The following is a 71,669-nucleotide window of genomic DNA, read 5'->3' as shown; positions in this document are numbered from 1 at the left end:
ATTTTGGCAGTACGGAACCCAATGGAACCAAGGGTCCATTGTTCTACAGCAGGGCCTCATGGAGCCAAGGGGCCATTGTGAAACTGTGGGGCATAAGGGAGTCAAGGACACCACTGATACTGAAATCCACTGGATAGAAACTTCTGAACAGTTTTGAGTATTTGAAAGCACGTATTCTTTATTACAGTATGGTGGTCACTTGGGCCATTCTTCCTCCATTGGAGTGCATTAAGCATTGATTGAACAGAGTTTTTATTACACACACTGATTATGTATCCATCAGCTATCTCCAGTTCCTTTGAGTTTATTTGACATAGTTTAACCCCCTTATCTCAAATCCTTTCATGGTTCTTTGGGTTTTGTCTTCAACATCCAGTGTCCTTTTAGGTGGCTGTTCCTTGACCCTCCCTCTTTTGAGTATGTCAGTATTATTGTTCTGCATAACTTCTGCTTTGTCAGCCTTGCAGAGCTGAGCTGGCACCCTGCTTGCATTTTGTGTGTCTTCTGCTTGCCAGAGGTACATCCCCAATCAGTTTATCCAAGGCTGTTCTGTTCTACTGTCCTTGACAAGAGTAAATCTTGTTCTGTTCTCCTGTCCTTGTCTCAGTGCTCGCCCCGCGCAACACCCCCAACCTATGGGCCTGGGGTGGGCAAGTGTTCCTGGGGGACAGGGATGGGACAGCTGGGCTGGACTGACCCAAGGAATGTTCCATTCCATGTCACACCATGATCAGAAATCAAGTTAGAGAAGCGGGAGGGCAAGAGTGGTAGGGAATGTTTTTTTTTTTAAGATATTTTTCTTTGAAAAAAGCAGCTGCAAATACAGAATCCTCTCCCGCCACAGGGTGGTAAAACATTTTCTGCTGATAGGAGATTTGCTTTTCTTCTGTTTATGGTCTTTTCTTTTTGTGGTTGGTTTATTAGTGGGGTTTTTGTGTTGTTGGGGGTGGGTCTTGCTTTGGTTTTTTTTGGTTGGGTTTTTAGGTTTTTTGCTATTGAACTGCCTGACTTCTGATGCATAAGTTTTTCCTGCCCTTTCTTGTGGCTTGCTTGGCACCTGCTGGCCTGGTAACTTGGTGTCCCTCCGTGCAGGGACAAACAACCTCCTGCAGGTGGGGAGAGGCCAGTGCTGGCAATGGTGGTTGCAGGGGCTGGTGTGGGACAATTGCCCTGAGGCACCTTCCCAGGCTGTCCCAGAACAGAGACACAGCCCAGGCCCTGCTCTGCTGCTGCCTCAGGTCCATGCCAGGAGCTTTGGCTGTGCTAGGACACTGCTGTGAGCCCCCCCTGCACACTCCCCCCCTGCCCCAGGCCCTGGGCTTTGCTGTGCCAGGGCATTCCTGGAGCACATTGCTGACAGCAGCTCTGGAGGGGAGCGAAGCCTCCCTGCCCTGCCCTCAGGAGATGCCCTTTGCTGCTGGAGCTGCTGTGCGGGAGCCCAGCTGTGTCCCAGCAGTGCCCATGGCCTGGCCCTGCCTGTGGCCGCAGCAGGGACACGCAGCAGGACAGTGACCAAGCTGCCAGAGCACTCCGGCCTTACAGCCACAGCAGGGCTGGCAAGGACAGGGTGGAGTTGGGCAGAGCAGATGGGGGAAGAGGCAGGGACATTGTCCCTGGCTGTGCTGCTGTGCTGGGAGTCTCTTCCTGCCACCTCTGCTCACAGGCACTCCCCCTGCAGAGACAGAGAAAGGCTGAGGAAGAATCCTGGATAAACAGGTTGGGGCAGGCACTTGTTTTTATTTAAATGCACAGGGAACAGACTGCTTGTAAGTCTTTGTGCTTCAAATAATATAGATATTAATGCAGAAATGCAAACAATATTGCTACAATATTTTGCAGTAAAAACAACAGTAGTCAAAGAAGTTACTGAAAAAATATAGTCAAATAGGGGGAAAAGTCTGAGATTGTAAAGAGTTACATTCTAAAGGCTCTGCAACAGAAAAGAGACAGTTTAATGCTTTTGAAACCATCCAGTCATCATTTTCCTCAGGGCATCCTTGAGCTCCTGGTTCCTCAGGCTGTAGATGAGTGGGTTCAGGGATGGAGGCACCAACGAGTACAGAACTGACACTCCCAGATCCAGGGAGGGGGAGGACATGGAGGGATGGGGCTTCAAGTAGGCAAAGGCTGCAGTGCTGAGGAACAGGGAGACCATGGCCAGGTGGGGGAGGCAGGTGGAAAAGGCTTTGTGCCGTCCCTGCTCAGAGGGGATCCTCAGCACAGCCCTGAAGATCTGCACATAGGAGAAAACAATGAACACAAAACAGGCAAATGATAAAAAGGCACTAACAGCAAGAAGCCCAAGTTCCCTGAGGTAGGAGTATGAGCAGGAGAGTTTGAGAATCTGGGGAACATCACAGAAGAACTGGCCCAGGGCATTGCCATGGCACAGGGGCAGGGAAAATGTATTGGCTGTTTGCAGTAGAGCAGTGAGAAAGGCACTGGCCCAGGCAACTGCTGCCATGTGGGCACAAGCTCTGCTGCCCAGGAGGGTCCCGTAGTGCAGGGGTTTGCAGATGGACACGTAGCGGTCATAGCACATGACGGACAGGAGGGAAAATTCTGCAGAAATGAAAAATACAAACAGAAATAGCTGAACAGCACATCCTGAGTAGGAGATGTTCCTGGTGTCCCAGAGGGAATTGTGCATGGCTTTGGGGACAGTGGTGCAGATGGAGCCCAGGTCGCTGAGGGCCAGGTTGAGCAGGAAGAAGAACATGGGCGTGTGCAGGTGGTGGCCGCAGGCTACGGCGCTGATGATGAGGCCGTTGCCCAGGAGGGCAGCCAGGGAGATGCCCAGCAAGAGGCAGAAGTGCAGGAGCAGCAGCTGCCGCGTGTCTGCCAATGCCAGCAGGAGGAAGTGCCTGATGGAGCTGCTGTTGGACATTTGCTGCCTCAGGAAATGGTTTTCTGCTGAGGAGGAAAAGGCAGGAGAGAGCTGGGCCAGATGCAGAGCAAAATCTATTACATATCTCGTAGCAATTCAACATTCAGAGTCTCTCTTTTTAGGAACACTTCTCTGCATTCCCCTTTCCTGGGCCCTGGGTTTTGCAGGCATTGAGAGCAGGGACTTACAAATGGGCTCCAAAGGATTCCTTAGTCCTGTCCAGTGAGAGGCAATCGAGAAGGCTGGATTATCACGAATTAAATGGACTCGTCAAACACCAGAAAGCTTTTCAGTCCTGCTGTTTGCAATTTGCCCATCTGAAGAACTGAGCTGAGGAAATTCCTTGTTATTTTTCATCCAGCTGCACCTGCTACAGTTAGGAGTGGTTGTGGGTGTCTGAAATCCCTGACATTTCTAAAGCACTGCAGGTGAAACCATGTGGGTGTGAGAGGCACAGGGATGGACTCTCAGTGCAGGGACAAGAGAGCAGCTCTGCCCATCAGGGCTGTTCTCAGCTGCCCCTTGCTGACAGCTTGGAGCTGAAGGAGAGGCACCCAGAGGAGTTCCCCTAAGAGAAACAGGGCAATGCTGAGGGCAGAGGGCTCTGGGCAGAGAGCAGATGGACAGAGCCCTCGCCTTCTCCCAGAGTGCCTCATGAGGATCTCAGCTGTCTGCTGCCAGGCTGGTGCACAGAGGGATCATTGCAGCTGCCCAGGTGCAGCTGCCCAGCAGCATTTCCCTGGCCCTGCCACTGAGCTGTCTCCTCCATGGGGATCCCAGGCAGCCCAGAGACAGCACAGGAGAGCTGTGCCCTTCTGGAGAGCACCCTGCAGCCCTGCAGGACACCCAGGGAATGAGCTGAACAGCCCTGAGGGCACCTGGGCACTCTGCTCCCACAGACACATCTCCACAGCAGGATCCAAAGGGTCCCGGCCTGGACGGGCACCTGCCAGCCCCAAACCCTTGCTCTGCCTCAGTAACCCAATGGTGGCAACAAGGTCAGCACAGGCACCTGGAGATGGCAGAGAAATGTCACAATGCTCCTGCCAGGGGAGAGCAGGGACACAGAGACTGATGGAAATCAGGGACTTGTCCTTCCTTCCTTCGGCTCTGGCTGCTGCAGGGGCTCTGCACAGCCAAGCCCCCATGGGATGAGGGCAGGGGCTCTGTTTAGGATGGGAAAGAAGCCCAGGGAGGAGCTGCTGGGGGAAGGTGCCTGAGCCACAGGGACAGCAGGGAGGTGCCACATCCCCCTGGCCAGCATTTGTGGCAGCAGCTCCCTGTCCCTCCCTGCCCGTGTCTCTGCTGAGTGGGGCTGTTGCTGCCAGCAGCGTCTCCCTGTGCCCAGCTCTGCTCCCTGCCAGGGCTCACAGAGCCCATCTCCACCCCACGGCCCTGGGGCAGCTCTGCCTGTCCCTGCAGGGACCTGTCCCGTGCCTCCGAGGGGGCAGCAGGGAAGCCCCGCTCTGGAGCTTGTTCTGCTCCACACCAGGACATCCAGGAGAGCCACCCTGACAGGTCCTGTCAGTGCTGGCATTGTCAGAGACATTTCCAGGAACTCACCTGCATTGCCTTGCAGCCAGAGACTCACCGTGTCCAGGGGCTGTGCAGATTTCTCCCCTGAAGGGGTCTCTCCTGTCCTCCCACCCCACCCCTTTAACCTCTTTGTCACTTGTGCAGCCTGCCCTTTGCTGTCTGCAGATACTGCCCTGTCTGCCCTATGACCGCCTCCTCTGCAGAGGAGGAACTGGGAGAGGGCTTGCAAAAGATCATGGAAACTGTGGGATGTGCCAGCCTTAGGAGAAGTCTCCAGGAATGGAAGTTTAACTTTCCTAGAGCCAGAGAATTATTCATTCAAATCCTGTGAAGATTCATCCCCTAGTGAGAGCTCAATCACCCTCCCAGCCCAGGCTGCCTCTGCTCTCTCTGTGCCTCTGTGCTGTGCCCGGGTGGCTGTAGGCAGAGCCCCAGCCCTGCTGGGCTGGCAGAGGAGCTGCTCCTGGCCAGAGCTGTCTCTCTGCAGCTCCGCTGCCCTTGCCAGGAGCTGCCTCTGTGCCAGGAGCCCGGCCCAGCCCAGCAGCACAGACAGAGTACAAGGACTTCTCTTGTGGGTTGGGTGCTGAGTCCCTAAACATCAGTCCCTGAGAGGGAGGTGAAGAAATCACTTAAGAATTCAAAGTCAATATCCCTCTCCAAACTTTCTTGAAGTTTTAATGAGTCCCACAAATGGACACAACTGGGAAAGTGTCCCCAGGTTCCAGGGACAGCAGAACACTGGAAACAGTGATGACAGCTGGGGACAAACAAGGCCAAGGTGTCTCTGGTGCTGAGCAAAGCTGGATTTGTTTGAGGAATGCAAAGGGCCAAGGCCTGAGCCCCAGCCCCTGGCCAGGCAGATGCTGTCCCTCCCTCCTTGCTCAGGGCTCTTCCTGGGATGGGCACTGGCATGTGGGGATGTGCAATGGCAAGGGCAGGAGCATGGGGCGGCTCCTGCCAGGCTGCTGAGCAGGGACAAGGAGGCAATGAGGCCCCAGTCCTGCAAGGGTCACTTGTCTCCTGTTCCTGGCTATTGGTTCCACCAGGCCTTGCTGTGTCACAATGGCTCCTTGGTTCCAAGAGGTTTCTCAGGGTCACAATGGTCTCCTTGGATCTGCGCTATCACAATGGACCATTGGTTCAATGTGGCCCCAATGTGCCCAAATGGATTTTGGTTCCGTGGGGTTCTACTGTGTCACAATGGACCCTTAGTTCCATGAGTTTGCACAGTGTCACAGCTGACTCCTTGGGTCTGTGAAGCCCCACTGTCACAAATCTCTGAAACATCAGAATAAGGCTCCTGAACACTAATTTGCTATTTCATAGGCTGTCATTTATTCAGGCCTGAGGTCTGGTGAGGGATAACTGCTAACCTTACATGGGCATGTGATTCTACCACTCTGTTGCTTATATACAGACACTAAATGTGAATTACAATTTACCCATTTCCATAAAACCCACCCCAAATTCCCAGATTCACTCCTTGTTTTCTCTATCCCTGCACCATTGAGCCAGATGTCTTCTTCTTCTCTTCCACCCTCGCTCGGAAAGCAGCCCCTGCATGTCTTGTTCCTGTGCTGAAAGTTCACAGGAAGGGTAAACATGGAATGAAGCCTTTGGGTATCAGCCCCAGGATTTGTGTGGGCAGGCAGAGGCAGGCAGGAGGCAGAGCTGTCAGCAAAGGAAGTGGCCAGCCAGGTGGAGCAGCCAGGGATGCCGACAGCCTGCAGGGAGAGAGGCGCAGGGCAGGGACACCGTGGGACAGCCTGGGCTGCACAGGGCACAGGGATGGGCAGCAGCTGCAAGACAGCCCTGCCAGAGCCAACTTGGGCAGCACTTTGGCCATGGCTGCAGGGCCTGGGCCTGAGGCAGGAGCAGGAGACAAGTGACCCTTGCAGGCCTGGGGCCTCATTGCCGTGTCCCTGCTCAGCAGCCTGGCAGGGGCCGCCCCATGCTCCTGCCCTTGCCATTGCACATCCCCACATGCCAGTGCCCATCCCAGCAAGAGCCCTGAGCAAGGAGGGAGGGACAGCATCTGCCTGGCCAGGGGCTGGGGCTCAGGCCTTGGCCCTTGGCATTCCTCAAACACATCCAGCTTTGCTCAGCACCAGAGACACCTTGGCCTTGTTTGTCCCCAGCTGTCTTCACTGCCTCCAGTGCTCTGCTGTCCCTGGAACCTGGGGACACATTCTCAGTTGTGTCCCTCAGTGGGACTCATTAAAACTACTAGAAGTTCACTTTCAATTTAATTTTGAGTTCTTGAGAAGTTTTTTGAAGACACTCTCAGGGACTGAGTCTGTTGTAAACATCATCAAAGCCATATGAGAATCATAAAACTTTTCCTAGTCCAGTAATGGAGAAAGATTTCAAAGAACTTGTAAGAAATACACATTCCAATTTTAAAGGATGTATTTTACTAAATTTCTCCTTAGAGCAGAGGTGATCGATGCATTCTTTGATTGACATTGACCCAGGGTCTCTCCTCAGCAGCTCTGGCCTTCTCACAGAAGCTGTGCCTGGAGCTCTGATCCAGTGTGGACTACCTTGCTCCACATTGCCCAGCAACATCCTGTCTGTCCTCACTCCCCTGGGCCCTGCTGTGCTTGCAGAGCTGGCTGCACTCAGCCTAAGAGGAGTTTTCCCTTTTGGGGGATTTTTTGAAGCAGTCTGAAACTTCTGAGTTTCCCCACTGCAAACAGACACACTGCTCAGGTGTGTGCCAGCCCCAGGTGCCACCAAAGCCACTGCAGAGCTGCCCTGGGCCAGCTGTGAGGGTGGATCATCAGCCCAAGCTGCACTGGGCCACTGCAAGGGGCTGTGGCCATGGGCACTGCACTGACCCCACTGCTGGCTTTGGCTGCCACGGCCACCGAGAGAAATTAAATTGTCCTTGGAAACACTGGGGAGGACTGGGACATACTGGGGAACACTGGGAACGCTGTGGGAGACACTGGGACATACTGGGAGTGACACTGGGAGATACTGGGAGAAACTGGGGAAACTGGGGCAATTGCAGCGATGACTGGGGACACTGGGGTACCTGTGGATGACACTGGGAGGAATTGTGAACGACTGGGAATGAACTCAGGTGTATTGGGACAGACTGGGCTGTACTGGGAGGGACTGGAGGGTTACTGGATTGTACTGGGTTACTGGGGAACAATTGGGCTTCACTGGGGTTATACTGGTCTGTACTGGGGATGAACTGGGCTTTACTGGGAGGGACTGGAAGAGGGTGAATGGGCTGTTCCCACTTCCACTGCATCCCATTTGCCAAAGCTCCTGCCCATCTCCAGCCGCAGCCAATCAGCGCCAGGGATCCGGGCCTGGGGGAGGTGCTTACACGGGCAGCAAATTTTCTTTTTGCCTACAACTCCCGTCATACCCCGCGGCCCGACTGAGCCCCATTGCAGCCGGGAGAACAACTCCCGTCATGCCCCGCGCTCCACAGAACTCCGGGATCCGTCCCCATCCGTCCCCTAAGTGTCCCCCAAACACTCCAGGATCCCTCAGTGCCGCCTCAGCGCCCATTCGGGACTCCCATAAGCACCCCCGAACCCCTAAGTGCTCGCACACTTACAGATGGTCGGTACAGCAACTTCTGGGAATTCATCTGCTCTCGTCCCCCGTGGCCCCAGAGCCACTCAGAACGCAGTCCCGCGCCTAAAACTCCGGCCGCGACTCGCACCCTAAAGAGCCCGGTTGGAGCTCTCCGAGCTCCTCCCAAGGGCTCCCGTGCCGTTTACGTTTCCCCCCCAAGAGGAACTCAAGTCGGGGCTCTCCCAAAAAGGTGTCCCCCAAGAGCCGTCCCGGACTCCCAAACGTTTTGTTCCAACCACTATCGGGACTACAGCTCCCGTCATGCTCCGCGGCGCACGACCAGCGCCATTTCAGGCGGGACTTTATCTGTCGGCATTCCCGGCGCCCCACCGAGAGCCATTGCAGCTGCACCCGGAACTCCCGTGATGCTCCACGGCCCCGTTAAACCGTATGATACCCGCCCCTACAACTCCCATCACCGCCTGCTCCCCTGACAGCCCCGGTAGAGCCCCCCACAAGGGCCCGCCCGGACCCCGAAGGGCCCCAAATTCGCCTCCACGACCTCCAAGGGCCCCCTGGACCCCCAAGTGCTGCCCCGGACCCTGAACTGTCCCTCAGAGTCCCTGAGTGCCCTTCCAAGTGCCCACCCGGCTCCCCCAAGTGTCCTGCAGACCCTCAAGTTCCCTCTGAATTCCCTCCCCAGACCCAAAACTGCTCCAAATGTGCCCCAGAAATGCCTCCAGGGACCCCGAAGTGCACGCCCCCCCAATCCTGTCTGAGAAAATGATGATAAAAAAGATGAGAAAAAGACTACAAATATAACTAGTTAACATAAAGGGAAAGAAAGAAATATCCTATAGAAATTAATTAATGAATTCATGAAGGGAATTGTGTTACTTAGACCCAATGATGACTAATTTTCTTGGTTGCTAGAAATGTATCCAATTTTAATATAAATATCCAAATAGGTAATAAAAATATTGTATGAGACTATCCTAAATAAAGAAAAATATGATTTTAATTTTGTTATTAATAAATTTTATTTATAAGGAAAAATGCTAAAATTTTTCTTTTTTGTTTGGGATGTCAGTCCCAGGTGGGCATTGTCAGACATGGTGAGGCTGAGGGTGAGGAGCCGATGGTCCAAACAGGCTCAGCCTGCAAGGGGCTCATTCTTATCCATGCCCAGACCTCCTAAGGAGACATTCAGCGTCCAGATCACTTGGGGAATGCTTCTATCCCCTCTTCTCATAACTAAAAAATAAAAAAATACTGATGTGATTACAAAACCAAAAATCATGAGGTGCATTTTGACATCTTCCTCCTAAAGACAACTCCAAACTGACTCCAATCACTGCACAAGCCCTGGAGACTCAAAGACAATGGAAGGGAGACAAAGAGCTCCTGAGGCCTTTCTGTATTTTAATCAGCCCCACGCTGGATTTGGGGCTGGGTCCAGGAGCCTCAGGCACACAGAGAAGGATGAAGAAGCTGCTCAAATAGTCAGCAGCAAAACTCCAAGTGCCTTGGAGCATGGCTGGGCCCCAGTGAAGGCAGGGAGTGCCTAAGGCTGCCCAGGGCCTGGTGAGAGCAGATCCTTGAGGGCAGGATTGCAGGGAGCCCAAGGCTCTGAGCAGGGAACTGCAATGCTGAGCAAGGCCTGGCTTGGCTGCAGGAAGCAGAAAGGCCAAGCCCTGAGCCCAGCCTGGGCCAGCAGGGCCTGTCCCTCACGGCTGCCTGGGGGCTCTTGGTGGGCCAGGAGGATGTGAGGGGCAGCAAGGACAAATGGCATCAACCTGCAGCCCCTGCCAGCCTCCCCAGGGAGGCCGAGGGAGAAGCAAAGTGCAGCCCCTGCCAGGAAAGTTCCTCCTGTGGGGCCTCCAGAGGCGCTGCCCGAGCCCAGGGCACAAAGGCCTGGGTGCCTGTGGCCCTGCCAGCCCTGCCCAGCCCTTGGCCATCTGTCCTGCAGGCTGTGCCCCCTGGGCATGCTGCTCCTCTGCCCTGGATGGCTGCACTTGCCCATCTCGCTGTGCCCCAGCATTTCTCACCCAGCGTTGCTGGGCCCTCCCTGCGCTTCCTGCACCCAGCGATGCCGGCTCCTGGCGCACAGAGCCCGGCCATGGCCCAGCCTGACGCTGCCACACCTCCAGCACCAACATTCTGCCCTGCGAGGGACTTTGCTTTCTCCTCAGCTCCAGCCTGAACCTTCCAAGGCGCACTTGGGGGAGGTTTCCTGCAATTCCCACTGCCAAAGAAAGCTCTGTCTCCTGCTGGTCACAAACAGAGAAGGGCTGGTGGCAGATCAGAGGTGGTCAGAGGTTGTTTAGGGCACAGCGACCATTGTAGCCATGATATTTTCTGAAAAATACCATTGCTAGGATTTCGCTCCTGAGAAGCTGAGGCCTCAGGTACAAAATATAAACAATAATTATCTGCTGCTGTGGAATGCAACAGGTGGATCTGTGATTGGCTTCATGTCATTGTTTCTAATTAATGGCCAATCACAGTCCAGCTGTGTCTCACTCTGGTCAGACACAGGATTTTGTTATCATTCCATTCTTTCTCCTTTGCTTGCAAGCCTTCTGATGAAATCCTTTCTTCTATTCTTTTTGTATAGTTTAATATAATATCTATCATAAAATAATAAATTAGTCTTCTGAAACATGGAGTCAGATCCTTTTCTCTTCCCACTTCTGGCACCTATGTGAACACCACCACTGACCATGAAATTATTAAGTTTTTTAATATTCTCTGAAAGAACAAGGGGCATCAACTAAATACCTACAACTGGCTGGATGGCCAGTTGAGTGGCAGTGAATGTTACACCGGAGAGTGGTGGTGAATGCTGCTACATCCAGCTGGCAGCCAGTCACCTGTGGTGTCCCTCAGGGGTCTCTGCTGGAGCCAGTTCTGTTCAATATTGTTACTGAAAACATGGATGAGAGTGTTGAGATTTTCAGTAGTAAATCTGCAGACAAAACTAATCTGAGAGCGTGTGTCCATCTGCTGGAAGGTAGGAGGCCTCTGCAGAGAGAGTGGGAACAGTTGGATGGATGGGCAGAGTCCAATAAGATGAAGTTTAATAAGTCCAAGTGCCGGGTCCTGCACTTTGGTCACAACACCCCCTGCAGTGCTACAGGCTGGGGACAGAGTGGCTGGACAGCGGCCAGGCAGAAAGGGACCTGGGGCACTGATGGACAGCAGGCTGGACATGAGGCAGCAGTGTGCCCAGGTGGGCAAGAAGGCCAATGGCTGCTGGCCTGGATCAGGAATGGTGTGGCCAGCAGGAGCAGGGCAGTGATTCTTCCCCTGCACTCGGCACTGGTGAGGGCACACCTCGAGTGCTGTGTCCAGTTTTGGGCCCCCAATTTAGGAAGGCCACGGAAGGGCTGGAGCGTGTCCAGAGAAGGGCAACAAGGCTGGGGGGGGGGCCCGGAAATCAAGTCCTGTGAGGAGAGGCTGAGGGAGCTGGAGTTTTTCTCTTGGAGAAGAGGAAGCTCAGGGAGACAAGGCAATGTCAGGGCACAGGTTGGCCTTGATGATCTCCAAGGTATTTTCCAGCCTTGCTGATTCTGTGATTGTCTGGAACCACCCTGGTAGCAGGTGCAACAGGGTCTGCAGGGGAAGGACAGGAAACTCCAAGCTGATGGGAACGAACTTTGTGGCTGACTGCAGAGGCCACGACAAACCTGAGTGGTTTCCCTGGTGTCCCCCAGCCCTTGCTGGCCCCAGGGGCTGATGGCATTTGTGCTCCCTCAGGTTCATGTCCCCACACCAACAGCATGGGGGTGCTCCACCTGCTCTGTGCAATGCAAACAGGGGCTGCTGAGCCAGTGCTGCCGTGTCTGTGCCTGCAAGGATGGGGCACCTGTGTGACCTGGGGCAGAGGCCAGGGCTGCAGAGGGGGGATGTTGTTGACAGCTCCAAGAGGACGCTCTAGGACGCTGCCCTGGGCTGTGCAGCGCACTGGGGATGGATCAGCCCCTGCTTTGCTGCTCCTTCCTGTCTGCCCCAGGGCCCTTGCAGAGCCCCAGCCATGCTGTTTGCCCCCAGCCTGCCCACGGCCAGCCTAGGCCTGCTCACGGGGCTTTTCTGTGCTGAGCATTGGCCTGGGCATATTCTTGAGAGAGCCTGGGCAAGGAGCCTGGAGCCCCCAGGCCCTGGGCTGAGGCGTCAGCGCTGCCCCAGCAGTGCCCATGGCCTGTCCCTGCTGCAGCCCCGGCACTGCCACCCCCAGGGCTGTGCCCGGCCCCGAGAGCACTCAGGCCCTGCAGCAACACCAGGGCCACCAGGGCAGCGGGGCAGGGCCACGGCAGCAGCACTGGCAACACCAAGTGCTGCGGCTGCTGGGCACAGCTGCTGGGCCAGCCCTGATCTGCCCCAGCTCTGCACACAGACATTGCTGCTGCTGCTCCAGGGAAGGCAACAAAAGGGGTGTCTCTGATGAAAACTCTGCTCGGAGAGCCTTTATTCTGTCTGAAGCCACTGAGAGTGCAGCACCTCATTGACACAGTCTGAGGCCACGGTGAAGGTTGAGAGAAACAAAATGACAAATGGCACAAACAGTGACCTTCCTTTGTTGTAAATAATAAAACGGTAAAACAAAAAAAAAGAACATATCAACAAACAAACCCAAGTGGTATCAAAGATGACTTTTATTACATGAGATTTGTAGAAACTGGTCAGAAGCTTAATGTTTCTGTAACCGTCTATTCATCAGTGTCCACACCGCAGCCTTGAGCTCCTGGTTCCTCAGGCTGTAGATGACGGGGTTCAGGGCTGGAGGCACCACCGAGTACAGAACTGACACTGCCAGATCCAGGGATGGGGAGGAGATGGAGGGGGGCTTCAGGTAGGCAAATGTGCCAGTGCTGACAAACAGGGAGACCACAGCCAGGTGGGGGAGGCAGGTGGAAAAGGCTTTGTGCCGTCCCTGCTCAGAGGGGATCCTCAGCACAGCCCTGAAGATCTGCACATAGGAGAAAACAATGAACACAAAACAGCCAAAAGCTAAAGAGGCAGCAACCAATGAAATCCAGATTTTTCTGAAGGTGGAGTGTGAGCAGGAGAGCTTGAGGATCTGGGGAACCTCACAGAAGAACTGGCCCAGGGCATTGCCATGGCACAGGGGCAGGGAAAATGTATTGGCTGTGTGCAGCAGAGCATTGAGAAAGGCACTGGCCCAGGCAACTGCAGCCATGTGGGCACAAGCTCTGCTGCCCAGGAGGGTCCCGTAGTGCAGGGGTTTGCAGATGGACACGTAGCGGTCATAGCACATGACGGTCAAGAGGGAAAACTCTGCAGAAATGAAAAATACAAACAGAAATAGCTGAACAGCACATCCTGAGTAGGAGATGTCCCTGGTGTCCCAGAGGGAATTGTGCATGGCTTTGGGGACAGTGGTGCAGATGGAGCCCAGGTCGCTGAAGGCCAGGTTGATCAGGAAGAAGAACATGGGCGTGTGCAGGTGGTGGCCACAGGCTACGGCGCTTATGATGAGGCCGTTGCCCAGGAGGGCAGCCAGGGAGATGCCCAGCAAGAGGCAGAAGTGCAGGAGCCACAGCTGCCGCGTGTCTTCCACTGCCAGCAGGACGAAGTGCCTGATGGAGCTGCTGTTGGACATTTGCTGTGTCTGCACATTTCAACGTACAGAAGGAGGAAAGACAGGGCAATGAAGGGGAAATTTCTCACAGAAAAATCACAACTCTTTGTCGTAGCCTCTTTCCACTAAGCACCTCCCCCTTGTGTATGTCTAGGAGATCTTCCTTCACCATTGTTGCTGGAGCTCTGATTGCTGCTGGCCAATGCTGTGTGAGGAGCTGGACCTTGGCCTACAGGACACCTGGGAGTCAGCCCTGACCCCCAGTCAGTACAGGGGAACAGTGAGAGCAGGGCCCAGTCCTGGTGTACAGGCTTGGATAAAGAATCTTACTGTAAGGCTGCAGAACTGCCTGGGTGAAGTGATGGGGATAACGGAAGGCAGAACGAGCGATTCTGCTGCACCTGGGGCGAACAGAGTCCAGTGAGACAGGAGGATGTCTAAGGGTAAGTGCAGACTGAGGAGAGCTGCTCTGTCTCTCTCTCCTGTTCCAGCTGCCCTGCACTTGCACCTTTCTGAGATCCACTCCCGTGTTACCCTGGACAGCCAGGAGACACTGCTGAGAGCAGAGGATCCCTGGCACACAAAGTGGCTCCTGCCTTTCCCAGAATCAGGAGAGTGGGCTCATTGCCAGCTCCCCAGGCTGCCCTGCCCAGAGCTGCCCGGACACAGAGAGCTGGGACACCCCATTGCTGTGCTCAGCCTGCACAGGAGGAGCCCAAGGGCTGGGCCTGGCCCTGCAGCTGGAACTGCCATTGCAGAGAGCCCCTCAGCAATGCCAGCAGCACCTGGGCAAGGCAAGGAGAGAGAGTGAGCCGGGCCTGAGGAAAAGCCTTTCCCTGGCCAGCCCTGCCCAGCCCCTGCCAGGCAGCAGCAGGACAGGACAGTGGCCCTCAGGCCCTGGTCAGCAGGGAATGGGCACATGGCCGCAGAGATGCCCTTCATCTCTGGGGCTGCTCTGCCAACCCAGGAGGGACTGAGGGCCCCGAGCCCCCGGGCTGAGGGCTGTACTGGCTGCGAGGGGACACAAGAGCTGTGCTGCTCAGGGCAGTGTCTGCCCTGCAGGGCAGGCCCGGCAAGTGCCACCTAAGCCCTGCAGCAGGGCTTCCCTCAGCACTGCCTCCCTCCCTGCCTGCCCACGGCTCTGCTGCTGGAGCTGTCCCAGCCCCAGCTGCTCCTGTGGCCCCGGGCTCCTTCCCTGCCAGGGCTGCCAGAGCCCAGCCCAGCCCCTGGGCCAGCCCTGCCCTGCAGCTGCTGGGCCCTGCAGGGATGAAAGAACAGCTTCCCCAGCCTGGGCTCCATGGAAAGGTGATGCTGCATGGATCTGGGGGCTGGGCAGGTGCAGGCACTTGCTGAGGTGCCCAGGAATCCTCAGGGTGATGGTTTAAGTGCCTCAGCCCCTGATCTACCCTGCATAGTTTATTTTCTATTGCCACCAAGCTGAGCCAGGGAAAAGTGGGAGCACAGATTCAGGAAAGCAGAGACCCAAGCAGGAAACTCCTGTCCTGAATGAGCTCATGAAAAGTCACCCTGGGCATGAGCTGGAGCTCTGAGCAGCCCTGGCTGCAGCCCCAGCTTCACCCCCTGCAGCCGTCCCTGGCAGCAGAAACCGTCCTGCCCTGTCCCTCTGACAGTGCCCAGGGAAGCCCTACTCTGCGGCACAGCCTCCCCCAAAGCAGAAACTGCAGCAGAGCATCCTTACAGTCACATCAGTCCTGTCCTGGGTCAGCTTAAGGAGATCTCTCCAGGAGCACAGGGGACATTGCCCTGCACCCTCACACTCACCATGCCCAGGGCTGTGAAGATCTTTCCCCAAGTGAAGTCTCAGCTCAGTGTCTTCCCAATGCTGAATTGCCTTCAGCCTGCCTCTGCCTTGCTCCTGTCCTCTCAGTGCCTGTAGGCAGAGCCCTCAGCCCTGCTGGGCTGGGAGAGGAGCTGGTCCTGGGAAGAGCTGTTCCTTTAAAGCTCAGCAGCACAGAGACAGCACAATGAGTTTAATGAGCCTCTTGGGGCTTTGCTGTTGTTTACATCAGACTCAGTCCCTGAGAGAGTCTTCAAAAAACTTCTCAAGAACTCAAAATTAAATTGAAACTCTGAAGTTTCTTGAAGTTTAAATGGGTCCCACTGAGAAAGTGTTCCCAGGTTAGTTAGAGCAGAACACTGGAGGCAGTGATGACAGCTGGGGACAAACAAGGCCAAGGTGTCTCTGGTGCTGAGCAAAGCTGGATGTGTTTGAGGAATGCCAAGGGCCAAGGCCTGAGCCCCAGCCCCTGGCCAGGCAGATGCTGTACCTCCCTCCTTGCTCAGGGCTCTTGCTGGATTGGACACTGGCATGTGGGGATGTGCAATGGCAAGGGCAGGAGCATGGGGCAGCCCTTGCCAGGCTGCTGAGCAGGGACAAGGAGGCAATGAGGCCCCAGGCCTGCAAGGGTCACTTGTCTCCTGCTCCTGCTTCAGGCCCAGGCCCAGCAGCCATGGCCAAAGTGCTGCCCAAGTTGGCTCTGGCAGGGCTGTTTTGCAGCTGCTGCACATGCCTGTGCCCAGGCTGTCCTGCTTTGTCCCTGCCCTGTGCCTGTTATACATGAGAAGCTTGACTAGGCCAATATTCAAGCAGCAATCAATTCATTTTTTAATATGGTAAATATGAGCAATACAGCACTGGGTACAATGGGGGAAGTTTTCCCTCTAACTGCACACAAATAGTTGAGGCTTACAGGTATTTATAGGGGTACTCATCAGCTTTCTCAGCAGTTTCTATTCCAATTTTTACTCATCAGCGGTTTTTATTCCCAAATTTTTTGTCGCAATTCTATACACTATTGTGATTTTGTTTTTCTTGGGATGTATGCCAAAAAGGAGTATCCCCATATGGTGGTGGTCCAGTTTCCAAAAGAAGAAAGACAGATCCCATCTAGTGGAGTCCAACTCCCCAGGTGTGGGTCCACCTTTTGATTGCAGAGACTATAAATCTCATAACAATGATATCCAGCTTCCCTTGGTCAAAACTGTAAATCCTCGAGTTTTTGTTCATCTTCCTTTCTTAAGCTGCTTTTCTCTTTTTTGTTAAGGTGTGAGATAAGCATGTTTCCTTTATATATATTCCAAAACTATGGTTTCAAGTATACAAGCAACATTCTAAAATTACACTTCCAAAGGTTATTATTGCAGAACTCTTTAAGGATTAACTACAAGCAAAGAGCAACATCCTTAACACTTTAATTCAAATGCTCCTCAATCAACCAAGGTTAATTGCAAACAAAAGATAGGTTCAAAGGCCTTCTTCCATGCTTTACTTTCCTCAGTTATTATTAGAATTCGCAACTGTCCCATTGTTGGTCTCCATATTGCAATCACAAATACACGCATTGCCTGTATGTACCTGACATGATACACAGCATTGTATTTCACATCCCCCCTCGCTTGTATAAATTTTCATTTATCTTACTCGTTCGTGTCTGGGCTTCAAGTCTGGCCAAAACTTTGGAAGCTTTTCCCTTTTTGTCTTCTGTCTTTAATCTCATTATTTTGGATATCTTAGCTGTTTTCTCAAATTGTCCAGCCTCTCCTGTAGCCAATTCCAGGTCTACCACAGCAATCAGCATGCTTTGAATGACTGAGTGGATTAGTCGGATAAAATATTGAATAAGGCAAGGTAGAAACAATAACCCAGCTAATGAACACAATGTCATGAACCCTATTTTCTTCCACCAAGCTCCTTCTCCAAGCATCTGGTCCCACCATGAGGCTTGAAGGATAGAATTCCATTTTTGGACTGGGACATGAGCCAGCCTTTTGATCTCTGCTGCTAAACCTCTGATGATTTCTCCATAATCATTAATCTCAATGCAGCGCTCGGACTCATTGAATTTTCCACACACTCCTCCTTCTTCGGCCAGCAAATATTCCAGTGCTATTCTGTTCAGATACACAAAAGCCTGCACCTGAGTGTGCTGCCAGCTTAACAAATCCAGGGCCTCCGAGGAGTTATTTGAGACTATTTCTACCACTGTCTGTAGTCTAATCAATCGGTTCAATAGGTAAATCAAGGTCATATATCGCCAGCTTCCATCTTGAGCCCAAGTGGCTGGCCCATAATAATCTATTATTCTTTCTGCTAGCCACTCTTCTTCTCCCCGTTTTTGGTCCCCTCCTGCCCTTGGAAACTCAAGTTTCCATTCTCATTTTTCCCTGTTAAGGTTTTCATATAAGGGTGCTCCTAACAGGTCACTCTTGGACTTTGGTAGTACAGAGAAGGAGGGTTGTATAAGCTTTTTGCCCACAAATCCAATATATACCATTTGGGGCTTTCTATGGTCATTTACAGCCTCAGGTTTTTCCCAGTAAATTCTTAGGGTCTCCAGGGATTGGTAAGGATTAGCTGCAGGACTTTTATGCCAGCACAACTTTATCTGGTTGTTCCATTTGCAATTTTTCTCCTTAATTAGGCTCCAGTATCCAGCAGGAGGTGTTGGCTGACAAGTTCTAGTGTTATTGTTTGAATTTACTGCTAAAGTAGATGTGCAGGGAGTATACCCTACCACTTCAGTATATTTTCTCCCCTCTCTGCTGATGCAAACTGTTCCAATTATTCGATGATTTAAAATGCATCCTTCAGGCCGTTTCAATCTTTTGGAAATTTGAGTATGGTTCTATTTTAGAAATTGCTCTGGAGCTAGACTCTCACCTCTCCATGCCATTTTTCAGCTGATTTCTATCCCCCACAAATCCAACAATTGGCTAACTCTAATTCTGTGGCAATTTCTTGCATTAGATCTACAAAAAGGTTCCTATTTGAAGTCAGAAAACCCCAATCACTATACTGCTGTTCTAACTGTTTGTATTGTTCACTAAATTTATTTAGCTTTTCTTGTTCTAATCTTTACATTTTTGCTTCTGATTCTTGCTTTTGTAGTTTTTGAGTAATTTGTTTCATTCTACTCTCTGGGTCTCTTCCTTCTCTGTCCTTTGCTAAACAAAAGAATTTGGCGTATTGCAGACAAATTCGTTCATCATCATCTTTGAGAAGGTTGATTAATACAGGCCAATCCTTGGGAGAAACCTTCAGTCCGTGTTTTAAATTTTCTCCAACCCAGTATATTTTGCCACCCATAGTGCACATCTTTAATTGGTTATGGTCATAGCACACTTCACGAACATGGGAATGTGCCATGAACATTGATTCCATTTTTCCCCTGATCCAGACAGTATGATTGCATTTGTCACAGACAGCCGGAGCAATAGGCTCTGATCCTGCAGCTCATGGATTATGTGGAGTTCAGGAGTGAGGCTATTAAGGCCCATTGCCTGGGATGCAATGATCAATGCAATGAAATAAATCCTCAGAGGGTCTAACTCTCTACCTCTCTCAAGGCCCTTTACGTTGCATCCAAGGGCCGAGATGCAGATCTTCTCTGTAGCAGAGTTTATACCTTGGGATTTATCACTGATATCTTTTGTTTCATTTTTGCCTTTGCCTCATGAGCCTTCAGATCTCTATTAATTGTGGTTGTGGCCTGATTCTTTTTAATTTAGGCCAATTGGCCCCTAAGTTCGGGGGATATGTGACTACAATAGGGTTGGTGTATGTGCCTCCCTTTCTTCCAGCAATACTTGGCTATCTGCCACTCTTTTGCTTTAATTTGATATTCATAATGTATCCAATTACCCTTGTCACACTTTGTTTCTTCTAATTTGGCCTTTGGTACTTCCTGCAAATCAATTCCTGCTCTTGTTCCGTGTACCCAAGTTCTCCACTAATTTTTATCAACTGTTTTAATATATCCTTTCCTTACTACAGCCCACGACGTTCTATCAGTTTCTTTTTCTATTTCTTTCGTACAATTACAGCAGAGAGCATTAGGGATCTGTCCCCTTGGTAGGTTTGTATACCAATATTCTTCACACCCTATACACTTCAAACAACCTCATGGATAACACAGTCTGGAGTAATACATTCTACCTCTCGTGAGTGAACTGGTTTTGCAGCTTAAGGTAGGAGCATTTTCCTGACATACATCAGTCCCTTTTTAAGTTCATTTTCAGTTCTCCGGGGGTAGATGCAATTCTCCACTGGGATTCCGTCTCTGTCAGTGGTTCTGCTGGTCCTTTGACCTACGACGTGTGGGTCCAGCCTTTTCCGCAGTTCGGACAGCTGTATCAGTGGTCAGCAGAGTTAAATAGGGACCTTCCCACCTAGGAGACAAACTTTCTTCTTTCTAGCTTTTAATCAGCACCCAGTCACCCGATTTTATTTGATGCATGCTAAATCTGAGAGGGGCTGATTGAGCAATTACCCCTTTCTCCCTTAGTTCTGGACATGTTGTCCCATCTTCTGGATGTATTTTTGAATAGTCATATTGGCAATGACTACTGACGTTTGGGGTACTTCCTGGGAATAGGGCATTCCATAAAGCATCTCATATGCAGCAAGTCCCGTATATGCATTTGGAAGCGTCCTTATATTAAGTAATCCTAAAGGTAAACATTTTGCCCATGACCTTTGGGTCTCAATCATCAATTTTTTAATTGCTGTTTTATAGTTTGGTTCATTCTTTCCACCCTCCCAGAGCAATGGGGGTGCCAAGGGGTTTGATATTCCCAGGAAATACCCATGGCTTGTGTTACTCCTTTTATGATACTGGAAGTAAAGTGGGAGCCCTGATCAGAATCAATGGCCCTGATAACCCCAAATCGGGGAATAATTTGTTCCAACAAATTTTGTTTGTTTTTTTTTAAACTTCGCCATGGGTCGGGCAGCTGAGTAGGCCTCCACCCAATGAGTTAGTTGATCTACTAATACTAAAAAGCATTTCCATCTGCCCACCCTTGGTAATTCAGTATAATCCACCTGAACCCTTTCCAATGGTCTGTAGGCTATTTTTCTACCGCCGGTTGAAGCTTGTCTCATTACCCTTTTGTTAACTTTTTGACAAGTCAAACACCCCTGTGTTGTTTTGCTATCTCAAAAATTCCAATACATCCATAATATTTTAAAAAATGATCACATAAGGGTCTTGTTCCCCAATGAGTACGTTGGTGTAACTGGCTTAGAATCCTTCTAGCGTAAGCTTTAGGCAAAATCTCTCTCCCATCTGGTAGTACTCATTTTCCCAGCTCTTTCTTAGCTTTTAATCTTTTTAGAGATTCCTCCTCTTGAGTACTATAGCCTTTTGGCAGCTCCTCTTGAATTTCCACTATAGTGTTCAGCTGGATAGTTTATTTTAGTTTACAAGCTGCCTCCTTTGCAGCTTGGTCAGCTGTGTTGTTTCCTCTCACTAAGCAGCTTGACCCTCTTTGATGACCTCTTACATGTACTACAGCTCTTCTCTTAGGTCTTTTCAGGGCTTCAAGCACTCTGATTATTACCTCCTGATGAATCAGTTTCTTCCCTTGAGTGTTTATCAAACCTCTTTCCATTCAAATTTTTCCAAATATGTGTACAATTCCAAAAGCATATTTTGAGTCTGTGTAAATAGTCCCCACCTCATCTTTTAGAAGTTCTAAAGCTCAGTATAAAGCAAATAATTCACAACCTTGAGCTGACCAGCTAGAACTTATTTTTCCTCTTTCTTTGCAGACATATTTTCTCCTTCTACAATAGTGTATTCTGAATTTCTTTTCCCTTCTATTACACTTGACTAGCCATTGATAAAATACTTTTCCTCACTAGATAGCTCCATCTCATTCAAATCTGGTCTCACTTTCGTTTGTAATTCCACACAAGCTCTTCAGCTGGCTCCCCATAGAGAAATTGAGCAGGGCTCTGAGCAGGAGTGACTTTAAATTCCACTTCAGGGGAATGTATCGAGATAGCTTCATACTTTAAAACCCGGCTATCAGTGAGCCACTTCTCTGCTTTTTGATGCAATATGCTTCTAACATTGTGGGGGTATATATATTACTAAAGGAGCTCCAAATGTAACTTTCTTTGCTTCTTCTACCAGAAGAGCTGTTACTACTATAGCTTGTAAACATATTGGCCATCTTCGACTAACAGGGTCCAGTAACTTGAATAATACCCCACCGGCTTTTTGTCTCCTCCCCAGTCCTGGGGGAGCACTCCATAGGCAGTTTGCTCAGCAGTATTTACAAATAATTGAAAAGGTTTCTCGAAGTTAGGTAGGCTGAGTACTGGGGCTTGAATTAGAGCATCTTTCAAACTCTTACATTGTTTTTCATCCTCCTGGTTCCATTTCACTGTATTGACTTGTTAGTTTTTCATACAAAAATTTCACCTTTTGACTTTATCTATCTATCCATTGTCTGCAATATTCCAATAACCCTAAGAGTTGTGCTACTTCCCTTTTGGTATTAGGGGAAGGCAGACTCAGTATTCCTGATATTCTCTCAGGATCTAATTTCTTTGTTCTTTTACTCAGCCAGTGACCTAGATATTTCACTTCCTCTTCAGCAAATTGTAACTTTGCCCTTGAAACCTTTAGGCCTTTCTTTCCCAAGAAATTCAACAGACTGATTGTTGCTTCTCTCACTTGCTCCTGATTCTCTCCTGCAATTAACAGATCATCTACATATTGTACTAGTTTAGTTCCTTCTGGTCTTTCAAAATCTTGTAAAATTCTTTCTAAAGCCTGGCCGAAATATTGTGGGATTCTGTAAAACCCTGTGGAAGTACCGCCCACTTCAATTGTTATTTTCTCCCTGTATCTGGATCTTGCCATTCAAAGGCAAAATAGTCCCTGCATCCCTCCTCTAAAGGACAGGACCAAAAGGCATCATTCGAATTCACTACACGATATCAGGTATAGTCAGAGGAAATCTGACTTAGTAATGTATATGGGTTAGCTACTACAGGAAACCTTGTGGCTGTTCGTTGACTGACAGCCCTTAGGTCTTGGACTAGACGGTAGCTGTCGTCACTTTTCTTCACAGGGATTATGGGGTTATTGTGGGGTGACATACATCCCAGTTTACTCACCTCCCCAGGAGTGGACCAGACATCAGGACATATTTTACTCCCATCCTGGTCCATCAGTTTGTACAGCTGTACCATTAGTTCATCATTTTGGGGTTGAATACAAATTTTTAATGAAAGAATCAGGTCACTCCCCAAGAGATTGCATTCTGCTTCTGAAACTAGTAATAGATCACTACAATCCACTTTTCCCTTTGCTTCAATTAGTACTTCGTCAGTAATAGGAACCTTAAAGGCCTCTCCTTTTGCTCCAATTACTTAAGCTGTTTTCCCACTGATTTTGCATCCTTTTTGTAATCTTTGAAATGTTGATCTTTCAGCACCCATATCTACTAAAAAGGTGACTTCTTCACCTTGGGGACCTACTTTTAATTTTATCGAGACCTCTTGTGATGGTCTGATCCCTAATAAATAGAGCCCCTGACACTGCTAATCTTCTACAAACAGTTTTTGATCTGCCTCCCGCTTCTTGCAAACCCTTTTAACATCTCCTTTCATACCACCGTAGAAGCAGGTTGGTCTTTTAGAACCCTCACCTGTTATTTTTCTTGTGGTTTTAGCATTCCCTGAAGATGCACCACTGTTCTGAACCTCTTTTACTGCAGCCACAAAACATTAGCTTTAGCTTTCGCCTTTTCTTCATCTCTGCGGACATAAACTCTCTGTGCTTCCCTTAACAATTCTTGCAAACCTCTCTCCTGCCAGCTGTCTAACTTTTCAAGTTTCCTTCTAATATCCTCCCATGATTTTGCCACAAACTGAGTTTTGATTAATGCTTCCCCCACTGCTGTATCAGGATCTGATCCCGAATACATTTGTATACTCTTCCTTATTCTTTCTAACCAATCTATGGGTGACTGATCTTTCCCCTGACATTCATCCAGGGCCTTGCTAATATTTTGCCCTCTGGGGACTGCTTCTCGAATCCCCTGAATATTCCTGAGATCCACCATATTCTGCCTACCCTGATCATTGTTATGGTCCCATTTAGGGGCTGCCAGGGGCCATTTCATTTCTCCTAAAGGTCCCTGCTGGTGGTCCCTATCCCAAATTCTCATGCCAGCCTGTCTTATCAGCTGTCTCTCCTCTGCTGTCAATAAAATACTTAAAATTGACTGAATCTCTGTCCAGGTGTAAATACTGGGTCCTAGAAACTGATCTAACCTTTCAGACACCCCCAGAGGATCTTCAAGTAACCTTCCCATTTCTTTTTTAAAAGCCCTTACATCCCTGGTGCTCAGGGGTGCTGACACATACCCAATGACTGGTCTCCCTTGAGTTCCTACTAATAGTACTTCCCTCAATGGGTACAGCTGCCCCCCCTTCCCTTCTTTATTGCTATCCCCACTGTTTTCTGCTCGTGCCCTTTCCTGGCTTCTCTTTCTGTGTGCTGGTGGTGAATCATGTACACGAGTGGAGCCACCAGGGCTTGTGGCATTGGCAGCAGAGCCACTGGGGCTTGTGGTGCAAGGGGTGCTGGTTTAGGTGCGAGGGGTGCTGGATTGGGTGTGAGGGGTGCTGGATTGGGTTCAAAGGGTGCTGGATTGGGTGCTAGGGGGGCTGGATTGGGTGCCAGGGGTGCTGGATTAGGTGCTAGGGGGGCTGGATTAGGTGCTAGGGGGAATGGGTGCAAAGGGTGCTGGGTTAGGTGTTGGATGAGGCACCTCTGGTAGATAAGGGGTGGGGGAAGGTTGTTTAAGGGGTCCCACTGATTCTTTTCCTTTTTGGTTTTTAATGCATACAGGGGAGTAGGCCAGGACCCATGCCATAAAGCAGCATAATCGCTTTCTTCTTGGTTAATAGGGTCCTTTTTATTTACATAGGCATTCAAGGCCTTACAGATCTACCCTTCAGATGACCCATGCACTGGCCAGTATAAATTATCAGGTCGTATCATTTCCTTAGTACATTCTACCATACAATATTGTATCATTTTCTCTTTACTTTTTCCTCTCCTGGATTCACATTTGTCCCACAATTTTAACATTACCCCAAGGGGGCTGTCCTGGGGTATATCTGGCAAAATGCTCACTCTTTTTCCAGTACCTTCAGTATCTTTTTTTTCCTGCTGGTTTATACCAGCTCCTGGGTATTTGCTCTGGCATTGACCCATTTTTCCACTGAAGGGGTGTACCCTTACTGGCTCTGATCTCACTCGTTCAGACCTTAGTCCTTTTTTGTCAGGAATTTCCCTAATAACAAGTCCCTTCTAATGCCTCCCGCCTCTGATTCTTTACCGGAAAAAGAAAACAAATTCCTCTCTGTAATTATTATCTTATCTCACCACCCCCGACCTTTTACATACAGAGAATCCTTTTCCCCACGCTTCGCTCCTTCACCTGCCACCTCCCTTGTGGGGTAGCAAAACCGAGGTTAGAAGAACTCCTCACTCGTGTTGTGACTAGGTCACGTCTCATACACACACCATTCACACTCTCACACACCTACACCCATTCTTATCCCACCTACCCAAGCAACACTTACAGCCTCCTTTTCTAGCCTGGGTCTTCGTGCATGAGTTTTTACAGGTGAATTTACTGCAGTCTACTCCGGGAGCTCAAAATTCTTTGCTCATAATTTACCTTATGGATTTCCTCTTCCCTGAGAGATTCCCCAGTCACTCAGGGCCACTGGAGGCAGAAGCCTCCAAGGTGGGGCGCCTCCCTGAGATCAGGAGTCTCCCTCAATGGATTTGGAAATTCCTGGCCAATGCAACAAATCTGTTATGAATAATAAGCTTGACGAGGCCAATATTCAAGCAGCAATCAATTTATTTTTTAATATGGTAAAGTATGAGCAGTGCAGCGCTGGGTACAGTGGGGGAAGTTTTCCCTCCAACTGCACACTGATAATTGAGTGTTACAGGTATTTATAGGGGTACCTATCAGGGTTTTTCCAGCAGTTTCTATTTCCAATCTTATACTCATCAGCAATTTTTATTCCAAATTTTTATGTCACAATTCTATACACTATGGTGATTTTAATTTCTCAGGATGTATTTTCAAAGGAGTATCCCCAAATGGTGACGGTCCAGTTTCCAAAAGAAGAAAGACGACTCCCATCTGGTGGGGTCCAGCTCCCCAGATGTGTGTCCACCTTTTAGTTGAAGAGACTATAAATCTTATAACAGTGATGTCCAGCTTTCCTTGGTTGAAACTATAAATCTTTGAGTTGATGTTCATCTTCCTTTCTCAAGCTGTTTTTCTCTGCTTTAATAAAGTGTGAGATAAGCATATTTCCTTTTTATATACTCCAAAGATACAGTTTCAAGGATACAAACAATAGTCTAAAATTACACTTCAAAAGGCTATTCTTGCAGAACTTTTTCAAGCTTAACTACAAGCAAAGAGCAACATCCTTAATGCTTTAATTCAAATGCTCCTCAATCAACCAAGGTTAATTGCAAACAAAAGATAGGTTCAAAGGCCATCTTCCATGCTTTACTTTCCTCAGTTATTATTAGAATTCACAACTCTCCCATTGGCGTGGTCCAAACATTTCACGTTCACAAATATACACATCGCCTGTTTGTACCTGACACGACACACAACTTTGCATCTCACAAAGGTTGTCCACACTGGGTCAGAGCTCAAGGCACAGCTTCTGTGAGCAGGCCAGAGTTGCTGAGGAGAGACCCTGGGTCAATATCAATCACAGAGTGCTGCAGTCATCTCTGATCAAAAGAGAAATAAAATAAAATACATCATTTAAAATAGGAATGTGTATTTCTGACAAGTTCTTTGAAATCTTTCTCCATAACTGGACTAGGAAAATTTCAATGACCCTCTCAGGGCTTTGCTGTTGTTTACATCAGACTCAGTCCCTGAGAGGGTCTTCAAAAAACTTCTCAAGAACTCAAAATTAAATTAAAAATGCAAAGTTTCTTGAAGTTTTAATGGGTCCCACTGAGGAATACAACTGAGAAAGTGTCCCCAGGTTAGAGCAGAACACTGGAGGCAGTGATGACAGCTGGGGACAAACAAGGCCAAGGTGTCTCTGGTGCTGAGCAAAGCTGGATGTGTTTGAGGAATGCCAAGGGCCAAGGCCTGAGCCCCAGCCCCTGGCCAGGCAGATGCTGTCCCTCCCTCCTTGCTCAGGGCTCTTGCTGGGATGGGCACTGGCATGTGGGGATGTGCAATGGCAAGGGCAGGAGCATGGGGCGGCCCCTGCCAGGCTGCTGAGCAGGGACAAGGAGGCAATGAGGCCCCAGGCCTGCAAGGGTCACTTGTCTCCTGCTCCTGCCTCAGGCCCAGGCCCAGCAGCCATGGCCAAAGTGCTGCCCAAGTTGGCTCTGGCAGGGCTGTCTTGCAGCTGCTGCACATGCCTGTGCCCTGTGCAGCCCAGGCTGTCCCACGGTGTCCCTGCCCTGCGCCTCTGTCCCTGCAGGCTGTCGGCATCCCCCGGCTGCCCCACCTGGCTGGCCCCTTCCTTTGCTGACAGCTCTGCCTCCTGCCTGCCTCTGCCTGCCCACACAAAGCCTGGGGCTGACCCAGACTCATTCTGGGAGATGTTCTGCACCCAGTCCTGCCCTGGGAGGGAAATTCCTTTCTCTTTGTGTCCTGTCTTGGCCTCCCCAGCTGCATTTGTGGTATAATTTCTCTATATATAGGCTGTTTCCCACTATGGAGAAAAAGCTTCACCATTTCTGAATCCACCTTTAAACCCTGCCAGTCCACTCCTTTTCTGCAGTCTGCACTCTCCTCACAACTCAGACCAAGCACATCAGCCTCCATATATTGGTTATGTTCTTTAGGCCTGCAAACACCAGTCTGGGAGATCTCTGAGCCCTCTCCATGGTATTTTCAGATGAAAACATTCTGCTCATAGTCTAACAATATATCGCAAGTGCCCAAGGCCAGGCTGAGGTTTCTGTCAATGGCAGGTTTTGTCTTGGAGCAAACCTGGGATAGATGGAATTTTGTCAGCCAAATTCCAGTTTCTGCAATGGCCCCTGGACAAAGCCAGTTTTGTTTTGTTTTTTTTTGCATAGGAAGGAAGGCACAGATCCCTGGTTCTTCTGAGGTAGATGAGATGTGATCACCAGAGGGCAAGGCTAGGCAGAGCTGGCAGGTTTTTCTGGGTATCTTTTCCTTGCATACAGGAATTTTTCAGGGGGGACTACCAATTTTGTCCTTGGGTGTCTCAAAAGAGAGACAGTTCTTTCCATAGGAAGGAAAGCATGGAGCCTCAGTGATCCCAGAGCTGATAAGAGGCACCCCTCAACATTCCAAAATCAGCTGGACTCGTCAGGTAGCCCCTGGGAGGCCAAACCAGTCAGATCTGTTCCATTTTCCCTTGGTTCCATGAGGCCCTGCAGTGTCACCATGTTCTCCTTGCTTCTGCAATGTCACAATGGTTCTGTGCTTCATGAGGCCCTGCAAGGTCACAGTGGCCATTTGGTTCCCTGGGGCCCCACAGTTTCACAATGGTCTCCATGATTCCATGGGGCCTTGCAATGCCACAATGCTCTCCATGGATCCATGGTGTCCCACAGGATCACAACGGCCCTTTGGTTCTATGAATTCCCACAGTGTCGCAATGGTCATCACAGGAAGGAAGCAACTGAGTCCCAGAGTTGCAGGCACAGATGAGAGGCAGTCACCAAAGGCCAGCCAGACTTGATTGTATTCACAGATTTTTTCTGGGAGCAATCCCCGGATATACAGAATTTTAGAGGTAGGACCCCATCTTTGGACATGGACAACTGGACAAGGAGGAAGATTCTTTTCCATAGCAAGGCAATAATGGAACACTATTGTTTCAGGGGCAGAAGCAGAGGCTGTCTGAGCCACAGGCCAGACACACCTGTTTGTCCTGGCAGCTTTTGTCACACAGGAATCCTTGTATATACAGAATTTTTTGGGGCTGAATCTCAGTTTTGACCATGGACACCATGACAAGAATGACAGTTCCTTTCCATTGGAAGGAAAGCACCAAGCCCCAGTGTTTCAAAAGCAGGTGAGAGGCAGCTCCCAAAAGGCCAAGGGCAGCCAGACCTGTCTGTCCTGGCAGCTTTCACCTGGGAACAGTCCTTGGATGGACAGAGTTTTGGAGGTGGAATCCCAGTTTCGACCATAGGCACCTAGTTGAAATGGTCGTTTTTTCCATAAGAAAAAAAAAGCACAAACTCCAAGGATTTTGGAAGAAGATTAAAGGTGGCCACCATAGGCCAAGCCAGCCAGACCTTTCTCTCTTGGCACCTTTCATTTCGGGGAAATCCTTGGACATAGGGAATTTTGGAGGTTGAATCTCAGTTTTGGCTGTGGGCACCTGGACAGCAAGAAGAGTTCTTTTCATTAGGATGGAAATCACAGAGCCCCAGTGTTTCAAAGGCAGATGAGAACCAGCCCTCAGGAAGCCAAGGCCAGCCAGACCTGTCTCTCCTGGAAGCTTTTGTCTGGGAGAAATCCTTGGATATAGGGAATTCTGGAGGTAGATTCCCAACTTTGCCCATGGGTGCCTGGATGTGAAAGGTGCTTTTTTCCAATAAGAAAGAAAAGCACATGGTCCCAGTGTTTCAAAGGCAGATGAGAGGTGGCCCCTGGGTGGCCAAGCCAGCCAGATCTGTCAGTCCTGGCAGATTTCATCTGGGAACAATCCTTGCATATATGGAAATCTGGAGGAGGAATCCTGATTTTGGCCACGGACACCTGAAGGAGAAGGACAGTTCTTTCCACAGGAAGGAGAGCCCAGAGACCCAGTGCTCCAGGGGCTGATGAGCAGCAGCTCTCGGCATGCCAGGGTCAGCTGGACCTGTCAGGTGGCCCCCAGGTGTCCCAGCCAGCCAGGTCTTGATGCCTTGAGAGGCTGCCTAGAACAGAGGCTGGACAGAGTTACAGGAATAAAGTAGGGATGTATTAAAAGGCCTTCAAAGGATACTCCTGGGGCAGTACAAGAGCCCGGCTGAGGGTACACCCAAGATGGACAATGGGTCACACATTTTCACACTTTCATAAGTTTTTGTCCATTTCTATATTGGGGTTAATTGTCTAATTACAGCTTCAGGTTATGAAGTCACATCCTCCCAGTCTGCTCTGCTCAATTCACTGTTTGCACTTTTTGGGCCCGAAGCTACCACAGTGTCCTTGGCTCTCCTAGGTTTCTAGGTCTCCTCCTCCAGTTATGGAGAAATATTTCAAAGAGCTTCTAAACAATATGCACTCCTATTTTAATGGATATATTTTATTACTGCTGTTATTGGAGCAGAGACAATTACAGCATTCTCTGATTGATACTGACCCAGGGGCTCTTCCCAGCAGTTCTGGCCTGCCCACAGAAGCTGTTCCTGGAGCTCTGACCCAGTGTGGACAACCTTGCTCCACATTGCCCAGCCCCATCCTGTCTGTCCTCACTGCCCTGGGACCTGCTGTGCTTGGAGAGCTGGCTGCTCCCAGCCTAAGAGGGGTTTGCCCTTTTTGTAGATTTTGAAGCAATCTGAAACTCCTGAGTTTCCCCAATGAAAACAGACACACTGCTCAGGTGTGTGCCAAGACCAAGCTGCCACCAACAACGTTCCCCTCACCCAAGGCAGAACTGTGCAGGAAATGTTTTAGACCTTTGCACTCCATGGTTCCATGAGGCCTTGCTCTGTGGCAATGGACTTTTGGTTCCACAAGGTTCTGTACTCAACAGTGGTATCCTTAGTTCCAAGTGTCACCATGGCCCCTTGGTTCCACGGGGCCCCACTGTGTCACAATGGGCTCCATGATTCCATGATTAATGCAAAAGCTTTGCATAAACAATGAGCAACACCATGGTCTCCTTGGATCTGCATTGTCATAACCAACAATGGGTTCCATGAGATCCCAAACTGTCACAATGGATATTTGTCTCCATGTGGCCCCTCTGTGTCACAAAGGACCCTTGGTTCCATCTGCCCCAAAATGACACCGGGTTTTCCCTTTTCCTGCAGCAATCAGCAGCAAACACCAGTGCCAGGGTAAAATGTCTGGCAAGAAGGAGCAAGGGGGGACATTTGGAGTGATGGATTTTGCCTTCCCAGGTCTCAGTGACGTGGGATGGGGCCCTGCTGTCCTGTAGATGGATGAACACCAGCCTGCCCATGGCAGGGGGTAAGAGACAACTGCCTCTGTCCATGGAACTGCAACAGCAGAGAGATCAGAAGACCTGGGTTTAAAAGACTCTCACCGGCACAGGAAACATCAGCCTAGGACAATTTCTTGAAAGCTGACATTTTAGAGCATTTTTTTATACAGACTTGGACTACCAAATACCAAGTTAAACAGTTTTGGCTTTCTCTGGGCCCTGAGACCAGTTGGAATCTTTTCAGCAGTCTGTGATGTTACATCCTGTTTTAAATGATCAAATTGGGAGCCAAACTTATAAGAAAATTTAGCAAAGATTTATTAATTTTTCTGTGAGACCGAAGTTTGGTCGTCAAAACCACCTCAGCCAAGGGTCAGCGTTGAGCCCGGGATCGGTGCTGGGTGAACACGGATCTGACCTCCGAATGTCAGTCTCTCCCTTTTCATGAATGATGCATCGTGCAGCAGTTCTTATACAGTATATTCTTCCCAAGGCAGAAATGACCGAATGTTCTTTGTGTCTCTTCACATGCAGAACCATGGCTTTACATGTGCAGAGGTAGACAAAGACTCAGTCCAGGTGTCTCGATGTTGTCAGTCGACTCCGGGGAAGTCAGCATTCACATGCATCAGGGTGGCGCCGTCGATCATCGTGGTAGATGTAATCATCAAGGTGATAATCACTCTTAGGTGGACACGACGACCCAGGGAAGCCAGCAATTATCAGCCTGGAAACTTCTATTCTGACATTAAAACCCCAATGTTTATCTCAACGAACGTCCAGGAACTAGATATGAATAAGACACTGCTCCTGGCCAGGATGGTCAAAGCACAATGTAGATTTTACAATATTTTATACATTATTAGCATGAATTATCTCTATCATATACTACAATCCCTCCCCATTTATATCACCAATTCAATTCATGTTCTCAAATTGCTAAATTTTTCATTTTCTACTTCTACCCACCACCACTGAGGGTCTTTCACAAACAGAGTGCTCCCTTACACTATTCTGTACTCCCCTTGTGGAACACCCTGTTATCCCATATTATTCACATTCGCTTTTGCTTGTTTCTCGAACTTTGCCAATACTTCAGCAGCATTGCTGGCACACTTCCTTTCTCCCAATCACATGATTTTAGATGTGTTGCCTCTGGAAGCTCCCTCTGGATCCACAGGAATTATCGCTATCTGCATTCCCTGGACCACGGAGTGGATCAGTCTAAAAAAGCATGGAATTAGACAAGGCAGGAATAGGATTCCAGCTACTGAACAGAGCACAAAAAACATCACTTTATTCCACCAGGCCCCATCAAACAATTCGTTCCACCATGAAGATTGTAAAATCCAGTTCCATTTTTGAACAGGGACATGGGCCACCTTTTTGATCTTGGCCCCCAAAGCTCTTATGGTTTCCCCATAATCATCGATTTCAATACAACATTCTGATTCGTTGAACTTTCCACACACTCCCCCTTCTTCGGCCAGCAAATAGTCTAAAGCTATTCAATTTTGGTACACAAATGCCCGTACCTGGGTGTGCTGCCGACTAAGTAAATCCAGGGCCTCAGAGGTGTGATTCGAAACAATTTCCACAACTGCCTGCAGCCAAATCAGCTGGTTCAGTAGGTAAATTGGAGTCCTATATTTGTAGCTTGCATCTTGAGCCCACGTGGCCGGTCCATAATAATCAATTATCCTTGCAGCTGGCCACTCTTCCTCCCCCATGGTTTCTTTACCACCTATTACATGTATCATTTTTTCAGGGTTCTTCTCTCCCTCCTCAGGGTCTCATACAGAGGAGCCCCTAGTAGGTTACTTTTTCTTCAAGGGAGAGTAAAGAAGACTGGCCGGATCATGCCCAGAGTGCATGATCATGATCCCTTCCACCTCGGGGGTAACACACTTTTTCCCACAAATCCAATAAATTCTATCCGGGGCTTTCCATCTGATATTTGTCCTCCCTGGGTCTCCCCAGTATTCCCTCAGGCCTTCCAAGGATTGGAAAGTGTTGGCTCCAGGATTTTTGACCCAACACAATTCTATCCTTTTGTTCCATTCACAATTTGTCTCATTCTTCCTGCTCCAGTACCCCGAAGGGGGTTCTGGCTGCTAGACCTTGCTTTTGGTGTTTGAGTTCACCGTCAGGGTAGACACACACGGGGTGCATCCCACCATTTTGGTGTACTCCTTTCCTTCTCGACTGGTGCACATGGTTTCAATCAACCTCTGGTCCAAAATCCATCCCTCAGGTCTCTGTGCCAATTTTGAGACCCTCGGATTGTCCCATTTCAGAAGCTGTTCCGGACCCAAACCTTCCCCTTTCCAAGGCCATTTTTCTGCTGACTTCAGCCCCCCACAAATCCAGCAATTTGACAATCCTAGTTCAATTGCAATTTCTTGCATCAGGTCAATGAACAGGTTCTGTTCCGGGGAAAGCAGCTCCCCATCAGCATATTGTTTCTCCAGCAATTCATACTGTTCACCCAGAGTTTTTAATCTTTCCTGTTCAACTTGCTTTCTCCTCATTTCTGACTCCCTTCCCTTCAATTCCTGAGTTATTTCTCTCATTCTTCCCTCAGGATCCTCACCATCTTTATTTTTCATGAAACAGACAACCCTGTCATATTGCAGGCACACCCTATCATCATTTGCCTCTGCCAAACCCAATATGATTGGTTCTCTGCTCAAGGTAAATCTGCTATCAAATTTAAGATTTCTTTCCATGCAATACATTTTCCTGTTCATCATGCATATCCCCAGCCTCGCATTGTCATAAAACAATGGATTCACCTGGTGATACGGGACAAAGATTGATTCCATTTTTCCCCCAACCCACATGGTTCGGTTACATTGGTTACAAATGGAGATTGACATTATTTCTGCATTTTGTTTTTGTATCTGGTGCTTGTGCTTATCTGGCTGCCCGTTCCTTAGCCCTGCCTCATGATTAATACACCAAATCCCTGTTACCAATTCCCACAATTTGACCCTCATGCCATTCTTCCAACAGTACCTGCCGGGTTCCCTGAGACAATCTACCAGGGCTTGGTATGCTGAGGGTTTCTTGTTCCCTTTACAGCTGGGACCACCTGAGTGCAATTTCCACACTCATCTGTGGAGCTCTCGTTTCTGCCTCTCATCGGGACCTCAGTGTGCAGACTCTGCGTCTTGCACATGGCTAGGCTCAGGACAATCAGAATTCCCACCAGGCGTACTCCTCTGCTTTTGCCTCTGCCCCCTGAGGTACCACCAGCGGCAAGGAAGACCATCTTCGCGGCAGCAGGAGTATTCTTCAGGGAATATGTTCTCTGATCTAGCCACTTACCTCTTTTTAAAGGTTCCCCACCTTGAAATTCTGATGGCATCTGAGCTGCACAGTACCTTGATTGACTTTCGGCACTCCACATACAATATTTCTGCCTTAGATTTGAGTTTTCCACGCACCCCGTTCTGGAAAATGTGGAACCACTCTTGTGAATCTAATTCAATAATTCCTGAATCTGTGGCTAGGGTTAGAATGCAGTCAGTCAGCTCAAGCTCCTCTTCCAGACACTGGGTGCACAATCCCTTTGGCCTCTGCCCCCTTCTGCAGCGTACAATAAAAGCTCCCTGACAATATTCACACTTAAAAAGTACAAACGGATAGCATACAGAGTCAGTATACAACATATCTATTCACTGTCGGTCATTTACAAGGACATTGGAGTTTGAGTTTCAAGTCACGTGGGGAAGAAGTGACTCTCCACTTGGGTGCTTCCTCCCGATGTTCGACTTTCTTCACCCTAGACTCGTGTGTCCAGCCTCCGCCATCCAAATGGCCGTGTCTGTTGTCAGGAGTACAAGAAAAGTATCTTCCCAGTGAGGAGAGAGGTGTACAGCTTTCCACACTTTCACGAGCACTCTGTCATCCAGTTGAATTTTGTGGATAGCAAATCCCAGAGGAGCACAATAAGATACTATCCCTTGTTTTCTTAGTTCCTGTAAGTTTCTGTTTATCCCAACCAAATACAGTTGAATCTGGCTGTCCTCAAGTCTGGGGTGTCCCATTGGCATCCCATGCTTATATGACATTTCATATAACATCTCGAAGGATGAGAGCTCCATCTCTGAATGAGGCATTTTGTGATATTAAGCAAGGCTAAAGGTAGGCATTTCGGCCAGGACATCCGAGTTTCTAAAATTGATTTAGACAACTGCGCTTTCAAGATCTGATTCATCCTTTTCACCTGTCCTGAGCTCTGGGGATGCCACAGAGTGTGGTATTCCCACCGAATGCCTAGCGCCTCTGCCATCTGCTTAATAATTTTTGACGTAAAATAACTTCCTTGGTCCTAATCAATGTAATTCACCACCTCATATCAGGGCACAATTTCCTCCAGCAATTTCCTGGATACTGTCTGAACCATTGCCCGTGGACTGGGGAAAGCTTCCACCCAATGGGTCAATTTGTCCACGATCACAAGCACAAATTTGAGCCTCCTCACTTTGGGCAATTCAGTGAAATCGACTTGAATCCTTTCAAATTGTCGATACGCGATGGGGCAACTCCCCAGGATGGCCTTAGTCTTGTTAATTTCTGGTAAATCAGGCATCCTTGTACCTCTTGTTTGGCCAATTCGTAAATTCCCCTGCACCGGAAAAATTTCAAAAATTGTTCTGCTAGGGTCTCTGCCCCCCCCCCCCCCCCCGTGTATTCGCTGGTGCAGTTTCCTCAAAATCTTCCTGGTAAAACCTTTAGAGACTAGTTCTCTCCCATCTGGCAATTTCCACTTACCTTCCTCCAATTTTCCCCCAACCTTCTCATAGCTTTCAATCTCCTTTTGGGAGGGTTCAGGAGGGTCATCTGGGACCTTGATTGCTTCAATTTCCAGGGTACTTACCATCATCAGTGCTGCGGTTTTGGCTTCCTGGTCTGCCAAATTGTTGCCGCATGTTTGGAACTGAATTCCTGCCTGGTGTTCCTTCACATGGACCACTGAAATTTCCTCAGTCCCCATTAGTGCTTTCAAGATTTGCCGGATCAATTCTCCGTGCATCAGTTCCTTTCCCCGGGTGTTGATCAATCCCCTTACTTCCCAGATTTTCCCAAAGGTGTAAACCACCCCAAAGGCATACCTAGAGTCTGTAAAAATTGTTCCCTTCTTCCCCTTCAGTCCTTTCAAGGCTCTCAGAACTGCGTACAGTTCGCAAGCCTGGGCTGACCAACTTGCACTCAGGGGACCCGCTTCAATCACTTTCCCCATTCGTTCATCCACGACTGCACACCCTGACTGTCTTTTCCCATCAATCACCCTGCTTGACCCATCTACAAACCATTTTCCCCTTCATCTAATTCCTCCTCCTCCAAATCCTCTCTGATTCTTGTCTGCAACTCTACCACTTCCACACAACCGTGAACAATTTCCTCCAAAGCTTCCCCAAACAAGAACTGCGCAGGGTTTTGTGCAGTTGTTGTCCGCAATTCCAGATACTGTGAATGAATCAAAATGGCCTCATACTTAAGCAATCTAGCATCAGTGAGCCATTTATCTGCTTTCTGTTGTAGTATTCCCCACACGTTGTGCGGTGCAAATACTACCAATGGTGCACCGAGGGTTACCTTCTTGGCCTCCTCCACCAGCAATGCCACAGCCACAATTGCCTGCGAGCAGGTGGGCCAGCCCCTGCTGACCGGGTCCAAAAGCCAGGACAAGTAAGCCACAGGTTTTCTGACTCCCGCCCAGTCCCATGTCAGCACCCTGTGTGCCGTGTGATTACTCACATCCATGAACAACTGAAAGGGTCTCTTCACATCAGGGACGCTCAGCACCGGTGCCGCTGTGAGTGCTTCCTTGACTCCCCTGAGTTCTTCTTCATCCTTTTCTATCCATTTGACTCGGTCTGTGGTGAGTTTCTTGAATAGAAACTTCACCTTTTCACTGTACCCTTCAATCCACTGCTGGCAATATCCCAACAGCCCCAAAAGCTGTCTGACCTCCCTTTTCGTTTGCAGGGGTGGTAAGGCAACAATCCCTGCCACCCGCTCTGGATCCAATTTCTTTTTTTCCTTGGTTAACCAATGTTCCAAGTACCTGCCCTCGGGCTCTGTGAATTGCAACTTAGACTTTGACACCTTCAACCCCTTTTCCCCTAAAAAGTTCAATACTTCAATGGTGCTCACTCTTACAACCTCCTTCCTTGGACCTGCAACCAGCAAATCGTCTACATATTGTAAAAATTTTGTTCCCTCCATTGGTACAAAATGGCTCAATACCTGCTCAATTGCTTGCCCGAATAAATTTTGGGGAATCCATGAAGTCTTCAGGCAACGACGTCCATCTGAGCTGCTGCTTTCTGTTCGCCTTTAGATCTTCCCACTGAAACGCAAAACAATCTCTGCTGCCCTCTGCTAAAGGACAGGTCAAGAAAGCATCTTTCAAATCAATCACACTGCACCATGTGTCCTCAGGAGAAATGTTATTCAACAAGGGGTAAGGATTTGAGACCATGGGGAACAAGGTCTTAGTTCTCTGAATCACAGCCCTTAAATCTTGCACTAGCTTAAAGCTGCCATCCATCTTTTTCACAGCCAGAATTGGGGTGTTGTGCCAAGACATGCACGGCTCCAACGTTCCTTTCTTTATTACTTCATCAATCACCGGTTTCAATCCCTTCCTCCCCTCCATGGAGATGGGATATTTCTTAACCCAAATAGGGTCCTCTGGTCTCTCAATTTCGACACGAATCAGCTCTATGTCCAGCCTCCCAGCTTCCCCTTTGACATACCACACCTTCGGATCTATTTTCTCCTTGTCCTGGATGGTGAGTTTATACATTCTCACCCTGAGCCTTGAATTTTCCACTGCCAAGGTGATTTTCAGGGCTACCATCATGTCCCGCCCCAGTACATTTAAATACGCATCCTGTATCACTAAGATATTTCCTGTACGTCTTTTGTTTTTTGTTTCTATTTCTACATCTTTTATGATCAGAACCTAAAAGGGTTCCCCTTTTTCCCCGATTACCATCATGGAATCAGTGCTCAGAGAGCACCCTTGCGGCAGCTGCTGCACCGCTGTCCGTTCCGCCCCTGAGTCTACCATAAACCACATCTCCTGCCTGTGGGGTCCTACTTTTAATTTTATCAAGGGCTCCCTCAATGTTCTGGACTCCAAACTGAAAAGTCCCTGACACCTCTCATCTTCTTGCAACATTGCCTGGTCCTTGGCTTTGTTGGGACAATTCCTTCAGATGTGTCCCTTTTGTTTGCAGTAATAGCACTCAAAATCTCTCTTCTGATTGTTTGATCCTTTTCCTTGGGAAGAGTTCTGCTTCTTCGCCGGCTCCTTCTTTGCTCTGTCTCTGCCCTGCTCCTGTTTGTGTGCTTCCCTTACTGCAGCTACCAATGCTTTAGCTTGGATCTTCTGTTTCTCTTCGTCTCATATCATGTAGACTTTCTGAGCTTCCCGAAGCAGCTCTTGCAACCCTTTTTCCTGCCACCCATCTATCTTTTCTAACTTTTTCTATCTGTCTTCCCAGGATTTTGCCACAGACTGAGTTTTTAGCAAAACCGTCCCCAAATACATTCTCAAACCCTTGAAGAGCCTCTGCAACCATTCCATGGGAGTTTCATCTTTCCCCTGGCACTCCCTGAGTACCTTGCTCATGTTCTGTCCCTTGGGTGCCGCTTCCCTGATACCCTGAATTATCATATTTCCTAAATTTATCCTTTTCTGCCTCCCCTCCTCCATCTGGGCATTCCTGGACGGTTTCTGGTTTGGCCAACTCTGGGCCTCGCTTTCCCCATTGAGATTTCTCTTTTCCCAATCTTTGATCGCAGCTTGTCTGATCATGTCCCTCTCCTCATTGTTGAACAGCGATCTCCGGATCGCGTTGAGATCCTCATAGGTGTAGGTGCTGGTCCCTAGAAATTCATCTAGCCTTTCCACCACGCCAAAAGGATCATCTATCAATTTTCCCATCTCTTTCTTGAACACTCTCATGTCACTGGTGTCAATTGGTGCGTGTACAAAGGCAATAACTCCAGGAGCCATCAGCACCGCCACCAGTAAAGGGAAGAAGCCGGGCTTCTCTTCCTCATCCCCACTGTCTCCCATAGTCACCCTCCTTGTTCGCCTCTCGTTCAATGGGCCATGGGAGAGCTGTTTTTGGGGATGGTTACCTGTTTTTCTTTGGTTTTGGGAAGGGTCAGTGGCAGCGGCTGCTCACATGGGAGCGGAGTCGCCGCTGCCGCTTGTTAACGTGGAGGGGGAGGTACTGCAGCCGGCTCCGGTGGGAGCGGCAGTGCCGAGACCTGACCCAGTGGGATCGCCACCTCGGGAGGTAACGTGGGCACCGGTGGTGCCTGAGCTGGTCTGGGCTGGGGCGGAGGAACAAGGTAGGGAGGTGGAAGATTGTCCAAGGGTTCCCATTCCTTTCCCATGTTTGCTGCGTGTCGGAGGGGTCATAGTGGGTATATGTTGTGGTGTGTTTTTAAGTTTCTCAGTTTGCTCCCTCATTTTATGTATGTTCTCCCTTTGTTCTCCATAAATGGTTCCTCTCTTCCCAGTTTTCCCGCCACTATTGCCCTGACAGTTGAGTTAATATGGTTACCCCTGCCCCCGTTAGCTGTCAATCTCCCAAGTTACATAACTGCTCCTCCCTTATCACACCATATAAGTAAAGTTTTCCTCCCCCCTGGGCCCAGTCAATCACCCCCCACTCCTCCCTGCTTTCGAGAACATTCTTCTCTCTGGGGATTGTGGTTGGCTGGTGTCCCGGGGCCCCTCCTTTGTTCTATGATTACTGGATAAGTTCTTGTGTCAGTTTTCTTATGTACCGCCCCACATGTTCCCCTATTGGTTAGCTGGGCTTCCCCTCCCTTCTCCACCCCCTCCCTGTAAAAACTCTGTATCCCCCCGTGTTCGGTGCCATTTGCTGTGGGTTTTTCCACCTGTTGGTTGCCCTTTTTGCTGCCTGTGGGCTCTTCAATAAACCGACGTTTTACCCCCAGCAAGTGGTCGCCTCCTCACTCGTCTCATCCTGTGTGAACCCAAGTCCGCAATCCAGCCCAGCCTGAGGCCAGGACGCCAAGGGGGACTGGCTTCTGATGCGCAGGGGCGTCGGCCGCTTCTCCCCTTTTGCTAGCTGGACTTAGGGCCGCGTACGCCCTTGCGCAGTCTGGCGCCCAACGTAGGGACTGACGAAGTGGACATCTGACCACGGACCGGACCCTGCGGAATTGGGATTTACTTACCCTCTGGACATCGGACTACCCCAGGTGGGAGCAGGCCCCGTTATAGGGGCAGCGCTCCCTGGGGATCGGAGTCGGGACTCCTCGCACCCTCAGAGGACAACTCCCGAGACGAGGACGCTCACCTGGTTTTTCATTGTCGCCGCTGAAGGATTGGTAAGCTCGGGCCCCGACCTGGGGACTCTCCGGTTTCCCCCCTGCCTTTTAAACCTTCCCTAGGGGTATATGCCCTGCGTTGGGGACTTACCCCCTGCCTTCTCTCCTTGAGGTTTTTCCTCACCCCCACACCGTTTTTGTTTTCTCTTCCCTGTGGGTGCCGGATTTCCCCAGACGTGGGGCCGGAACCATCACCCAATCTCCTTTTTTCCCTCCGGCTGTAAACCCAGACTTTGGGGCAGTGGGGGGAGCAGGGGCCGGCGGCAGGCGGCTCATTGTTTAAGTTCTCGTTGTTTCCCAGGCGTGCGGTTGCGCCATCAGAGGATTTTCCCCCTTTCTAGTGGCAGCAGCTCCTGCTCTAGAAAGGCACCATGGGTGCCGGCTTGGGAAAATCCCAGAAGGAAGTTTATTATGTTGTAAAGGGTTTGTTGCTTGGGGGTGGTCAAAAGGCCCCCGAGCCGAGGAGTTAAGATGTTTAGTTAAGTGGGTATTTTCTAGGTTCCCCAAGGTCTCCCCGGAACTCGTAAAAGAGCCACGGTTTTGGGCAGCCGTTGTGGCAAAATTAGAAGAGGCCATAAATTCTGGGGAGACAAAATTGGCCACCGTGGCGTATTGCGTGCGCAGAGTGTATGCGACACTCCGCGCGTCAGGGGAGCCTAAGAAAAGTCCCGCGGGTTCTGGTTTGTCCCCTCGTTCTCCTTTTTCAGTTGCCCTTGCCCCTCAAACCTTTCCCTCGTCCCATAGGCAGGAGCCCTCGAGGGGGATTTTGAAGGCCGACCAGAGGCAGGGGGTCCATCCTGCCCCTGCTCCCCTTCGACCTGCTCGGCCTCCCCCTTTGAAGAGCCCATGGCCAGGCTCCTTCTCTTCCCTTACCCTCTACCCCGGTCCCCATGTCCCCGGTTTCAAACCCCAAAGTTGTTCGGTTTTGCAAAGACCTTCAAAAGGGCTCCCATGGAGCCCGAGATGGCAGCGGCCACGCGGCTGTTCCCGCCAGGGCTCTTTCTTCTCCTCCTAACCCTTTCCTCCCTGATGCCAACCCCTTCCTTCCCCTGGACCCAACCTCTTTTTCGGTTGTCCCTCCCTCATATCTTCCCTCTGCCCCTTCCATTTCTCCGATCCTCCGTCAGCTCCTCTCCAGGTTCCTCCCCCGGTTCAGCCCCCTGTTTACTCCTCCCCTGCACCACCTTCATACTCTGCTCTGCCTCCGAACTCCATCGAGGAGGTGGAGAGGGGTGGTGTGCCGCGCCCACTCCCTCGCCCTGCCCCATTGCCAGACCCTGCCCCAACCTCCTCCAATTCCGGTTCCCACGCTCCCCCTTCCGGTTCTCACGCCTTGTGTTCGGGGGGGGGGGGAGGTGGATGACTGGAAGCTGGGGCAGGCACCTTTATTGGAAGCCGCTCCGGTTACGTACCACCTCAGCGGGGAGGGGAGCCCTCATGCCCAGTGGGTGCCTTTAGCACAGGCCCGGATTAAGGAACTGTGCAAGGCGCAGAAGGACTACTCCCGGGGGTCGGAGTACTTCCGGGGTATGCTCTGGAATGCTCTTGCACAGGGAGATATCGTGCCGGTGGACCTGAGGGCCCTCTTCTCCAGTTTAACAAGACCCATGGAGTTTAGGGTCTGGGTGGGGGAATGGAGGAGGGAGATATTGGAGGTTCTCCCGATTCTTTGGGGGAATCCTTCAATGTCTCATGACACAGACGGTTTAGTAATCTCCCAAGAACATCTTTTGGGCGAGGGACAGTGGGCAGAGGGGGCAGCTCAAGCAAAGGCCTTGTTCCCGCCTCAGCTTGTAAAGACCACTAAAGCAGCAGAGCGGGCCTTTTAGAAGCTAGAGGTGGTGACCTCCCAATGGCAGGATGATGAAGTCCGGCAGGGGCTGCAAGAGCCTTTTATGGTCTTCATCGAGCGCCTCTACCGATACATGGAGGCGCAGGCGACCGGGGAAGATGACAGGGAGAGGATGCTCCTGAGGATGGCGTATAGCAACGCCAACCAGGAGTGTCGGAAGGCCATCAGGATTCTCCCTCGCAGTCCCCAGCCCACGGTGGAGGCTATGATAGAGGCCGTAGTAGGCCAGGTATCCCTACCATCGCGGCCTAAAAGAGCCTCAGTGGCTTTTGCGGAGGGCCCCGAACCGGACTTCCTTGATATAGAAGCTGCCCCCGTTGCCGGACCCCCAACACCCGGGTCCGGCAGAAGATCAACGGCCACCCACCCCTGCCACCTCTGTGGCAAGACAGGGCATTGGATGCCCCAATGCCCGATGCGATTAGATTATTTAGAGTATAGAAGGAGGTGGGAAAGGGAGGAGAGTAAGGGCACAAAAAACTAGGCCCGGAGCGCAGCCCCTCCCTGCGCGAAGACAAAAATGCGGCAGGCCACTTAACAACAAGCGGGGAGGGAGGAGACGAGAGAGAGCAGCCAACATTTGCTTTGCCGGACTTGACTTCTTTATCGGATATGACTACACCAACCTGTGGTACTGTACCTGCGCTTAACACCATGTCCTCTGTTTCCCCCTACAGGCTGCAGCTAACTAGGGACTTTTATCTCCCTAGTAGTGACATCCAGCTGGTGTCTGTCGACCCGCAACACCCGGGTCGCTGGACGAAACTTGGACGTTGCAGGTGGACCGTCGTCGGGGACATGAAGCACACACCGTGAGACATTCACATCGTCCCTGGTCTGGTAACTACCGACCGGGACCGTTTTGCGGTAGGGCTGTACTGTGTCCGACCCCCACTCTTCCTCCCTAAGGGACAGATCATTGCCCAGGCTATTCCGGTTCCAGATAAAGATCATTGGAAAAACTCCGTGGAGAGGACATCGCCTCCGACAGTAGCCTGGGCACAGCTGGTGGGGAGGGAGAAGCCCCGCCTGACTTGTCAGCTCTCGTTGGGCGGAGACAAAAAGATCGTGAGGGGTCTTTTGGACACGGGCGCAGATGTGACGATCATTCCCTCTCGGGAGTGGCCGTCACATTGGGACTTGCAAAGCGCTGCGGGCACGATCTCAGGTGTTGGGGGCCTTCAATTGGCCAATCAATCTAAGAGCATTGTGCAAATTAAGGGGCCCGACGGGCAATTGGCCTCTATACGCCCGTTCGTTTTAGATTACACCGAGCCTCTCTGGGGAAGGGACCTACTAGCCCAGTGGGGAGCCAGAATTGACCTCCCAAAGGCTCCCCAGGTTTTTTGGGCAGTGGCCACTGAGGAGCGCCAGACCTGGAAGCTGAATTGGCTGTCAGATAAACCAGTACAGGTCTTGCAGTGGCAACTCAACAAGCAAAAATTAAAGGCGCTCAATGAGCTCGTTCAGGAGCAGTTACTGAAAGGCAACCTGGTGGAGACCATGTCACCTTGGAACTCCCCAGTGTTTGTAATTAGGAAGCCTAATAAGGACAAGTGGCGGCTCCTGACCGACCTCTGCCAAATTAATGAACAAATAAGTGACATGGGTCCTCTTCAGCCAGGGATGCCCTCCCCAGCAATGCTCCCCCAAAATTGGAATTTGGCAGTTATAGATATAAAAGATTGTTTTTTCCAGATTGCCCTGCACCTAGACGATGCCCCGCGCTTTGCGTTCACGGTTCCATCCATCAACCGTGAGTCCCCAGCCAAGCGCTATCATTGGCGTGTGCTTCCGCAGGGCCTTAAGAACAGCCCTGTGATCTGCCAATGGTATGTCGCTTCGCTGCTGTCACCCATACGTACAGCCCTCGGGAATGCCGTCATCATCCACCATTACATGGACGACATCCTCGTGTGTGCGCCCGACCACAGTCTGCTTGCCCATGCACTTGACCTGACAACCAATGCATTGGTTGCTGCAGGGTTCGAGCTCCAGCAGGACAAAATTCAAAGGATGGCACCTTGGAGGTACCTGGGTCTTGAGATTACCAAGCGGACCATTGTTCCGCAAAAATTGGCTATTAGGACGAAAGTCCAGACCCTAGCGGATGTCCATCAGCTGTGTGGGTCTATTAAATTGGTTGAGACCCTGGCTAGGCATTTCAACTGAAGACCTAGCCCCCCTTTTCAATTTGTTGAAAGGGGGAGAGGGGCTTAGTTCCCCTAGGGATCTCACCCCAGAGGCGGAGGTGGCCTTGGAGAAGATACAGAAAGTTATCTCGGCCAGGCAGGCCCACCGTTACCATCCGGGCCTGCCCTTCAAATTTATTATACTGGGAAAATTGCCACACCTCCATGGCATGATACACCAGTGGGACACCAGTGTAAAGAACCAGGGGCTGGGTGACCCCCTCTTAATTATAGAGTGGGTGTTCCTCAGCCACCATCGGTCCAAAAGAATGGCACGGCCACAGGAGTTTGTAGCCGAACTGATCCTCAAAGCAAGATCGAGGATCAGGGAGCTGGCGGGGTGTGATTTCACATGCATACATATCCCAATTAAATTAGAATCGGGCCAACTTAAATTAAAGACCTTTGAAGAACTGCTGCAAACTAATGAACACCTGCAGTTTGCACTAGATAGCTACACTGGGCGCATAGCAGTAGATCAGCCGGTCCACAAATTATTCAATTCTGAGTTCAAATTATCGCTGAAAAAGGTTCAGAGCAGGAAGCCGCTGGATGCCTTGACAGTTTTCACAGACGCGTCTGGAGCATCCCACAAGTCAGTTATGACTTGGAAGGATCCTCAGACTCAGCAGTGGAAGACCGATGTTGTTGTTGTGGAGGGCTCTCCACAAGTTGCTGAGTTGGACGCAGTCGTCCAGGCATTCCAGAGATTCCCTGGGCCTTTTAATTTGGTTACAGTTTCTGCGTATGTCGCAGGTGTAGTGTCTCGAGCTGAGTCTGTGGTTCTTCAAGAGGTCACCAACAAAAGATTATTTGATTTGCTTAACAGGCTCGTCGAGCTAGTCTCCCACCGCGAGCACCCTTTTTATGTTATGCATGTGAGATCACATACTGATCTGCCCGGGTTTATTGTGGAAGGCAACCGGCGTGCCAACTCTCTGGCCGCAGCTGCTGTTCCGCAGGCCCCTCTCCCAGACGTGTTCGGCCAGGCTAAGATCAGTCACCAACTTTTCCATCAGAATGCGCCTGGCCTTGTCCGGCAATTCAATCTGACGCAGGATCAGGCCAAGGCGATAGTGGCCACATGTCCCCAATGCCAACATGATCAGATGCCTACGGTGGCCTCGGGGGCCAATCCCCAAGGTTTGGCAAGCTGCGAGGTGTGGCAGATAGACGTGACACATATCCCATCTTTTGGTCGATTGTGTTACATCCATGTCTCAGTTGATACCTTCTCCGGGGCTATCTATGCTTCTGCCCACACAGGCGAAAAGGTAGCGGATGTCCAGAAGCATCTGCTTCAGGCATTCGCTGTCTTGGGCATCCCTAGGGCCCTAAAAACAGATAATGGCCTGCGTATACCTCCAAGGAGCTGCGGAGCTTCCTGCAGCAATGGGGAATAGTCCATAAGACCGGCATCCCCTATTCCCCAACAGGCCAAGCCATGGTGGAGAGGGCCCACCAGAGCCTTAAGAAGATCTTATCCCGGCAACAACCGGCGATGAAGGTGGAGACCCCCCACGTCCGGCTGTCAAGAGCATTGTACACGCTTAACTTTCTAAATTGCTCTTTTGACAGCCAAAATCCTCCGGTGGTCCGGCACTTCGGCAGTCACCAGCAGCTGCAGCCTAAAGCCAGGCCACCGGTTCTTGTAAAAGATCCGGAGACCTGGCGGACGGAGGGCCCCTTTGACCTGGTGACCTGGGGGAGGGGATATGCCTGCGTGTCCACTCCCTCAGGCCCCAGGTGGATTCCATCCAAGTGGGTCAGGCCCTTCGTCCCGAAACAGAGGACCAAGAAGGAGGCAGTATCACAGGTCCGGCAGGCTTGTTGGTGTCGGCGGAGGAAACCACACCATCAGTCTTCGTCCTTCTCTCCAGATCTTCCCCCCGGTTACCGAAGAGCCCTCTCCTCCAGCTTCTCCTCCACCCCTTGACCTCCTATGTCACGTTTCCTCCCATTCACCCCCTGCTCCAGCTCTTACCCCCTGTATGTTTTATTTAAACTGGTTGTTTGGAGAGGAACCATTTTTGTGAATTCGTTATACTTTTACTATCTTCTCTCATTTCAGTTAACATTTCCCCCATGGCCTCCATTTCAACATCGCTGGCTCCCAACCCTAGCCTGCTAATGGTGATCATGACGACCTGCGGACGCCTTTTGCCACCTTCGGAGCTGTGAGTCATCCCCCAGCCGAAAGTCAACGTACGGTGTGCCTTGGCTCAATCGTTAGGACAGAACAATATATGCCTAGACACCGGCGCAGCAGAGGACCCGATGTCGTCTTGCCTTGTGGGGATCCCTTTCTCTCCAGGCGAGTTCCCCCCTGCCTTCCAAAGTGCCTTTACCCCGATCCTAGCCCAGAGCCTTACTATCCTCCCCAGTTTTGATTCCTCCAACGCCTGGAGAGACAGAGTGGGCAGGCTGGATCCTGCACCCTCCGAGCCCACAGAGTTACATCTCCTCGGCTCAGCCAATGCATCAATTTGCTTTCAGTTTGATTATACAATCAGCCCCGTCGAGAGGGGTAGTGAGGTGGTGCTACAGTCCAAGTTGGAATACCAAGCTAAGCAGTGGTGTAAGGCTGTCCTAAAGATCCTCGGCCCCACCACTACCGGACGGACCCCTTACTCCCTTCCCCGAGGTGTGTTTTTAATTTGTGGCGACCGAGCGTGGGCAGGCATCCCCTCTGGCCTGGTCGGAGGGCCATGCACTTTTGGCCGGCTGACGCTGTTTACCCCCAATATCACTCAAATTATCAATTGGAAGAGGACAAACATCACATCCAAACTGGCTAGACCTAAAAGAGATCTCAAAGATCTCACTGAGGACTGTGATGATGAAATTACTCATTGGTCACACTGAAAATCCGTCGCCTTTACCATCTTGTTGCCTTGGGTATCGGTGGTGAAGGCTCTAGGTGAATTGGGCCGCCTAGAGTGTTGGGTGGCTAAACAAGCAAATTTTATTTCAGCCATGCTCTACGACCTCCTCACAGATGAGGAAATAACAAGGAAGGCGACACTCCAAAACAGAGCAGCAATAGGTTTTCTATTGCTGAGCAGCAATAGATTTTCTATTGCTGCTCCATCATCATCATTGCGAGGAGTTTGAGGGCCTCTGCTGCCTGAACCTGTCCTCTCGAGATGAGGACGCCAGACACTCCATCAAGAAACTCCAAGACCTTCTACATCATTAAGCAGGAGACATCAGACTGGCTGGGGGACATTTTTAAGGGTTGGGGCCTTAGCGCGTGGGCCAGTTCTATTTTAGAGTCAGCTTTTAAGGTTGTTTTGAGTTTGATCATATTTTCAGTTTTAATCATGTTGATTCGCGGCTTGGTCCAAAGACTGATAGCAAAGACACCTCACCCACTGTAAACCACTCTGCAATTCCGTCGGAAGAGCACTCCAAGCTGGAAGACTTCTCCCCAGAGGCCGAAAAGCTGTGGACGAGGAAGGGTCAACCGAGCCGCCTCATGAACATCCAGAGACAGACGAACTGCAGCTCGGAGAAGGCGAAGACTGGCAGGACCAGCCGCGGGCCTCAAAATTTTGAGTTTATATGGACATTCTTGTTTCTTTTTATTTTATTTGTTAAGAAACGGGGAGATGTTGTGGTGTGTTTTTAAGTTTCTCAGTTTGCTCCCTCATTTTATGTATGTTCTCCCTTTGTTCTCCATAAATGGTTCCTCTCTTCCCAGTTTTCCTGCCACTATTGCCCTGACAGTTGAGTTACTATGGTTACCCCTGCCCCCGTTAGCTGTCAATCTCCCAAGTTACAAAACTGCTCCTCCCTTATCACACCATATAAGTAAAGTTTTCCTCCCCACTGGGCCCAGTCAATCACCCCCCACTCCTCCCTGCTTTCGAGATCATTCTTCTCTCTGGGGGTTGTGGTTGGCTGGCGTCCCGGGGCCCCTCCTTTGTTCTATGATTATTGGATAAGTTCTTGTGTCAGTTTTCTTATGTACCGCCCCACGTTTCCCTATTGATTAGCTGGGCTTCCCCTCCCTTCTCCACCCCTTCCCTGTAAAAACTCTGTATCCCCCCATGTTCGGTGTCATTTGCTGTGGGTTTTTCCACCTGTTGGTTGCCCTTTTTGCTGCCTGTGGGCTCTTCAATAAACCGAAGTTTTACCCCCAGCAAGTGGTCGCCTCCTCACTCGTCTCGTCCTGCATGAACCCAAGTCCGCAATCCAGCCCAGCCCGAGGCCAGGACGCCAAGGGGGGCTGGCTTCTGATGCGCAGGGGCGTCGGCCGCTTCTTCCCTTTTGCTAGCCGGACATAGGGCCGCGTACGCCCTCGCGCAGGGATAAACTCATACAAGCGTACCTCCACATCTCGGCATACTCGATCTCCTCAAAATCCCACAGGCAGCAATCAAATACGTAATCGTACAAAGACTTGCAATTCCATGCTTTAAACGTGCCAAACACCAGCCAAACCACGTATTTTCCCATCTCCTTCCCTCCCCATTTTTCCATACAAAAATGTATCATTTTCTCCTTGGACCTGCCCGCTCTCCTTGGGCTCTCATCCCACTGTTCTAGCATCCACCCCAACGGATTATCTCTTGGGATTTCTGGCAGAACTTTCCTGGGACCCTGGGGAGATTTTTCCTCGGGTTTTCTCCAGAACCTGCTTTTTCCCAACCTCATTTTTCCAAAAATCCCTCCTGCGAATTTTCTCACCTTGTCTCCTCCAGCTGGGATGCTCGTCACGAGTCCTGACTCTTTGTCTGATGTTGATTTCCTGAATCTTCAAAATGTCACCAGTCTTACTCAGTCAAATGGAGAACCATTCCGCTGACTTTTTGACTGATCTCCGGTTTTCTTTCCTGTTTTCTCTGGATCAGAAGGTAGATGGACTCCTGAAATTTTCCAGGACTGTCGTTTATCCCTTTCTGACCGAACCATGACCAATTTCCCCCCTTGAATTTTCTATGAGTCCCAGGTCCCACGTGTGTTAAGGAAAAGCGTCTGCTTCCCCCTTGACGACCATGTCCCTCACGGTATGGTGGAACTGCGACTGTGGGGTCCACACTTGCTTTGTGACAGAGTCTCACATCTCATAATAACTCGGTCCCACCCCACTCAACAACGCAATACTCACAGTTCCTTTTCCCACATGGATTCTTCATGCACGTTGATTTCCGAGGGGAAAAAAAAGCACCTCGGGCTTGGAGATCCCCTGGATCTTGCCGAGTTCCTGAGAGCGGGGCCCATTTTATCCCTCTTTAGCTGTGGCTCCAGTTTTGGTTCGGTGATTTTTAATTGGTCTCGTGGACTCCAATCCCGCTCAGACTGCTGAAATCCCCAAGGTGCCTTCAGGGCAGGAAGGGGTCCCAAACCCCAAATTCAAATCGCTTCGGGTTTCACCAGATTGTTATAAATGATCAAATCGTGACCCAAAATTTATCAAAAATTTAGTAAAGATTTCTTAATTTGTCTGCGTGACCAAATTTCGGTCTTCATAACCACTACAGCCAAAGAGACAGCGTTGAGCCTGTGTTCGGCGCTGGGTGACCCTGGATCTGACCTCACGAGTGTCAGAGTCTCCCCCGTTCATGCACGCTGCTTCTTGCAGTGAGGTTTTATACAGTTTATTCTGCCCGAGGCAAAGATGACCAAATTTTCTTTGTATCCCTTCACATGCATTCCTGTTTCTTTCCATATGCAGAGGTGGACAAAAGCTGGGTCCAGGTGTGCCACTTGTGTCAATCAGCTCCGGCAAGCCATGTATTCAGATGTATCAGTTTGGTGCCCCTGACTATCTTGATAGATGCAATTGGCAAGGCAATAATCGCTCTTGGGTGGCTCCCGATGACTTGGGATACCAGTTATCATCGCCCTGGAAGCATCTATTCTTACGTTAAAGCATAAGTCATTATCTTAACTTGTGTCAGGGAACTTGTTGAACCTAAATAGACAGCTGCTCCCGGCCGGGGTGGTCAGACACATACATTTGGAGCATGAATTATCCCTACCATATATTACAACTGCATTTACCTCTCCAGCATTGCTTTCCAAAAGAAAAGAAAAAGCTGGGGAAGGCAAACTGTATAGCTCATGGTATTTTACAGTGTCTAAAACATGCCAAGTCATGTATCTTAGAAGTGAGATCCTTTTGAGATTAATGGGACAGAGAAGTAGTGCAAAGGGGAGCATAAAAATAAATAGAGTAATACATCTTGGTATGGTTTTTTCTGTTTTCATTTCATTTCCTAAAAACTGCTTCAGTTCTTCCAGAATCTTCTCCACAGTCCTGTTTGCTCTTTCCAAGAACCTTTCCTGGAGAACAAGGTGCAGCTTCTGTCACAAGATGTGCCACCAGCTGCAGCTTCTCTTGGCTTTCCACACTGTGTGTGCAGCATGACTCTTGCAGCAAAGCAAGAGAAATGTTTAAAGAACTTTACAGCTTGTTCTTTCTTTTCCTTGTGGTCTGGGCACTTGTGGCATTGGTGAGGTTTTCATTGTTACTGTTCTACACTAAGGAAACATGACGGGCTACCAGGAATTGTTAGGGAATGCAAGCCTGACTGAATGCAGAGAAAGAATCTCCAGAGCCTGCAGCCAGAAATGGAGAGCTGTGGGATAATCATTCCATCAACCACATGGACATCTTGAAAGCAATGTAGAAGATGAAAATGGGCTGACAGAGGGAATTTGTTTCATTGTTCAGTTCAGATGCTGCTACATCTCATGCATTGATATAAATCAAGAGTTACTGTCCGTTCATGAAGGGCACCAAAACAAGCTGGATTTCTCAGGAGATGACTGAAAGAATCCGAAAAGGAGAAATGCAGGGAATGACTTAGTGAGCTTTGCCTGTACAAAGGATCATTTTTCCTATTAATTTCCAGTCCATTCCCTCCGCTTTTGTCCTTACTAACAAGGCCATTTTCATCCCAGATTCCCCATGAAATGGCAACCCTGAGCTTGGAAGTGCCTGAAAGATGCCCTGTTCCTCTGCAGGGACCCTGAGGCTGAAGCGGGAGCCTGAGCCCTCTCTGGGGCAGCCTCCACCGAGCTGGAATTTGTGCCGTGCTGGGAGAGGAGGAGGAGGGGGAGAGCGCTGGCGCTGTGTGGCAGGAGCAGGAGGTTTGGGTCGCAGGACATTCCGTCTGCACCGCTGCCCTGCAATGGGCGGCTGTGCCCGGGGCTCTGGGCCTGGCCCCGCGTGCGCTGAGCTCCCGACACTGCGGGAGCTCCCCGGGCTGGGCTCAGCTTCCCGCTGGGCCTGGGCATCAGGCTGGGCTCCAGCTGGGATCAGCAGCAGCTGGAAATACCTCTGCGCATCTCCATTTGCTGCTGCTGCTCGGGAGAAGAGAGAATGAAGTCAGTCAAGACCCTCTGGTTTCTCTTCCTCCTGGTGGATTTTTTCATTTGATTTGACATTCCAGAGGCAATTTCTGTGATGGCCTCTGTCAGTTGATTCTATTTCGGCAGCAGTAGCAACAGGGCTGGGTTTGAGCACTGCAAATGTGGCCTGTGTGGCTTTAATTCTACTTGACTTAGTGCTGAGGGACTTGAGAGCATTTCAAGATCTGTTAATCATGATGCCTGAGTTTACCTATTGCCGGCCGGGGGCTATGTACAAATCACCAACAGGACGGGACTGCTAAGGAACGCATCTTGAGCTGTTTATTTTCCAGCATCAGTATCATTACATAGTTATGAGAATGGGAAGATGCCAGCAGCTCGTGTCCTTAGCAGCAGACAAAGAACTCAGTATAACAACTTACTTTGAAAGTTTTTTTACCAATCTCACAAATAAAAAGCATATTGATGGAAGTTCTATCCAACCACTTTAAGCGCATGTACCTTTGGTTCAAATAATGCTTGCTTATTTTGAATACAATACCTGCTTGTGAGTCTTGAAACACAATGCACAGAGCTCAAGCTTAGAACTTCCCAATATCTCGCTAGATATACTTTTCTGTTGCTTAGGGAGCTATTCTACCAAGCGTTAATACAAAATCCATTGTTCTATTTGTCCTTACTTTCTACTTCTTATATAATTTTTCTTCTGACAAATCTTATGGCTTTCGCTTAGCTCTAATCACAGTTCTGCTGTCTCTGAGGCCTGCCTTTTGCAGCTTTCCCAAAACCCTCTGATTGGAAGGGTTCCCAAATTCACCATCACGAAAGCACTCTGGGTATCGCTGATCAAAAAAGGCATTTGCAGTTTTACAGATAAATTTCAAGTGGCAAGCAGAAGAGTGACAAGAGCAGCCACGATCTCCAATTCCCAAGGCAAAGCAAGCAGCAGCCTCCTGCGGTCACCTCAGGGTGAGTAAAACAGTGCTGAAAACAGTGCTGGAACCCAATCCTTTCTTTCTCTGAGGGCTGGCTCAGGGCAGCACAGGTGGGCCCTGCAGAGTCAGGGCTGTGTGTGGGTGATTGCTGCTCTAGTCCAGATTGAGCTGGAAAAAGCCCTTGGGAGCTGAGGCAGGAGCAGGCGGGAAGGGGCCGGCGCTGCTGCTGCTCCTGGCCGGGAGCCCCGGCTGGGCCGGGCCGGCAGCCCCTGCGCTGCAGCTGCTGCTGCTGCCAGAGCCAGGCGGGACTCGGGGTAGGGAACGGACACGGGGGGACAGCAAAGGCCTGGCGGCTGCAGGGATAGTGGCGCTCAGGCGAGCGCCAGCACAGAGCTTCAGCCCGCAGTTAACCCCGAGGGAAATGCTGGGGAAAGGCTCCATTTCAGCCTTTCTTTACTCGTGGCTGTGAAGGGACCAAAATAAAACGAGTACAAGCATGGCCTGACCCCTTCTCCTTTGGGAGGAGCCCCAGGACTGGGGCTGTGAGGGTCAATGAGGGGCCATGAGGGGCTGTGAGTGGCTGTGAGGGGCCATGATGGAACTGTGAGGGGTCATGGGGGACAGGAGTAGTTTTCAGGGGCTATGAGGTTCTCTGAGGGGCCATGAAGGGCTGTTGGGGACCTTGAGGGGGATGTCTCTGAAGGGCTGTGGTAGGCCAGGCACCTCATGGAACAAAGGTTACATTATGACACTGTGGAGACAAGGAGGCTGTTGTTGGCTGTACAAAAGCTCATGGAACCAAAAGTCCATCATGACATTCTGGGGCCTCATGGAACCATGGAGACCATTATGACACTTCAGGAGCCACTGGAACCAAGGGGCCACTATGACACTGCAGGGCCTTGATTAACCAAGGGCTCATTGTAGCACAGCAGGGCCTCATGGAATCAAGGAGATCGTATTGGGGCTCCATGAGACCATGGGGACATTCTGACTCTCTAGAACCAAGGAGACCACTGTGACACTACAGGGCTGCATGGAACTAAAAACTGATATGACAGTGAGGGGCCCAATGGAATCCAGAGGCCATTCTGTACTTCAGGGCTTCATGGAGGCAAGGTGCCCTTGTGACACTGCAGGGCCTCATGGAATCCTGGAGACCATTCTGGCACTTTGAGGCCTCGTTGAATCAAGGGGCTCTGCGGGGCCTTGTGGAAAAAAGCAGCCCTTTGTGACACTGCAGGGAACCATGGAAGCAAAGGGCCAGTGTACCACAGCCATGCCCTGAGGAACCAAGGGTCCATTGTGGTCCTGGGAGCCCCAATAGAACCAAAGGGCCATTGTCAGACACTACAAGGCCTCATGGAAGAAAGGGGCCATTGTGCCACTGCAGAGCCAAGAAGACCATTGTGGTATTGCTGGGCCTTGTGGAAAAAAAAAAAAAAGATCTGTTGTGATACTACAAGGCCTCATGGAACCAAGGGGCAGTTGTAATGCTGCAAGGCCCCAAAGATCCAAGAACATGGAAAAAGTTCTGTTTGGCTTGGCTTGACTGGTCCAGCTTACCTTGGCATGTTGAGAGCTGCTTCTCTGCTGTCCCTGAAGCCCTGGAGTTCTGTGCTTTCCTTCCTGTGGGAAAGAACTCTCCTTTTCCTCCAGGGGTTCATGGGTGAAATTGGGATTCTACGTCCAAATTCACTTATATCAAAGGATGATTCCTGTATGAAACCTGCCAGAACAGACAGCTCTGGGTGGCCTTGACATCTTGGGGGCCACCTCTCATCTGTCTTCAAACACTGTGGGGATGTGCTTTTCTTTCCATGGAAAAATCATCTTTCAAGTGCAGATGTCCATAGCCAAAATTGGAAATCTGCCTCCAAAATTCCTTATATCCAAGGATAGCTCCCAGGACTGTCCAAGTTCCCTTGGCGTCGTGAGGGCCAGCTCTCATCTGCCTGTGAAACACCTGGGCTCTGTACTTTCCTTCCTATGGAAAAGAACTGTCCTTGTCCAGATGCCCATGGACAAAACTGGGATTTGGCCTCCAAAATTTCATTTATAAAAGGATTCCTCCCAGACAAAAGCTGCCAAGAAACACTGGTCTGGCTGGCCTTGGTCTCCTTGAAGCTGCCTCTAATCAGCCTTTAAAACACTGGGGCTCTGCCCTTTCCTTCCTGTGGAGAAGAACTGTCATTCTGGTCCAGGTACCCATGGCTGAAATGGAATTCCCTTTTCAAAACTCCACAAATATCCAAGGGCTGATTTCAGACAAAAGCTGCAAGGACAGACAGGTCTGGCTGGCCTTGGCCTCTGGCGACTGCCTCTGATCTGCCTTCAAACCCCTGGGGCTCTGTGATTTCCTTCCTGTAGAAAAGAACCGTCCTTCTTGTCCAGGCACTCATGGCCGCAAGCACACGAGCACTGTACAGGGACAGAGGAGCTCTGTGCTCAGTGGGGTGGGGACTGAGGACAGCAGAGGAGAGCCCTGGGAGGGACTGAAGGGTGGTTTAAGTGATAGTGGATCCTTTTGACATAAAAGAAAAAGGCAGAAAAAAGAAAGAATTAATAAAAATGGCAGCTGGGGAGATCCAGACTGGCAAGCAGGAGAAAGAAATTTCCCTCCAGGGCAGAGCTCTGGTCCAACACCAGAATGAGTCTGGGTCATCACCAGGCTTTTTGTGTGCAGTCAGAGGCAGGCAGGAGGCAGAGCTGTCAGCAAAGGAAGGGGCCAGCCAGGTGGGGCAGCCAGGGGATGAGTTTTACAACATGGCTTATGTGGTCCAAGACCTGTTCCACATTGCCAAATGATGGCTGCAGCCTTGGGAGATATTTAGTTGGCCAACACCCCTGTCAATCACTGTAACAAGGTGGCCAGTAGAGATTCACATAAGACTCTATCAGTAGTTGGGTTCCACTGAAGGACAGAAGTTTATTCAGTATTGTTTTCATTTTGAAAGTAAGAGCAGTGATACTGGAGTCTTTTGTAGCAGGGGACATGGTATGCCATATGGAACATGTGGAGCATGGTAAAAAGTGTTAAATAAATAAATAAAATACATTAATTTTAAAAATACATTTACAAATAAATAAATAAAAACATTTTCAGCTGTTCCAGGAGAGCCTCAGCCTCATGATCTGGGAAGAAAACTTATCACCATGAGTCAGCAGAGTGGCTCTCCAGATGGCTTTGCAGAATGGCTGGTATTACTGCCTAGTGTTACAGGGTTAATACTGGGGTGCAAGGAAGCAGCATTTTTGAATTTCACTAGACTTAATATGGAATGTTAGGGGAAGAACCAAAGAAGGAAAAGGGAGGGATTAAGGTGGTTTGGAGAGAAAAAGACATAGGAAAATAGAGGAATAATACATTAGGTGGTGTCAGTCATGCTGACAGATGCTGACAAATGCTGATCAGTGTGCTTGTAAGGCCATGCCTTGCACCTGGTGCCTGCACTGTTCCACAGTACCCTGTTTCCTCATTAGACTCAATGTGTATTTTCTGACTGTGCTGCAGAGCCAGTGGGATCTGGTGGAGTCAGATGAGAAAGCTTTTTGCACACTTGTCTGTGTGTATGAACATGTCTGTATGAGGTAGCTGAAAAGTTGAGTGTCCAAAGGCCCGCTACAGGGTGGTCCATATGGTGTTGATAAAGGTACCCTTTATCATAGTATACCATGCTAACTTATCCTTTGGGGCTCAGTAATCTAAAGATCTAGAGAATGTCTTATGGATAGGCCTTAGTTACCCTTAATGACCCCTTCTTTCCTCTAAAAATACAAATGACATTAGGTTAGTTACAATTTCACACATGAATTCCTTAAAAAAGGAGAACCATAAGGCTGCAGGACAAAGTCACTTCCCAGTTGTCCTCTTCACTTATGTTTCAAGCTTCCAGAACAATAGTTGTATTGAAAACACATGGTTTCTAACTTGGCCCCATCCTGGAATGCTATGGTCATGAATGCCAATGACTGAAATGGTTCCTAATTACTTTTACCTTTGTATTAGATATTACACACAAAGGACACTCTTCTATTCAGAAAGGTAAGTTTTATTATAATAAAAACCACCAAAAGATAGTATAGGGACTGATGATCCTATATTTTCAGAAAAAAGAGATGAGAATTTATGTTTTGGTGCTCTGTAGCCATCCATATGGACAACATTCCAATATGCCAAGGTATGTGTCCAAAAGGTACAGGGAGACCTGTTCCCAGAGCCTGCAGGGACAGAGGCGCAGGGCAGGGATACTGTGGGACAGCCTGGGCTGCACAGGGTACAGGGATGGGCAGCAGCTGCAAGACAGCCCTGCCAGAGCCAACTTGGGCAGCACTTTGGCCATGGCTGCTGGGCCTGGGCCTGAGGCAGGAGCAGGAGACAAGTGACCCTTGCAGGCCTGGGGCCTCATTGCCTCCTTGTCCCTGCTCAGCAGCCTGGCAGGGGCCGCCCCATGCTCCTGCCCTTGCCATTGCACATCCCCACATGCCAGTGCCCATCCCGGCAAGAGCCCTGAGCAAGGAGGGAGGGACAGCATCTGCCTGGCCAGGGGCTGGGGCTCAGGCCTTGGCCCTTGGCATTCCTCAAACACATCCATCTTTGATCAGCACCAGAGACCCCTTGGCCTTGTTTGTGCCCAGCTGTCATCACTGCCGCCAGGGTTTTGCTCTAACTGGAACCTGGGGACACTTTCTCAGTCGTGTTCCTCAGTGGGACCCATTAAAACTTGAAGAAAGTTCAGAGTTTCAATTTAATTTTGAGTTCTTGACAAGTTTATTGAAGACACTCTCAGGGAATGAGTCTGATGTAAAGAACACAAAAGCCCTGAGAGAGTCATTAAAGTTTTCCTAGTCCACTTACGGAGAAAGATTTCAAAGAACTTGTAAAAAATACGCATTCCTATTTTAAAGGATGTATTTTATTTTATTTCTCTTTACATCAGAGGTGATTGCAGCATTCTGTGTTTGATATTGACCCAGGGTCTCTCCTCAGGAGCTGTGGCCTGCTCACAGAAGCTGTGCCTTGAGCTCTGACCCAGTGTGGACAACCTTGCTCCACATTGCCCAGCCCCATCCTGTCTGTCCTCACTCCCCTGGGACCTGCTGTGCTTGCAGAGCTGGCTGCACTCAGCCTAAGAGGGGTTTTCACGTTTTGGGGGCTTTTTGAAGCAGTCTCAAACTCCTGAGTTTCCCCACTGCAAACAGACACACTGCTCAGGTGTGTGCCAGCCCCAGGTGCCACCAAAGCCACTGCAGAGCTGCCCTGGGCCAGCTGTGAGGGTGGATCATCAGCCCAAGCTGCACTGGGCCACTGCAATGGGCTGTGGCCATGGGCACTGCACTGACCCCACTGCTGGGTTTGGCTGCCACGGCCACCGAGAGAAATTAAACTGTCCTTGGAAACACTGGGGAGGACTGGGACATACTGGGGATCACTGGGAACGCTGTGGGAGACACTGGGACATACTGGGAGTGACACTGGGGGATACTGGGAGAAACTGGGGTGTGGTAGCTAGGGAAGAGGCGCTGCGGAAGATTTCGTGATGTCACGGAAAGCCAGGACCCTCGGTTCCCCATAGATAAGACCCTCAGGTACTCATAGATAAGAAATTAACATAGGAATGTAGTCCCACTAACAATAGGAATGTTGCCCCACTGAAGCCAGTAACTTTCCATCCCTTACCCAGTACTTTTCCATTCCCTACTAACCCTAGGTAAGAAGGACAAACCCCTTTTTTGACGTAGAGACCCCTAAGACTATAAGACCCCATGAGAAGAAGTAATAAACGCCTTTTGACCGTCCACCACATTGGTGTCTGCGTATGTCATTGGCCCGAACGGCCCTAGAGAGAGGGCTGTCGAGCTGTACCTCAGAACCAGGTCGCCTGCCTTAGCATAGAAGGCAACATCTGGTGCCGGAACCCGGGACAGCGGCTTGCGCCCGGCAAACGGGAACACTCCTGGAACGAGGACGGCGGCTGCGACAGCGGGACTGAATCGCAGCGGGGAGGACGCTCCCGGACCAGCTTGGACGATGGAAGCCATAGCGAAGGTCGTAACAGAGATGCATGCGCAATGGGGTATAGAATGTAAACTTAAGGATTTAACTCTCGCATTGACGAGATTGATTAATCTTGGGGCTGTTGAAAGCCCCGTGGACGTCCTACATTCGGACGTGTGGGATAACTGTACAAAAGCCCTGGCGGAGGACGCTATGTCCTTGGGCTCAGGGAAAGCCCTAAAATCGTGGGGCAGAGTTGTCCAGGCTCTGAAAAAAGCTCGACAAGAGCAAGAAACCTGGAAAGCCGCGCGAGCTTGTTTATTAGCCGTGCCGCAGTTGGGAGTGGGCGCGGCGACACAAACCGCGGAGGTGCTTGACCCGGGCGGGCGCGCGGAGGCGCGAACGCCGGATCCCCCTCAGGGAGCGGACTCACCATCGGAGGGGGGGGAGCACACGCGGGTGTTCTGGCGGGGGCTCGCGGAAGAGGCGCGGAACGCGGCCAGAATGTCGGACCCCATAGGGACCGATAGAAACGCCCCCCCACCATATGCGTTTGAAAACGGCGCCGGACCGCATGGTCAGGGCGGAAAGGAGGAGGCGGGGGGCGGAAACGCAGTCAGCCCGCTGAACAACGCATGTGCGGGCGAGCGGGGGGACGGGGCGGCCCCCGCGGAGGCGCGTAAGACCAATCAGAGCGCTTTATTCAAATTAAGTCCTTGTAGGGCAAGGACCTCCCCCAGCAGGAGGCGGGGGGACCCCAGGGGGAGGGAACGGCCCGACCCCCGCAAGAAGGGGCGGGGTCGGAGCCCGAGGAAAAGGCAGAGCAGCCCGGAAGCGTTTCTTTACTCGACTTCCGGCTCGGACTCAGACGCGAGCTCGGAGCCCGAGACAGGGTCGGAGGATTCCGACTCAGATTCTAGCTCTAACAGAGAGAGAGCAGTCGGACCCAACGAAGTGATTAAAAGCGTGCCGAAAGGGAGAAACATAACCTACCCCAAAACCTTACCCACAGGGGTCAGCAATGTCCCGACCGGTCTAGCGGAAACCTTTCAGATAAGTCGCTTAACCGGGTCAGACGCAGACCCAATCCTTCGTATGTTAGAGGCTACCTTTGTATCCCTGAATGAATCCAACCCTAACCTAACCGAATCCTGCTGGCTTTGTTACGACGTCAAACCTCCCTTTTACGAAGGAGTCGCTTTAGACACTCCCTTCAGTTATTCCACAGCCGACGCCCCTCACCAGTGCAGATGGGATACCCCTCGCAAAGGAATCACCCTGAGTCAAGTCACAGGCCGAGGCAGATGCTTTGGCAATTCAACCCTAGCTAAGCGGGGAGGTAACATCTGCACCAAAATTAGCAGGCTGAACAGGAAAAACAATAAGTGGGCAGTCCCATCCGCATCGGGGATGTGGGTTTGCCAGCGATCCGGAGTGAGTCCTTGTGTGTTCCTTCCCAAGTTCAATGACTCTAACGACTTCTGTGTCCAAGTTCTGATTGTTCCTAGGGTCTTGTACCACTCAGACGAAGAGATGTACCATCTTCTTGAGGGACCCAGCCGGATCCACAAAAGAGAAATAATGACAGGTCCATTGGCGATGCTGTTTCTAACAGTCACCTTCGGACCATGCCTGCTGAACAAGCTGGTCTCATTCGTTCAGAGCCGCCTGGAACAGACCAACATCCTGTTCATAGGGCGACGACAACTGCTGTGAATTCAACCAGGGAATTCAACCAAAGAACACTGCCAGTCACAAGATTTTCCAAACTTGTCTGGCAAAAGCTTACTCAGGTTTCCCAAAATCCCTTTCCCTTGTCAAGTCACAACTTTATACCTTAATTCAGTATCTACGTACACGACTACCTCATTCATTTGTGAAAAGGGAGGGGGAGATGTGGTAGCTAGGGAAGAGGCGCTGCGGAAGATTTCGTGATGTCACGGAAAGCCAGGACCCTCGGTTCCCCATAGATAAGACCCTCAGGTACTCATAGATAAGAAATTAACATAGGAATGTAGTCCCACTAACAATAGGAATGTTGCCCCACTGAAGCCAGTAACTTTCCATCCCTTACCCAGTACTTTTCCATTCCCTACTAACCCTAGGTAAGAAGGACAAACCCCTTTTTTGACGTAGAGACCCCTAAGACTATAAGACCCCATGAGAAGAAGTAATAAACGCCTTTTGACCGTCCACCACATTGGTGTCTGCGTATGTCATTGGCCCGAACGGCCCTAGAGAGAGGGCTGTCGAGCTGTACCTCAGAACCAGGTCGCCTGCCTTAGCATAGAAGGCAACACTGGGGACACTGGGGCAATTGCAGAGATGACTGGGGATACTGGGGTACCTGTGCATGACACTGTGAGGAACTGTGATCGACTGGGCATGAACTCAGGTGTATTGGGATGGACTGGGCTGTACTGGGAGGGATTGGAGGGGTACTGGAATGTAATGGGTTCTACTGGGGACTAATTGGGCTTTACTGATGTTATACTGGTCTGTACTGGGAATGAACTGGGCTTTAGTGGGAGGGACTGGAGGAGGGTGAATTGGCTGTTCCCACCTCCACTGCATCCCATTTGTCGAAGCTCCCGCCCATCAGCAGCCGTAGCCAATCAGCGTCAGGGATCCGGGCCTGGGGGCGGTGCTTACACAGGCAGCTGATTTTCTTTTTGCCTACAACTCCCGTCATGCCCCGCGGCCAAACTGAGCCCATTGCAGCCGGGAGAACAACTCCCGTCATGCCCCGCGCTCCACAGAACACCGGGATTCGTCCCCATCTGTCCCGTAAGTGTCCCCCAAACACTCCAGGGTCCCTCAGTGCCCCCTCAGCGCCCATTCGGGACCCCCATAAGCACCCCCGAACCCCTGAGTGCTCCCACCCCCACAGATGCCCTGTACAGCCACTTCTGGAAATTCACCTGTTCTCGTCCCCTGTGGCCCCAGAGCCTCTCAGAACAGAGTCCCGCGCCTAAAACTCCGGCCATGACCCGCGCCCTGAAGAGCCCGGTTGGAGCTCTCCGAGCTCCTCCCGAGGGCTCCCGTGCCATTTACGTTTCCCCAGAGGATCTCAAGTCGGGGCTCGGACGTAAAGGCTTCCCGCAAGAGCCGTCCCGGACTCCCAAACATTTCGTTCCAACCACTTTCGGGACTACAGCTCCCATCATGCTCCGCGGCGCATGTCTAGCGCTATTTGAGGTGGGACTTCATCTCCCGTCATGCCCGGCGCCCCACCGAGAGCCATTGCAGCTGCGCCTCAAACTCCCGTGATGCTCCGCGGCTCTGTTAAACCGTACGATACCCGCGTTTACAACTCCCATCACCCCCCGCATCCCAGACAGCCCCCTTCGAGTCCTCCAAGTGCCCGCCCGGATCCCGAAGGGCCCCAAATTCCCCTCCCTGAATTCCAAGGGCCCCCCTGGATCCCCAAGTGCTGCCCCGGACCCTGAATTGTCCCTCAGAATCCCTGAGTGCCCCTCCAAGTGCGCACCTGGCTCCCCCAAGTGTGCCCCAGACCCTCAAGTTCCCTCTGAATTCCCTCCCCAGACCCAAAACTGCCCCAAATGTGCCCCAGAAATGTCTCCAAGGGACCCCGAAGTGCACGCCCCCCCAACCCTGTCTGAGAAAAAGATGATGAAAAAGATGAGAAAAAGACTACAAATATAACTAATTAACATAAAGAGAAAGAAATAAATAGCCAATAGAAATTATTTAATTAATTCATGAAGGAATTGTGTTACTTAGAACCAATGAGAAATAATTTTCTTGGTTGCTAGAAATGTATCCAATTTTAATAAAAATATTCAAATTAGGTGTTATAAATGGAACTCTGCAACGAATTAAGTTGCCCAATTGGAATTTATTAATTACAGCAAGCATAGATAATATGCAAAGCAGCGCTGGGCGACAGGAGAGTTATGGGGAGTCCAACTCCACCAACTGCCGCACCCAGTATCTCACAAGTTCCCTTTTTATACTAGTCCATTTCCATAGACGTGTTCTTCCCTTGGCGCATGCTCCAGTTGTTGCTAGGGGGTCGTCTTCTACCCTCTGGTGGTCGCTGGATGAACGCTTGAAGTCTTCTTCAGGCCTGTACTCTTGACCTCGGAGCTCTTGCCTTCCTTATATGGGGTGGTGTTTGGCTGGTTTCTGTTTCTTGGCAAGCTCTTCTTAGTTCCCAAAACCTTAGCCTTTCGCATGGTTAGTATTTGCGCAATACATGGTTGAATTTAGCAAACAATAGTAACTTGATATATATTATTTTTAGGTTATGCGGTTATGTATTTCTTAATCACATGGTTGACTATGTATCTCTTAATCACAATCAGAAGGCTGACCAGGCTGACCATGTATTTCTTATTCAATATCATATGGCTTTCTATATTGGGGTTTAGTGAACAGGACTATCCATTACATTAGGTAATAAAAATATTGTATAAGACTACCCTAAATTAAATAATATAATCATAATTTTGTTATTAATAAGTTTTATTCATAAGGAAAAATGCTAAAATTTTTCTTTTTGTTTGAGATGTCAGTCCCAGGTGGGTGTTGTCAGACATGGTGAGGCTGGGGGTGAGGAGCAGCTTGACCAAACAGGCTCAGCCTGCAAGGGGCTCATTCTTATCCATGCCCAGACCTCCTAAGGAGACATTCAGCATCCAGATCACTTGGGGAATGCTTCTATCCCCTCTTCTCATAACTAAAAAATAAAATAATACTGATGTGATTAAAAAAACAAAAATCATGAGGTGCATTTTGACATCTTCCTCCTGAAGACAACTCCAAACTGACTCCAGTCACTGCACAAGCCCTGGAGACCCAAAGACAATGGAAGGGAGACAAAGAGCTCCTGAGGCCTTTCTGTATTTTAATCAGCCCCCGGCTGGATTAGGGGCTGGGTCCAGGAGCCTAAGGCACGCAGAGAAGGATGAAGAAGCTGCTCAAGGAGTCAGCAGCAAAACTCCAAGTGCCTTGGAGCATGGCTGGGCCCCAGGCAGGGCAGGGAGTGCCAAAGGCTGCGCAGGGCCTGGTGAGAGCAGATCCTTGAGGGCAGGACTGCAGGAAGCCCAAGGCTCTGAGCAGGGAACTGCAATGCTGAGCAAGGCCTGGCTTGGCTGCAGGAAGCAGAAAGGCCAAGCCCTGAGCCCAGCCTGGGCCAGCAGGGCCTGTCCCTCACGGCTGCCTCGGGGCTCTTGGTGGGCCAGGGGGATGTGAGGGGCAGCAAGGACAAATGGCATCAACCTGCAGCCCCTGCCAGCCTCCCCAGGGAGGCCGAGGGAGAAGCAAAGTGCAGCCCCTGCCAGGAAAGTTCCTCCTGTGGGGCCTCCAGAGGCGCTGCCCGAGCCCAGGGCACAAAGGCCTGGGTGCCTGTGGCCCTGCCAGCCCTGCCCAGCCCTTGGCCATCTGTCCTGCAGGCTGTGCCCCCTGGGCGTGCTGCTCCTCTGCCCTGGCCGGCTGCACTCGCCCATCTCGCTGTGCCCCAGCATTTCTCACCCAGCATTGCTGTGCCCTCCCTGGGCATCCTGCACCCAGCGCTGCCAGCTCCTGGCACACAGAGCCCGGCCATGGCCCAGCCTCACACTGCCACACCTCCAGCACCAACATTCTGCCCTGCGAGGGACTTTGCTTTCTCCTCAGCTCCAGCCTGAACCTTCCAAGGTGCACTTGGGGGAGGTTTCCTGCAATTGCCACTCCCAAAGAAAGCTCTGTCTCTTGCTGGTCACAAACAGAGAAGGGCTGGTGGCAGATCAGAGGTGGTCAGAGGCTGTTTGGGGCACAGCGACCATTGTAGCCATGATATTTTCTGAAAAATCCCTTTGCTAGGATTTAGCTCCTGAGAAGCTGAGGCCTCAGGTACAAAATATAAACAATAATTATCTTCTGCTGTGGAATGCAACAGGTGGATCTGTGATTGGCTTCATGTCATTGTTTCTAATTAATGGCCAATCACAGTGCAGCTGTGTCTCTCTTTGGTCAGACACAGGATTTTGTTATCATTCCATTCTTTCTCCTTTGCTTGCAAGCCTTCTGATGAAATCCTTTCTTCTATTCTTTTTGTATAGTTTTAATATAATATCTATCATAAAATATAAAATTAGTCTTCTGAAACATGGAGTCAGATCCTTTTCTCTTCCCTCTTCTGGGACCTCTGTGAACACCACTACTGACCATGAAATTATTAAGTTTTTTAATATTCTGTGAAAGAACAACGGGCATCAACTAAACACCTACAACTGGCTGGAGAGCCAGTTGAGTGGCGGTGAATGCTACACCAGACAGTGGTGGTGAATGCTGCTGCATCCAGCTGGCAAGCAGTCACCTGAGGTGTCCCTCAGGGGTCTCTGCTGGAGCCAGTTCTGTTCAATACTGTTAGTGACAACATGGATGAGAGTGTTGAGACTTTAAGTAGTAAATCTGCAGATAAAACTAAGCTGGGAGCATGTGTCCATCTGCTGGAAGGTAGGAGGCCTCTGCAGAGTGACCGGGAACAGTTGGATGGATGGGCAGAGTCCAATAAGATGAAGTTTAATAAGTCCAAGTGCCGGGTCCTGCACTTTGGCCACAACAACCCCTGCAGTGATACAGGCTGGGGACAGAGTGGCTAGACAGCGGCCAGGCAGAAAGGGACCTGGGGCACTGATGGACAGCAGGCTGGACATCAGGCAGCAGTGTGCCCAGGTGGGCAAGAAGGCCAATGGCTGCTGGCCTGGATCAGGAATGGTGTGGCCAGCAGGAGCAGGGCAGTGATTCTTCCCCTGCCCTCGGCACTGGTGAGGCCACACCTCGAGTGCTGTGTCCACTTCTGGGCCCCCAATTTCGGAAGGCCATGGAGGGGCTGGAGTGTGTCCAGAGAAGGTCTACAGGGTTGGTGAGGGGTCTGGAACACAAGTCCTATTCAGAGTGGCTGAGGGAGCTGGGGTGGTTTATCTTGGAGAAGAGGAGGCTCAGGGAGACAAGGCAGTGTCAGGGCAGAGGTTGGACTTGATGATCTCCAAGGTCTTTTCCAGCCTGGCTCATTCTGTGACTCTCTGGAACCACCCTTGGAGCAGTTGCAGGAGAAGCCCTGGGCCTCCTCTTCAGCAGCTCCAGCAGCCCAGGTCCCTCATCTTCTCCTGCCGGCCCCAAAGCCCATCCTGTCAGTCCTGCAGAGCCTCTGCAGCCCCTCCTCAGTGCCCAGAACAGGGAGCCCCAGAGCCAGACACAGCAGCCCAGATGTGCCCCCCTGGCCTGGGGTGCCTGTGGGAAGGGAGCAGCACCAGGCACTGCAGGAGCCTGCAGACAATTCCTGCAGCACTTGTAGGATGATCCTGCTGCCCAAGGGACGTTCCCATGGTGCCAAGTCAGGAACTGCAATGGGGAGTGGGGCCAGAGTGGACAGGGCAAACAGGGATGGGCTGTTTGAAGGGAGGGTACAGGGGTGGAAGAAGAAGTAATCTAGAACAGGAAAGGGAAAAGAAAGCACAGATGAAGCCAAGGAAATGCTCAGGGCAGTTTGGGGGTGGCTGCCAGGCAGCCCTGGCTCTGAGCAACAGTGTCTGCAGTGGGAAAGGAAACTCCCAGCTGATGGGAACAAACTTTCTGGCTGACTGCAGAGGGCAGGACAAAGCTGAGTGGTTTCCCTGGTGTCCCCCAGCCCTTGCTGGCCCCAGGGGCTGATGGCATTTGTGCTCCCTCAGGTTCATGTCCCCACACCAACAGCATGGGGGTGCTCCCCCTGCTCTGTGCAATGCAAACAGGGGCTGCTGAGCCAGTGCTGCCGTGTCTGTGCCTGCAAGGATGGGGCACCTGTGTGAGCTGGGGGAGAGGCCAGGGCTGTAGAGGGGGGACGTTGTTGGCAGCTCCATCAGGATGCTCTGGGACGCTGCCCTGGTCCGTGCAGCGCACTGGGGATGGATCAGTCCCTGCTCTGCTGCTCCTTCCTGTCTGTCCCAGGGCCCTTGCAGAGCCCCAGCCATGCTGTTTGCCCCCAGCCTGCCCACAGCCAGCCTAGGCCTGCTCACAGGGCTTTTCTGTGCTGAGCATTGGCCTGGGCGTATTCTTGAGAGAGCCTGGGCAAGGAGCCTGGAGCCCCCAGGCCCTGGGCTGAGGCGTCAGCGCTGCCCCAGCAGTGCCCATGGCCTGTCCCTGCTGCAGCCCCGGCACTGCCACCCCCAGGGCTGTGCCCGGCCCCGAGAGCACTCAGGCCCTGCAGCAACACCAGGGCCACCAGGGCAGCAGGGCAGGGCCACGGCAGCAGCACTGGCAACACCAAGTGCTGCGGCTGCTGGGCACAGCTGCTGGGCCAGCCCTGATCTGCCCCAGCTCTGCACACAGACATTGCTGCTGCTGCTCCAGGGAAGGCAACAAAAGGGGTGTCTCTGATGAAAACTCTGCTCGGAGAGCTTTTATTCTGTCTGAAGCCACTGAGAGTGCAGCACCTCATTGACACAGTCTGAGGCCACTGTGAAGGTGGAGAGAAACAAAATGACAAATGGCACAAACAGTGACCTTCCTTTGTTGTAAATAATAAAACGGTAAACCAAAAGACAAGAACATATCAACAAACAAACCCAAGTGGTATCAAAGATGACTTTTATTACATGAGATTTGTAGAAACTGGTCAGAAGCTTAATGTTTCTGTAACCATCTATTCATCAGTGTCCACACCGCAGCCTTGAGCTCCTGGTTCCTCAGGCTGTAGATGAGGGGGTTCAGGGCTGGAGGCACCACCGAGTACAGAACTGACACTGCCAGATCCAGGGATGGGGAGGAGATGGAGGGGGGCTTCAGGTAGGCAAATGTGCCAGTGCTGACAAACAGGGAGACCACAGCCAGGTGGGGGAGGCAGGTGGAAAAGGCTTTGTGCCGTCCCTGCTCAGAGGGGATCCTCAGCACAGCCCTGAAGATCTGCACATAGGAGAAAACAATGAACACAAAACAGCCAAAAGCTAAAATGATAGCAACCAATGAAATCCAAATTTTTCTGAAGGTGGAGTGTGAGCAGGAGAGCTTGAGGATCTGGGGAACCTCACAGAAGAACTGGCCCAGGGCATTGCCATGGCACAGGGGCAGGGAAAATGTATTGGCTGTGTGCAGCAGAGCATTGAGAAAGGCACTGGCCCAGGCAGCTGCAGCCATGTGGGCACAAGCTCTGCTGCCCAGGAGGGTCCCGTAGTGCAGGGGTTTGCAGATGGACACGTAGCGGTCATAGCACATGACGGTCAGGAGGGAAAACTCTGCAGAAATGAAAAATACAAACAGAAATAGCTGAGCAGCACATCCTGAGTAGGAGATGTGCCTGGTGTCCCAGAGGGAATTGTGCATGGCTTTGGGGACAGTGGTGCAGATGGAGCCCAGGTCGCTGAAGGCCAGGTTGAGCAGGAAGAAGAACATGGGCGTGTGCAGGTGGTGGCCGCAGGCTACGGCGCTTATGATGAGGCCGTTGCCCAGGAGGGCAGCCAGGGAGATGCCCAGCAAGAGGCAGAAGTGCAGGAGCCGCAGCTGCCGCCTGTCTTCCACTGCCAGCAGGAGGAAGTGCCTGATGGAGCTGCTGTTGAACATTTGCTGTGTCTGCACATTTCAACGTACAGAAGGAGGAAAGACAGGGCAATGGAGGGGAAATTTCTCACAGAAAAATCACAACTCTTTGTCGTAGCCTCTTTCTTTCCACTAAGCACCTCCCCTTTGTGTATGTCTAGGAGATCTTCCTTCACCATTGTTGCTGGAGCTCTGATTGCTGCTGGCCAATGCTGTGTGAGGAGCTGGACCTCGGCCTGCAGGACACCTGGGAGTCAGCCCTGACCCCCAGTCAGTGCAGGGGAACAGTGAGAGCAGGGCCCAGTCCTGGTGTTCAGGCTTGGATAAAGAATTTCCTGTAGGGCTGCAGAACTGCCTGGGTGAAGTGATGGGGATAACGGAAGGAAGAATGAGTGATTCTGCTGCACCTGGGGCGAACAGAGTCCAGTGAGACAGGAGGATGTCTAAGGCTAAGTGCAGACTGAGGAGAGCTGCTCTGTCTCTCTCTCCTGTTCCAGCTGCCCTGCACTTGCACCTTTCTGAGATCCACTCCCGTGTTACCCTGGTCAGCCAGGAGACACTGCTGAGAGCAGAGGATCCCTGGCACACAAAGTGGCTCCTGCCTTTCCCAGAGTCAGGAGAGTGGGCTCATTGCCAGCCCCCCAGGCTGCCCTGCCCAGAGCTGCCCGGACACAGAGAGCTGGGACACCCCATTGCTGTGCTCAGCCTGCACAGGAGGAGCCCAAGGGCTGGGCCTGGCCCTGCAGCTGGAACTGCCATTGCAGAGAGCCCCTCAGCAATGCCAGCAGCACCTGGGCAAGGCAAGGAGAGAGAGAGAGCCGGGCCTGATGAAAAGCCTTTCCCTGGCCAGCTCTGCCCACCCCCTGCCAGGCAGCAGCAGGGCAGGACAGTGGCCCTCAGGCCCTGGTCAGCAGGGAATGGGCACATGGCCACAGAGATGCCCTTCATCTCTGGGGCTGCTCTGCCAGCCCAGGAGGGACTGAGGGCCCCGAGCCCCCGGGCTGAGGGCTGTGCTGGCTGCGAGGGGACACAAGAGCTGTGCTGCTCAGGGCAGTGTCTGCCCTGCAGGGCAGGCCCGGCAGGTGCCACATCTGCCCTGCAGCAGGGCTTCCCTCAGCACTGCCTCCCTCCCTGGCTGCCCACGGCTCTGCTGCTGGAGCTGTCCCAGCCCCAGCTGCTCCTGTGGCCTCGGGCTCCTTCCCTGCCAGGGCTACCAGAGCCCAGCCCAGCCCCTGGGCCAGCCCTGCCCTGCAGCTGCTGGGCCCTGCACGGATTAAAGAACAGCTTCCCCAGCCTGGGCTCCATGGAAAGGTGATGCTGCATGGATCTGGAGGCTGGGAAGGTGCAGGCACTTGCTGAGGTGCCCAGGAATCCTCAGGGTGATGGTTTAAGTGTCTCAGGCCCTGATCTACCCTGCACAGTTAATTTTCTATTGCCACCAAGCTGAGCCAGGGAAAAGTGGGAGCACAGATTCAGGAAAGCAGAGACCCAAGCAGGAAACTCCTGTCCTGAATGAGCTCATGAAAAGTCACCCTGGGCATGAGCTGGAGCTCTGAGCAGCCCTGGCTGCAGCCCCAGCTTCACCCCCTGCAGCCGGCCCTGGCAGCAGGAGCCGTCCTGTCCTTTCCCTCTGACCGTGCCCAGGGAAGCCCCGCTCTGCAGCACATCCTCCCCCAAAGCAGAAAGAGCAGCAGAGCATCCTTACAGTCACATCAGTCCTGTCCTGGGTCAGCTTAAGGAGATCCCTCCAGGAGCACAGGGGACATTGCCCTGCACCCTCACACTCACCATGCACAGGGCTGTGAAGATCTTTCCCCAAGTGAAGCCTGAGCTCAATGCTTCCCAATGCTGAATTGCCTTCAGCCTGTCTCTGCCTGGCTCCTGTCCCCTCAGTGCCTGTAGGCAGAGCCCTCAGCCCTGCTGGTCTGGGAGAGGAGCTGGTCCTGGGAAGAGCTGTTCCTTTAAAGCTCAGCAGCACAGAGACAGCACAAGGAGTTTAATGAGCCTCTTGGGGCTTTGCTGTTGTTTACATCAGACTGAGTCCCTGAGAGAGTCTTCAAAAAACTTCTCAAGAACTCAAAGTTAAATATAAACTCTGAAGTTTCTTGAAGTTTAAATGGGTCCCACTGAGAAAGTGTTCCCAGGTTCCAGTTAGAGCAAAACCCTGGCGGCAGTGATGACAGCTGGGCCAAACAAGTCCAAGGTGTTTCTGGGGCTGAGCAAAGCTGGATGTGTTTGAGAAATGCCAAGGGCCAAGGCCTGAGCCCCAGCCCCTGGCCAGGCAGATGCTGTCCCTCCCTCCTTGCTCAGGGCTCTTGCCGGGATGGGCACTGGCATGTGGGGATGTGCAATGGCAAGGGCAGGAGCATGGGGCGGCCCCTGCCAGGCTGCTGAGCAGGGACAAGGAGGCAATGAGGCCCCAGGCCTGCAAGGGTCACTTGTCTCCTGCTCCTGCTTCAGGCCCAGGCCCAGCAGCCATGGCCAAAGTTCTGCCGAAGTTGGCTCTGGCAGGGCCGTTTTGCAGCTGCTGCACATGCCTGTGCCCAGGCTGTCCTGCTTTGTCCCTGCCCTGTGCCTGTTATACATGAGAAGCTTGCCTAGGCCAATATTCAAGCAGCAATCAATTCATTTTTTAATATGGTAAATGTGAGCAATACAGCACTGGGTACAATGGGGGAAGTTTTCCCTCTAACTGCACACAAATAGTTGAGGCTTACAGGTATTTATAGGGGTACTCATCAGCTTTCTCAGCAGTTTCTATTCCAATTTTTACTCATCAGTGGTTTTTATTCTATAATTTTTTGTCGCAATTCTATACACTATTGTGCTTTAGTTTTTCTCGGGATATATGCCAAAAAGGAGTATCCCCATATGGTGGTGGTCCAGTTTCCAAAAGAAGAAAGACAGATCCCATCTAGTGGAGTCCAACTCCCCAGATGTGGGTCCACCTTTTGATTGCAGAGACTATAAATCTCATAACAATGATATCCAGCTTACCTTCGTCAAAAATGTAAATCCTTGAGTTTTTGTTCATCTTCCTTTCTTAAGCTGCTTTTCTCTTTTTTGTTAAGGTGTGAGATAAGCATGTTTCCTTTATATATATTCCAAAACTATGGTTTCAAGTATACAAGCAACATTCTAAAATTACACTTCAAAAGGTTATTATTGCAGAACTCTTTAAGGATTAACTACAAGCAAAGAGCAACATCCTTAACACTTTAATTCAAATGCTCCTCAATCAACCAAGGTTAATTGCAAACAAAGATAGGTTCAAAGGCCTTCTTCCATGCTTTACTTTCCTCAGTTATTATTAGAATTCGCAACTGTCGCATTGTTGGTATCCATATTGCAATCACAAATACACACATTGCCTGTATGTACCTGACACGATACACAGCATTGTATTTCACAGTCCCCCCTCGCTTGTATAAATTTTCATTTATCTTACTCATTCGTGTCTGGGCTTCAAGTCTGGCCAAAACTTTGGAAGCTTTTCCCTTTTTGTCTTCTGTCTTTAATCTCATTATTTTGGATATCTTAGCTGTTGTCTCAAATTGTCCAGCCTCTCCTGTAGCCAATTCCAGGTCTACCACAGCAATCCGCATGCTTTGAATGACTGAGTGGATTAGTCGGATAAAATATTGAATAAGGCAAGGTAGAAACAATAACCCAGCTAATGAACACAATATCATGAACCCTATTTTCTTCCACCAAGCTCCTCCTCCAAGCATCTGGTCCCACCATGAGGCTTGAAGGATGGAATTCCATTTTTGGACTGGGACATGAGCCAGCCTTTTGATCTCTGCTGCTAAACCTCTGATGATTTCTCCATAATCATTAATCTCAATGCAGCACTCGGACTCATTGAAGTTTCCACACACTCCTCCTTCTTCGGCCAGCAAATAGTCCAATGCTAT

The sequence above is a fragment of the Melospiza melodia genome, unplaced genomic scaffold (assembly GCF_035770615.1).
Source record: "Melospiza melodia melodia isolate bMelMel2 unplaced genomic scaffold, bMelMel2.pri scaffold_34, whole genome shotgun sequence".
Classification (NCBI taxonomy): Eukaryota; Metazoa; Chordata; class Aves; order Passeriformes; family Passerellidae; genus Melospiza; species Melospiza melodia.
The sequence above is the reverse complement of the archived record's forward strand: the minus strand, read 5'-3'. Positions refer to the sequence as shown.